We start from the raw sequence: 57443 nt of genomic DNA on the forward strand, positions 1-57443 counted from the left end.
TAACACCCCATATTTTCTAATTTTAATTTAATCGGAAATTAAATTATTATTTGGAATTATTCGGTATTTTGGTGGAATTATTTAGAAAGAATTATGAAGATGAGCTATTGGGCCAAGTGTGGTGTTAGTAAAGAGGGGGTGCTATGTTAGTAAAGCCCTTTACTAATTAAGATCTATTTTTCATAAAAATAAGGAATTGAGGAAAAAAAGAAAATAGATGTGGAAGAGGAGCAGAAGAGTGGAAGTGCTGATACGTGAAAGAGGAACGGAAGAGGAAGAGGGCTAATCAAGATCCTTGGCTAAGGTAAGGGGGGACTCTTCCGGTTAATATCTTTTATCGTATTATAGATGATGGGACTGATTTAGATGCATTGTTTGTGTCAATTGGTTATATGTTAGGTTGGGGTTTTGGGATGATCTTGATGGGAATTGTTTGACGTGATGAATTGTATGATTATATGGCTGTTATGATGATTGAATGATCCTCTTTGTGTGTTATATTTGTGTTATAACATGTATGTGGCTGATATGGTGGTATTTGAGGTTCATGATATAACGTGATTTGGGTTTTGGGGATTTTGGGATGAATCCCGTAATGCTGTCAATCGATGTGAGATCTCTGGTTTTTGCCAGTTCGCGCCGCGATGGTGGGTGCGCGCCGCGAAGGCGGAGTAATTTGCTCGTTCCGCGCCGCGAACCTGTGTTTGCGCCGCGAAGGCGTGTTTTCCATTCGTTACGCGCCGCGGACTGTGTGTGGCGCCGCGTGCTGTAGTGATAACTGTTTTCGTGTAAAAAAAATCAAAGATGTGTAACTTTCAAACCGTAAGTCCGTTTTAGACGCCGTTTTGGACGTTGTTCCGTAAATTGAATGTTCTATCATATGAAATGAATAAAACAATAATAACTTGATTTTATTTTAAAAAGTATCATTTTCTTCAAATGTGGTTTATCCTGGTTTTGCATAGTTGATGAGATGCAATGGCTGTGGTGTGCATAATTGAATATGTGCAATGATGTATGTTGTGATAATGTGGTTGCTTCTGTTAATTGTGCAAATGGGTGTTATTGTTGTTGCACTGTATGATGAATGATTTACCTGTCATGATGTTGTGGTTGTAATTGGTGTTTGTTATACATATATTGTTGATGTAAAATATGTATTTTATTGTGGTTGAGAAATAGCATAATTGTGTATGGCTATTGACTATTGTGGTGGTTGATGATTATGACATTTGGTTGATTTATGTGGGTGATAAGCATGTTATGGTTGATACATGCATTCATAATCATTATGTGGCTGATCCTTGACGATGGTGGATCAGTGGTAGCTAATTCCCATTGTGTGGAATTAGTGAGTGGGTGTTGCCGTATCCTTGACGATGGTGGATCGGTGAGTTGGGTTATCCCAGATTTTGGTACCACATGCATATAGTTGCATTTGCATTAGGTTACTTGTGTTATTATAACATGAATGGAAGATTGTCCAATGTTATAATATGTGATGATTTGTGTAATGGTTATGATTTGTTTGGATGAATTATGGTGTTGTCTCTTGGTAATGTATTCTATTTGTTGTTGTGTGTTGACGCGTACTTCCTGACAATCTGAATATAATGAAATTGGATGAATAATGTGACTATGATGTGTTATTGTTTATGATTCGATAACATTTGTTAATTGTGAATGAGACTCACCCTTACTTTGATGATTTCAGATTGGCGAGTAGCGGCTTTTGGCTCGGTGAGGATTAGCTCATGAGTCAGTCGGTTTAGTTGTTGTGTCGGTGTCATGCTCTGATATTGTAACACTGGGGGAACGCTAGTTTAGAGTTGATGATGATACTCTATTTTGTTGTTATTGGAGTAATTTTGTGAGATATTGCATAGATGATGTTATGCTTATCTGTTGATTAATTTTCCGCTGTATAGAAACATGATTTTGTTAAATGGATGATTTTCCCCTAAGTGAAGCATGACAATTGATTTATGATTATTTGTTTTAAATTGGAATTGTGGCACCCTTGTTTTCATGTTTTACTCTGAATTATTTTATTAATTTCCGCGGGGTTTAGAAGGGTGTTACAATAGTGGTATCAGAGCAGGTCGGTCCGTCCGGCCAGTTGTCGAGTCAGTTGAGTTGCACGACGGTTGTATACTGTCGGTGTATTATTCCTTGGTACGCGACATGTGAGTGAATCACTGTCGGTACTTTGTTGTTTGTTGCAGGTGTTGGGTTGAAACAAGTGGGGGAGAAGCTTCGCTTCTCGGTTATGTTTCGGTTGTAAGATGATTGATTAAGTAGGCGGTTGTTGGAAACAGTGCGAGCGTTGTCGGAGTTTGTTGTTTCCCGAGTTGAAGGTGACTTGGAATTAAGACTTCACTGGGAATTGAGTTGGAACATCTTGAAGGAAGGTGATTAGAGGTAATTGACTGTTATTGTAAGAGAAGGAAATTGGAAAGTTGCGATGTGTCAGCTCTACTGGTGTACTGCGAAGATGTCAGTTGAGTAGCTTACGTCTCGGAAGAGATTCAGCTACAAGTTTGCAAAGAAGATTGATGTTGTAATGTTTCAGAAATCGCGCTTCGGCGATAGGATGTGTTGCCCAAGTCATAAGAATGTTTGGAAGTGAAGAGATACGACAAGGGGCTGTTTGGAATGTGATAGAGTTGAAGAGAATGAGTTTTGGAGAGAGATTTTCGTAAGCAAAACGCCGGAAAATTGCTGAATAGCTGCGAAACTTCGAAAATTCATAACTGGAGTTCTGGACATCCGATTTGAGTTCCGTTTGAAGCGTCGGAAAGCTAACGAGATGAACTTTGCTATAAAAATGGTTGCAACAGCTGTAAGATAATTAATTGTGACAGGATGACGTTGGTAAGAGGCGAAGTTACGGTTACTCTTGTTCTTATAACTAGACTTGTTTATTGGTACTGCACGGGATGTCAGTGTCAGTGTTGACTGGATTGAAGGAATAATTAGAAGGTTGGTTGAGGAGTAATTTTAAGAATTGGATTTAACCATTTGAGGAGTTTTGGATGTATCGTATAGAGTGTCGCTGCATGATGTCAGTGTTGCATTTTTCGGGCAATGATTGGAAAACTCATATCTTGAGTTTCGAGTGTCGGATTGATGTGCCGTTTGAACCTACGAAGAGGAGGGATTGTATTCTAAATTATGGGAGAGTTATAAATACAGTAGAGGTGATCCTATGAGAAGATATTCTGAATTCGGTTAAGGAAGAGTGAAATTTGTTGAATAAGAATGCTTACTACCGTGATTGTTGGAAACAAAATTGAGTGTAACATGTTGTTGATGAGATGTTCGGTAATAAGGATGGTTTGAGTGCCGATGAATTTTAGTGAAGATTGAATTAGTAGCAAAGATGGAATAAACTTTAGAACTCTTGGAATCGTATTTGTGATGGCAAGGTAACAATAAGTATAAAAGAAGAATTGTAGGAAATTTCTAACATTTGTTGACGTGAGGAAGACTTTGTTGAGATTCCGAGTGGGATGATATTTGAACGTGAAGGATGTAATAGAATTTGGATTAAAACCACAAGTTATGAATGTTGTGCTATTGTGTTGCGTAAGAAGTCTTTAAAATGTCGGTGCTAATGATGAATGAGTTGGATTTAATTGGAAAATTTAGAGACTTGAGTTAGTATGTGAAGGCACTTCTAATAGTGTTAGCTTGGGTATGCTAAAGATGACTAGTGGTATTCTTGACGAGATTAGAAAAGGTCAGAAAAATAATGTTGAGTTGATCGATAGGTTAACTTTGAATTACCAAGGTAAAGGCGGTGAATTCAGAATCGATGGGAATAATATAATGAGGTTGAGTGATTGGATTTATGGTTCTGATGTTTTGAGCTTCGGAAGAATATCCTAGAAGAAGGACACCGTAGTGGATTATTGAACTATGACGATGTTAATGAGTTTGGTGCAAACTCGGAAATGGACACTATTATGTAGTAACAACGGTTTATGCTTAAATATGATTTTTAACTATCTATTGACAAATTGAGGACTTGATCACCCTTAATCTCTTGTTGGTAGTAGACGGAAATCATATAAATGAGATGAACTTGTTTTGTTACCTTAATGGTTTAAGATGTGATGAATACTAAGCCGTGAGGATAATCACTCACTATGTTGTGTGAACTTATGAAGAAGTGAATATGGAAGAGTGCAACATGGTGGATGGTGACTTAAGACGGGCAATCAGAGTCGCGCAGCGAAAGTGTGATGTGGAGAATGTTATGAGTACTACTCGCGGGAAGTAAGGAATTAATATGTCGGAAGCCTACATAGAGAATATGTCTTGATCTATATGTTGGATTTAGAATCCAGTGGATGTAAGGATGTCGTGTCGGAGAATTATAAATCTTTCGATTAATTGCCGAGATGATGAATATGTTATTATGGTTGTACGTAGTTAACGAGTATGTATTCGGCGAAGTTAAAACGAAGGATTGATAATATATGATGCTGTAATAATTTTGTGTTGTTATTGAGGTGATATTGTAAATTCCATATATAATGAGGAATTACACTCTATGAAGGACGGAGTTGATTTGATTCTTAGTAGAGAGCGTGACTTAGTTGAGCTATTTTGTAAGCGATGGTATATTGAGGCTGATGAGTGTGTACTTGTTCTGATGGTTAGGATGTTTAAATAGAGGAAGTAAATCAGGAATTGGTTTTCGTTGTAGGCGAGTAAGGATTGTTAAATGGTAGATTAGTACCATGAATGATGAAGAATGATTCTTAAACGAATGAGTAAAGAGAGTTGGAATCGGGTAAAACTCGGAAATCTATTTGGTAGAGACGATTGTGATGAGTAATCAGAGTAGTGCAAGAAAAAAAAAAAAAAACGGAATGTAAAGTGTTGGATAATTGATGGCTTGACTTAAGAGGAGTCAGATAATTGGAATTCAATGGTATAGGAATATGAGTATTGAGTTTCTTGAAGGAAGCGGTTGGTGAAAAGTGTAAGTATTACCTTATCGCTTAGATGGAAAAGTGTGTCTAAGGTTGGTATGTTTGGTAGATGGAATGCATTACTGCAGTGTTGATCAGTGTGATCATACTATGGATTGTGTAATTGTAATTCTCGTTTGTTGAGCGTATTGTATAGGTTGTACCTCAATGTTCTGTTTGTTAACCTTTTGGAGATATAGCGAGTGGTATACTTTTGGATAGTCAAATGCGACGTAAGAGCTACGATTGAATGGGTGAGATGTGTTTCCTGTTGGTTATGTCAGATGGATTTTGAGGATTGACCGATGGTAATGTTAATTGGGAGCTGGAGAGTCAGGTGGAGGACTCTTATACGAGCTGGTTACTTGAGGTATGTTTTCGAGGACGAAAACTCTTTTAGTGGGGGAGAGTTGTAACACCCCATATTTTCTAATTTTAATTTAATCGGAAATTAAATTATTATTTGGAATTATTCGGTATTTTGGTGGAATTATTTAGAAAGAATTATGAAGATGAGCTATTGGGCCAAGTGTGGTGTTAGTAAAGAGGGGGTGCTATGTTAGTAAAGCCCTTTACTAATTAAGATCTATTTTTCATAAAAATAAGGAATTGAGGAAAAAAAGAAAATAGATGTGGAAGAGGAGCAGAAGAGTGGAAGTGCTGATACGTGAAAGAGGAACGGAAGAGGAAGAGGGCTAATCAAGATCCTTGGCTAAGGTAAGGGGGGACTCTTCCGGTTAATATCTTTTATCGTATTATAGATGATGGGACTGATTTAGATGCATTGTTTGTGTCAATTGGTTATATGTTAGGTTGGGGTTTTGGGATGATCTTGATGGGAATTGTTTGACGTGATGAATTGTATGATTATATGGCTGTTATGATGATTGAATGATCCTCTTTGTGTGTTATATTTGTGTTATAACATGTATGTGGCTGATATGGTGGTATTTGAGGTTCATGATATAACGTGATTTGGGTTTTGGGGATTTTGGGATGAATCCCGTAATGCTGTCAATCGATGTGAGATCTCTGGTTTTTGCCAGTTCGCGCCGCGATGGTGGGTGCGCGCCGCGAAGGCGGAGTAATTTGCTCGTTCCGCGCCGCGAACCTGTGTTTGCGCCGCGAAGGCGTGTTTTCCATTCGTTACGCGCCGCGGACTGTGTGTGGCGCCGCGTGCTGTAGTGATAACTGTTTTCGTGTAAAAAAAATCAAAGATGTGTAACTTTCAAACCGTAAGTCCGTTTTAGACGCCGTTTTGGACGTTGTTCCGTAAATTGAATGTTCTATCATATGAAATGAATAAAACAATAATAACTTGATTTTATTTTAAAAAGTATCATTTTCTTCAAATGTGGTTTATCCTGGTTTTGCATAGTTGATGAGATGCAATGGCTGTGGTGTGCATAATTGAATATGTGCAATGATGTATGTTGTGATAATGTGGTTGCTTCTGTTAATTGTGCAAATGGGTGTTATTGTTGTTGCACTGTATGATGAATGATTTACCTGTCATGATGTTGTGGTTGTAATTGGTGTTTGTTATACATATATTGTTGATGTAAAATATGTATTTTATTGTGGTTGAGAAATAGCATAATTGTGTATGGCTATTGACTATTGTGGTGGTTGATGATTATGACATTTGGTTGATTTATGTGGGTGATAAGCATGTTATGGTTGATACATGCATTCATAATCATTATGTGGCTGATCCTTGACGATGGTGGATCAGTGGTAGCTAATTCCCATTGTGTGGAATTAGTGAGTGGGTGTTGCCGTATCCTTGACGATGGTGGATCGGTGAGTTGGGTTATCCCAGATTTTGGTACCACATGCATATAGTTGCATTTGCATTAGGTTACTTGTGTTATTATAACATGAATGGAAGATTGTCCAATGTTATAATATGTGATGATTTGTGTAATGGTTATGATTTGTTTGGATGAATTATGGTGTTGTCTCTTGGTAATGTATTCTATTTGTTGTTGTGTGTTGACGCGTACTTCCTGACAATCTGAATATAATGAAATTGGATGAATAATGTGACTATGATGTGTTATTGTTTATGATTCGATAACATTTGTTAATTGTGAATGAGACTCACCCTTACTTTGATGATTTCAGATTGGCGAGTAGCGGCTTTTGGCTCGGTGAGGATTAGCTCATGAGTCAGTCGGTTTAGTTGTTGTGTCGGTGTCATGCTCTGATATTGTAACACTGGGGGAACGCTAGTTTAGAGTTGATGATGATACTCTATTTTGTTGTTATTGGAGTAATTTTGTGAGATATTGCATAGATGATGTTATGCTTATCTGTTGATTAATTTTCCGCTGTATAGAAACATGATTTTGTTAAATGGATGATTTTCCCCTAAGTGAAGCATGACAATTGATTTATGATTATTTGTTTTAAATTGGAATTGTGGCACCCTTGTTTTCATGTTTTACTCTGAATTATTTTATTAATTTCCGCGGGGTTTAGAAGGGTGTTACATCCCTCCTAAACGACTCTCTAACAGAAACTTCTTGGTCTATTGCTAACCTATACAAACCCGAATATACTTTCTTCAAACTTCTCCCATCGACCCAAGGATCTCCCCAAAAACTTGTATGCGCTTCATCTCCAATTTCTCTAGCGAAATTTTCCTCGAACTAGTGCCCTTTGAAACTGCCCTCCCCAATATCAACCATAACGACTTAAATCTGTCTACCCTGCCCGCTTCTTGACCAAAACCCCCATACTTAGCATCTAAGATTCTGACCCACATCGAACCTGTGAAATCAAGATTCTCAATGGAAGATCTTTTGTTTTGATGAAGACAAATCATACATGACAAGAAGGAAAAGATGATATTCAAGATAAAGCATCATGTGTAAAGACTTTGATTCAAACTATGGATTATTTGGAATAGGTATAATCATAATTATCAATTACTTAAAGTCTTAGATGCTCAAAAATCAAACCACAAAATTGCATAGCATACTCCTTCTTAAATCTCAAGTTTCATAAACAAAAACTGCATTTTCACCTAGTGTAAATCGATTTACACTTACTGTAAATCGATTGCTTGCTGAAGGTTTTTACATGCGCTTCTGTTTTTGCTTGTGTAAATCGATTTGCACAATATAGCAATCGATTTGCACTGAAGGTTTTTTTGAATTTTTTGACTGTTAGAAGTTGTGCAATCGATTTGCACAAAGGTGCAATCGATTGTTTGCTGAACGTTTTTGAAAAACAGCATCTTTTCATTACACCTTCTCAAATACCTTTTCATTAAAACCTTTCCTTTAATCTTGGCAATGGTTCATGATTAAAATACAGAAACTTGTGATATTTCAAGAGGTGTTATGAACATCTATATATACTCAAAATTTCAAATTCATTCTTCACCTCTTCCAATCAAAAACTCTTAGAAATTTTCAGAAATTCACATTGTTATTCTTCAATCTTTTTCAAGATATTTTCTACACACTTTCATATCATCCAAATCAGAAAATATTTTGAGCAATCTATTACTTTAAAGAATTGTGAATTATTAACATTGGAAGGGAAGATCAATCAAGAGATTGATACATTGTTCTACTATTCAAACTCTTCTACAAAATCAAATACTTGTTGTATTCTTGTTATCCAGGATTGTTGGAAACAAGTTAGACACTTTGAGAGGATTGTTCTCATAAGTGGTCTAGTGAAAAATCCAAGAGGATTGTTCTTGGTCCAAGAGGATTGTTCTTGGTGTTTGGTTAGGCTTGTACAAGATACCAATTATATTGAAATCTCTTACTGCGTAAGGGGACTGGAGTACTCTCGGTTTGTGAGGGGAACCAGGATATATCCTTGTGTCATTTATTTTTCTGCACTTTACATCTTTTAGTAATATTACCATAAACCAGAAAAATAATTACTTTACACCATAAAACCGAAAAAGTTATAAAGTACCTAATTCACCCCCCCCTCTTAGGCATATCTGATACTTACATTTGGCATCAGAGCAAGTTATAGGTAACTTGTTCCTAAAGATCCAGAATGGCTTCCGCAAATCAAAGACCGGTTTTCAAAGATGGTGGTTCTAACAACAAGCCTCCATTGTTTTGTGGTGAATATTTTGACTTTTGGAAAATCCAAATGAAGGCTCATCTAGAAGCACAAGGAGAAGAAGTTTGGGAGGCTGTCCTACAAGGTCCTCATGTTCCTACAACGGTCGTTAATGGTGTTGGATCGGAGAAACCTAAAGCGTCATGGGATGATAATGATAGAAAAAGGGTTCTTGCTGACAAAAAGGCGATCAGTCTTCTTCATGGTGCTCTTAGTATGGATGAATTCTTCCGAATATCAACATGTACAACATCAAAGGAAATTTGGGATACTCTTGTAGAAACTCATGAAGGTACCGCTGAAGTTAAAAGATCAAGATTGAATACTTTAAGCCAAGAGTACGAACTGTTTAGAATGAAGCCTGGAGAAACTATTCTCGATTTGCAAAAACGATTCGTACATTTGACAAATCACTTGAAGGCACTTGGTAAGACTCTTACTACCGAAGAACTTAATCTTAAAGTGCTCAGATCTTTGACAAGGGAGTGGCAACCAAAAGTGACGGCGATATCCGAAAAGAAGAATTTATCAAAACTTACTTCCGCAACACTATTTGGAAAACTTCAAGAATATGAGACAGAACTTGGAAGATTGGAAAAGCATGAGAACTTAGAGAAGAAATCCAAAGGCATTGCATTAAAAGTAGATTCAAAAGAAAGCAAAATGAAAGATGCATCGGATGAAGATGAAAACTTCTTGCTTCTTGTAAAAAGGTTAGGCAAATTTTTTGGTAATAAAAATAATATTGATAATGCTAACTTTGTCAAAAGGAAGAAATTCTCAAAGCATAAGGATAAAGAAGCATCCACTTCATCACAAGAAGTAACATGCTATGAATGTGGAAAACAAGGACACATAAAGCCGGAGTGTCCAAAACTTTCTAAGAAGAATGGATTCAAAGGCAAGAAGGAATTCAAAAAGAAAAGGGCCTACATAGCATGGGAAGATAATGAAGTAAGTTCTTCATCGGACTCCGATAGTGACGAAAGTGCAAATCTAGCATTGATGGCATCACACCACTCCGATGATGAAGAAGGCGAGGTTAGTTACGATGATTCTCTTTTTAATAATGGTGCACAAGATGCAATAAATGAATTGTTAAATGAGTGTAAAATTCTCTATAAAACTATCTCATCTCAAAAGAAGATAATATCATCTTTAGAAGAGAAGGTTAAGATAATTGAAGAAGAACATAAAGATGACAAAGAAAAAATGATTAGTGTTCAAGAAGAGAATGTTGCATGCAAAAATTGTGAATCACTTTCCTTCCAAATTGTTCAATTAAAAAGAGTTCTAGAAAGATATGAAAAGGGACAAATTGGATTGGAAAATGTTCTTAGAACACAAAGATACTCAAATGATAAAAGTGGACTTGGCTTTTCAAAATTTGATCAACCAAGTTCCAATAAAACTATATTTATCAAGGCTAGTGACCAACCAATTCAAGAGAAAGTGAACAAGCCTAAAGTAGTTCAACATTATCCTAAAAGGAAGAACTTTGTTAAGAAGAAATCTTATCCTCCTAGATATAGAAGTAACTTTGAACCTACTTGTTTTTATTGTGGTATTATTGGTCACACACCCAATGCTTGTTATGTAAGAAACTTTAGTGTACCTAGTGGACATTATGTATGGGTGAAGAAAGGAACTAACTATGATGGACCCAAAGCCACTTGGGTACCTAACAAACCTTAATTTGTTTTGCAGGCTTGCTTGAAGACCACTTCAAACCTATGGTATCTAGATAGTGGTTGTTCAAAGCATATGACGGGAGACCTAAACCAATTTTCAGATCTAAGGTTAAAGGCCAAGGGTTTTGTCACTTATGGAGACAACAATAAGGGAAGAATTCTTGGCAAAGGCAAAGTTGGTGCACCACCTTTCACATCCATTGAAGATGTTCTTTATGTTGAAGGACTAAAGCATAATCTTCTAAGCATTAGCCAACTTTGTGACAAAGGCTTCAAGATCAAATTCACTAAGGAAGAATGCTTGATCATCGATGAAGTCACCAATGAGGTAAAACTCAAAGGTACAAGAATTAATAACATTTTTATGATTTCTTTAAATGATTTATCTTTGAAAGTAAAATGTCTTTTAGTAAACAATAATGAATCATGGTTATGGCATAAAAGAGCAGCCCATATTCATATGGACCATTTAAATAAATTAACCAAACATGATCTTGTTATTGGCCTACCTAAGATAAAGTTTGTCAAAGATAAATTATGTGATGCATGTCAAAAGGGAAAGCAAACCAAATCATCTTTCAAACCAAAGAATGTGGTGACTACAACAAGACCACTTCAATTGTTGCATATGGATCTATTTGGTCCATCAAGGACAAGAAGCTTCGGAGGTAATGTATACGCTTTAGTTATTGTTGATGATTATTCTAGATATTCTTGGACTTTGTTTCTTGTGCAGAAAAGTGATGCTTTTAGAGCCTTTAAGAAGTATGCAAAACAAATCCAAAATGAAAAATCATTAAAGATTGTATCCATAAGAAGTGATCATGGTGGAGAGTTTCAAAATGCATCGTTTGAAGAATTTTGTGAAGAACATGGTATCTCGCATAATTTTTCAGCACCAAGAACTCCACAACAAAATGGAGTAGTTGAAAGGAAAAATAGGTTTCTAGTGGAACTTGCAAGAACAATGCTTAGTGATGCAAATCTTCCTAAATATTTTTGGGCGGATGCGGTTAGTACGGCATGTTATGTTGGAAATCGAGTAATCATTAGACCTATCTTAAAGAAGACTCCATATGAACTCTTCAAAGGAAGAAAGCCAAACATTGCTCACTTTCACATTTTTGGATGCAAGTGCTTTGTTCTCAACAATGACAAAGACAATCTTGGTAAGTTTGATGAGAAATCCGACGAAGGTATATTTCTTGGTTATTCTCTTTCTAGTAAAGCATATAGAATTTATAATAAAAGAACTTTAACTATTGAAGAATCTATGCATGTATCTTTTGATGAGACTAACACTTCCAAAGAGGAAATAGTTGTTTGTGATGATGATGATCCTTTAGATTTACCCCCGGAAGAACCTTCAAATGATACAATTGTGAAGGCACTGGAAGAACCTTCAAATGATATAATTGTGAAGGCACCGGAAGTACAACAAGAAAGTGTTCAACAAGAAAGTGTACAACAAGAATCAAACACCAATGATTTACCAAAAGAATGGAGAACTCATAGAGATCATCCTATTGATAAAGTTATTGGTGATATCGGTCAAGGAGTTGCAACAAGATTAAATCTCAAAGATGCTTGCTTACACATGGCTTTTGTTTCTCAAATTGAACCTTCCAAAGTTGATGAAGCCTTAGGAGACGATCAATGGATAAATGCAATGCAAGAAGAATTAAATTAATTCGAGAGAAATCAAGTTTGGGAACTTGTTCCTAGACCAAGTAACAAACACATCATAGGTACTCGATGGGTGTTTAAGAACAAACTTGATGAGAATGGTATAATTGTTCGAAACAAAGCAAGATTGGTGGCCCAAGGTTACAATCAAGAAGAAGGAATCGACTTTGAAGAAACATTTGCTCCGGTTGCAAGGTTAGAAGCTATTCGTCTTTTACTTGCTTATGCATGTTCTTTAAATTTTCAGCTTTATCAAATGGACGTCAAGAGCGCATTCTTGAATGGCTACATCAATGAAGAAGTCTATGTCAAACAACCCCCCGGATTTGAAGACTTCAAGAATCCTTCACATGTCTTTAAGTTGAGAAAGGCTCTTTATGGATTAAAGCAAGCACCTAGAGCATGGTATGATAGACTTAGCAATTTTTTGTGTGAAAAGGGTTTCGAAAAGGGTAAGGTTGATAAAACTTTGTTCATTAAGAAAATCAAGAGTAACACTTTATTGGTTCAAGTCTATGTTGATGATATCATTTTTGGATCGACTAACAAAGAAATGTGTGAGGAATTCTCATTGATGATGCAAGGAGAATTCGAGATGTCTATGATGGGAAAGATGAACTACTTTCTTGGACTACAAATTAAGCAACTCAAAGATGGAATCTTTATCAATCAATCCAAATATTGTAAAGAACTATTAAAGAAGTTTGATATGGACAATTGTAAAGCAATGAATACTCCAATGGGCTCCGGTACATATGTTGATCAAGATGAATCCGGTACTCCAATTGATATTACCAAGTATCGAGGTATGATTGGTTCTTTATTGTATTTGACGGCAAGCCGTCCTGACATAATGTTTAGTGTTTGTCTTTGTGCTCGCTTCCAAGCAAATCCAAAGGAATCACATCTTATGGCAGTTAAAAGGATCATGAAGTATCTCAAAGGAACAACCAAAGTTGGCTTATGGTATCCTAAAGGTAGTGTTTGCAATTTAATTGGTTATTCTGACGCGGATTATGCAGGATGTAAAACTGATCGTAAAAGCACAAGTGGTACTTGTCACATTCTTGGAAATGCATTAGTATCATGGGCTTGTAAAAAGCAAGCATGTGTTGCTCTTAGTACGGCCGAAGCAGAATACATAGCAGCGGGTAGTTGTTGTGCACAAATTCTTTGGCTTAAGCAACAACTTCGTGACTACGGACTTGATCTCGGATGTATTCCTCTTCGATGCGACAATACAAGTGCTATAAATATTACAAAGAATCCGGTTATGCATTCAAGAACCAAACACATAGACATTCGACATCATTTTCTTCGCGATCATGTGCTTAAAGGAGACGTTGAAGTCACTTTTGTAGATACTCATAATCAACTTGCAGATATCTTCACCAAGCCTCTTCCAAAAGAATCGTTTTATAAAATTCGACGAGAGCTTGGAATTTTAGATGAAGGTGATATTTAAATATGTTCTTCATTGCCATAAATCAAAGGTACACACTTATAATCATTCATGTGTGTCAAAAAAAAACATGTTTTATTTATGTTTTTTACAATTTCTTTATGGACAAATCGATTGGTTGCATATGCAAATCGATTGCATATTGAAACAGTAAGGTCTGTTCTAATTTTTATGCTATGCAAATCGATTGCACCCTTGTGCAAATCGATTGGTTGCTGTTTGTTTTGGTTTTTTATGCTTTCTGGTGCTATGCAAATCGATTGCACCCTTATGCAAATCGATTGGTTGCTGTGTATCTTTTATTTTTGCACTTTCTGATGTTATGCAAATCGATTGCACCTTTGTGCAAATCGATTGCACCTGTTACGTTTTGCCATTATGTTGCTTTTATGTTGCTTTTAATTTTGGTCAGAATTTTTAATTCTCTTCAACCCACTTTTCCACCAACTCTTCCACCTATCCTTGACCATTTTTAATACCCAATTATCACTCTCCCTTCCCTATCTTATCTCATTAAAATCTATCTTGACCAAATCAATTATATAAAATTCCTTCTCTTAAACCTAACACTACACTTTGTCAAAAATTCACTCTCTCACTCAAAGCAACCCTAAAACGAAAATACTCTCATCCATGGCTTCAAGACAAAAGAGAAAAGTTTCAGACCAAAGCAAGGGCAAAGGCAAAGCTTCTTCATCATCCATGGTGAATCCTTTACTCCAATATCTCACCATTGAACAAGAGGAAAGGTATACAAAGTTCTTTTCAAGCAAGAATGTTCAAACTCCAAAATATGGTATTCTCTCTACCTTTCCTCAAGAATGCTTTTCTTTTCAAAATACCTTGACCTCTTATGGTTTGGAACCGGTCATATCTTCATTCGGACCATACTATCCGGAATTAGTGAGAATGTTCTTTAGTAATATGCATATGGAAAATGGAAAACTCATTTCTTATGTTGCTGGAAAAAGAATTTCTTTAACCTTCAAATTACTTGGTCGCATTTTGAATATCCCTAGTAGTGGTAGCTCTCTCTATGACCCCGAGGATGAAGCATGGGCTGATTTTAATAAGAGAAACTTTTACTATAGTATAGGAAGTATGACTGAACAAGAATTTCATGCTAAAAGAGTTAAGGGACTAGGTGGGGTTGAACCATCAAGAGGTTCATGGTCTGCTGGAATTTTCTATATAGATGATAGGTTGTTTCACTACTTTATGGTCTATATCATGTTTCCTAGGGCTGGAAATCATTGCACTGTTACGGAACTTGAAATGCAACTCTTGTATGCAAGGAAAAACAACATTGAGGTTAATTGGGCTCGGTTAATTATGGTTCATATGTTGAAGTTTAATCATAAGTCCAAATTTTTACCATATGCTTGGTTTATAACTCGGATCTTGGAACACTTTGAGATAGATTTTGATGGCTATGAAGTTTGTCTTATGAATTCAAATAGTAATAAAATTACTATTAAGAATGTTGATGCACGGATGGGTGTTTTATATAATCCGGCCACAAAAACTATCACTTACATTGGTGAAGATGTTGTAGAGAATGAAGGAAATGAGCAAGAGGTTGAAGGTGGTGAAGAAGATGCTCGTCCCTCACATGATTCAAACGGTCCAAGCAACCAAGAACTCTATGATTTCATGACTTCACAATTTGCTAACCTTAACACCTCCATCAACAACCAATGGAACTCAATCAATGAATCTACCACAAATCGGATTAATGAGTTTCGCCATGATGTAAACCAACAATTTTCCTATCTCTATTCACATCTTTATATCCCTCCTTATGATCCGACCAACCCGGCTGCACCTCCTCCACGATATACCGAACCACCTATTCAACAAGATTTCTTCAACCAAGGCCCTTTTGATTTCAACAACAACAACATGGACCAACCTTAAAGCCTATCTTTGTTATGTCTTATGGTCTTTTATGTTATGTCTTATGGTTCTTTATGATTATGTCTTTTAAAATTATGGTCTTTTATGTTTTGTTCTTGTAAGGTACTTAGTACCATAGCTACTTTATTTTGCACTCTTAGTATTATGACTTATCCTTGTTATGCTTATTTTCTTTAATGAATGAATGTTTGGTGTTCTATATATCTCTTATATTTTCATGTATTTTTTTCCATCTTTCCCTTCTTTTTGATAATGTCAAAGGGGGAGAAGGAAGTTACACCTATATGCTTGTATTTCCTTGTTGTTTTGTTTAAAGGTACAAAATTCAAAATTTTCATCTCAAAATCATTCAAGACAAAATACTCCTAGATTCACATATTGAGGGGGAGTTATATATCTTAAAGGAGAAGCTTTCCGGAAATAACAATGCATTAGTAAAGATTATTTGTCATCATCAAAAAGGGGGAGAATGTGAAATCAAGATTCTCAATGGAAGATCTTTTGTTTTGATGAAGACAAATCATACATGACAAGAAGGAAAAGATGATATTCAAGATAAAGCATCATGTGTAAAGACTTTGATTCAAACTATGGATTCTTTGGAATAGGTATAATCATAATTATCAATTACTTAAAGTCTTAGATGCTCAAAAATCAAACCACAAAATTGCATAGCATACTCCTTCTTAAATCTCAAGTTTCATAAACAAAAACTGCATTTTCACCTAGTGTAAATCGATTTACACTTACTGTAAATCGATTGCTTGCTGAAGGTTTTTACATGCGCTTCTGTTTTTGCTTGTGTAAATCGATTTGCACAATATAGCAATCGATTTGCACTGAAGGTTTTTTTGAATTTTTTGACTGTTAGAAGTTGTGCAATCGATTTGCACAAAGGTGCAATCGATTGTTGTCTGAACGTTTTTGAAAAACAGCATCTTTTCATTACACCTTCTCAAATACCTTTTCATTAAAACCTTTCCTTTAATCTTGGCAATGGTTCATGATTAAAATACAGAAACTTGTGATATTTCAAGAGGTGTTATGAACATCTATATATACTCAAAATTTCAAATTCATTCTTCACCTCTTCCAATCAAAAACTCTTAGAAATTTTCAGAAATTCACATTGTTATTCTTCAATCTTTTTCAAGATATTTTCTACACACTTTCATATCATCCAAATCAGAAAATATTTTGAGCAATCTATTACTTTAAAGAATTGTGAATTATTAACATTGGAAGGGAAGATCAATCAAGAGATTGATACATTGTTCTACTATTCAAACTCTTCTACAAAATCAAATACTTGTTGTATTCTTGTTATCCAGGATTGTTGGAAACAAGTTAGACACTTTGAGAGGATTGTTCTCATAAGTGGTCTAGTGAAAAATCCAAGAGGATTGTTCTTGGTCCAAGAGGATTGTTCTTGGTGTTTGGTTAGGCTTGTACAAGATACCAATTATATTGAAATCTCTTACTGCGTAAGGGGACTGGAGTACTCTCGGTTTGTGAGGGGAACCAGGATATATCCTTGTGTCATTTATTTTTCTGCACTTTACATCTTTTAGTAATATTACCATAAACCAGAAAAATAATTACTTTACACCATAAAACCGAAAAAGTTATAAAGTACCTAATTCACCCCCCCCTCTTAGGCATATCTGATACTTACAGAACCCTTTTCGTTTAAAAATCTCCATCTCCATTTCTCTAGTAGGGCTAAATTGAAAGCCTTTAAGTTTTTAATCCCCAACCCGCCCCCCTCTTTCTCACGACATATCTTATCCCCTTAATCCAGTTCACTCCTAATATTCAACTATATCATTGGAGACATATTCAAAAATCAGGTTCCAAAACTAACCCGTAAAAAGACTTATTTAGCGAATGGTCCTCCTAATATTTTTCATCCACACTTTTGTTCCCACCTTTTAACGTATATTAATTGAAGCTGGCGTGGTATTGCCACATAAATTTTTGAGGACTCAGCGTACATGTGGCAAATATGCTGACATGGATGTCACGTGTCAATTTGCCACCATTTTATTTTATTTATATTCATTAAATTTTTAGCGACGAAAATTCTCTCTCTAGATCCGTCGCTAAGACGAACATTTACATAAACCCAGAAACAATAGCTAATTCGTAGCTAATGCATAGCTAATTCAAAAAAAAATAAAAAATTCTTATGATATACACTTCATTTTTCATGAAATTTTATAACATTATAAGGATCTCTTCAATAAAAATTGAAAATTTTGTGACTTGAGATGAATTAAATATGAATTTTCTTAAATGTCAACTTTCCTTAAACTAAAAACAACACAAACGTTGACATGTGATTGAATTTTGAGCTAATAATTTGCAAAGATTTCTCTCATAACACATAAAAAGAATCTGCAAAATTTCATTTTGTTTTGAATAAGTCTTTATTTATTTTGATTTTTCAATTGAAAGACCTATAAAGTGTAATACCCCGTACATGTATGTTTAGAATAATACGTACATGACATTAATTTTGGTACTGAAAATATATATCACAAATGACTACATGATATCAAATTCAAGTACAATACAAAATATAAAAACATATAAGTACGGTGCATAGAATACAAATAATATCCCAAAATACTAGAAGAGTCCAAAATATGATAAATCATTTTATACAATTTAAAAGTGACATTTATAAATTTAATTAGAAAATATTATCTTAAAAAATAAATTTTTTGTTAAAAGTTTTGAGTTATAGTTATTTAAATATAATTTTTTGTGTGAAATACAATAATATAATGTAATTGAGAGTAATATATGATAATGCTCCCATTATGGAAATGTCTGAATCCATCCTCCGTTGCAATTGCATCACACCATCATATATTCATATATGTAGTTGAATGGAGGGAAAAAAAACACACGGAGGGGATTGCAGATTGCTAAGATCTGTGATCATGTAAGTGAGTTGGTTTTGATTCTAAATGATATTCGGTTGGTCATTCATGTTTTGTTTATAGTGTGAGAAGCCATTTAGCACCATGAAGAGATATGAATATGATAGTTTTAGTTGAAACATGCGTGATGTGGACCAGCTGAAACTAAATTAAAACTAGTTTGGAGTCCACATCTATTGATTTGATGCAATGATATCACTTTACTTGCCTCAATGCTTTAATAATCTTATTTTAATTCACATTTTAGTTTTTTATTTTTGAAATTTTTTTTTATCAATATAATCCACTTTTTTCTCCTTAATCTTAATCTCAATATACCTCATTTCCACCATGTATTCTAATATACTTTCTACGTGTTAAAATCAGTATCATTTTACCAAATAAAATTTGTTTCAATTCTAACTTGTCAACATAGAAATGAATTTTTTTTATATAAATTATGTCATTTAATTATTACTTTTTAGGGTTAAATATATAAAACCCTATAATGTTAGCGAGTTTTGTTTTTAGTCCCTGGAAATTTTTATTTTGCAATTAGTCCCTTGTAATTTCTAGATTCTTTCAAGAACCCCCTGACTGCCACATAGTAGAAAAGATTCTCTCTTGCTGCCTACGTAGTCCACATGGAGTTCTCATTTTAATTTTAAATTCCACGTGAAATAAATATATATATATTTTTTTAAAAAATAATTTATTTTTAAATTTATTTCTAATATTTTTATTATGAACACCCCCTGTAACAAAATTATTAAAAAAAATTAATTTTCTTTAAAAAAAATTTTAAAAAAAATCCACGTGGACTGCCACGTATGCAGCAAGAGAGAATCTTTGCTGCAATGTGGCAGTCAGGAAGGTATTCGAAGGAATCTGGAAATTACAAGGGGGGATTGCAAAAAATTTTTTTGCCAGAGGTTAAAATCAAAACTCGCTAACATTACAGGGAGAATTTATATATTTAACCCTACTTTTTACAATACTTTTAATATCTTATAAGATTAGTTTAATAAAAATGAAATATCTTATGATAATATTATATTTTTTAATATCTAATTTGTACGCTGAAGTGTAGTTATCATTCTCTTAGAATTCAAAAGTTGCACTTCCATTATCTTATTCTCTTCATGACATATGACCACAATGACCGACTTGCTTCCAAAAATCGATAAAAACCTTACTAAGATCCACCTTATTTGTCTTGGCTAAGGGGAACAACAATTTCCCCTCTCCAACATCTCTTTCTTTGCTACAACAGATAGATGAGCTATTCTCTTTGCAAAAATAAAAATAAATGGTTAAAAAATAACATAACACAAATGGGAATAGATGATAGAAATACACTCTTATCCTCCAAAACGCCATAAGCGTCGGAGGATCACCCTAATGTCTCATTAAATCCCTCACACCTAGAACATAAATTTTTTCTAAGAAGTCAACTTCGTCCTTTTTGCCTCAATAAGCTAATTGAAATCTTAGCTCGTGGTCGATAGGAGCTCGCTCGTCCAATAAAGAATATACCTATGGGTACCATTTTTCTTAAAGATAACTTCTGAACAATGACACCAACCTCGAACTCTAACAAAATTTTCCTTTCAACTCTTATAGTTTTAAGAGTATGAGGAAAAGACCCCTTTGTCATGAATGACACTTACCGAGACCCAGTCCACTATATTAACTCCCTTTATCTCATAGATAGAGAAGAATGTGACATAGTAGGCATGATGTCAAATCCCTCACAAAGGATTTCAAATCCTTGGACAAAGCCTTAACTATTTGGATAAAGCTCGAAGGGGTGACATTGACAGACTTCAAGACATTGGTTTGAAAAATATTGAAGAAAATTTTGACTCCAAAGTCAATTATCATGCCTGTATAAAAATAGAATTATTCACTTTTTACTCTTTGAAGTTCCCATATGCAAGCCTTTTCACCTACAACACAAGGCTCTAAAACTACATCAACTTCAATTTTGATATTTGATATATGTTTACTTGTCTAAAAATGTTGGACCCACGAGTCATCATTATATAGTGAACCACCGTTCACCACATCATCATACAAGGAAGCAATTCTTAAAGTTGAAACCTCCTTAATTAAGTAACCTAGTTGATCTTAGGGAAGAATATACCATGATAGCATCATTAGCGTTAAGATCATTTTTACCCAACCTATTGCTAGATAAACTCAGACTAATAGGATAAGCTCAGACTATTTAAAGAACTTTGCCCATACACACCTCATGCATTGGTGAATGTGTGATACAAGGATTTTTATTAAAGAATTTCACCCCTACATGCCTCGTACTTTGAGGACTGTATAATGCAAGGTTTTTTGTTAAAACACTTTGCTTATACGCACCTCATGCTTGTGGGACTGTGAAAATTTAGAGTTTATTGTTCAAAGCATTTCTCTCATACACACCTTGTTCTTGGCGGACTATGTACCAATATATTCATTATAACATAATTTTACTTAGCATTAGCAAGCCTGTCCCTTTAAAAAGAGATCTCACCAAGACCTTGGAGAGTACTTGATGGAGGACGAAAAGACTCTTGTTAACCTCGCGTAGGATCGATAGAGCTTGATATTGGGGGTGAGATCTCTCAAACATAAGGTTAGCTCAATCCTAAGTGAAGAGACCAACTCGACTTTGCTGATTCAACAATGACTCTGATAACGACATTCGTAGGAGGTTTTAATCACTTAAAAAAATCAATTAATAATAATGTAATTTCTTTTTTTTAAAACAAACATTTTATATATTTTGAGACAAAAATAATAGTACTCCCTTCGGTCTGAATTATAAGCAAATATTCTTTTTTTAGATTCATTGAGTAATGAATGTATCTGGTCTACATAAAAGACCAGATACATTCATTATTCAATGAATATAAAAAGAGAATATTTGCTTATAATAATGGTCAGAAGAATATATATTTAACGGGAGTTAGTGAAGATAGGACATAAGTATGGTTGAAGCCAATAGGCGCGTGCTCGCTACCCTAGAAAGTGAAAGAATATGCGTAAAAGTTGCATGACACGAGGGTGGCGAGCATGATAAGGTGTGAATTATGCTGTTTTAGAATCTACTTTGTCCCCATCCTTTTGGAAACCCAAGTAGTCTTAATTTAGCATGGCTAAATAATTTATTCATTCATTTCATATCATCCTTATCATTAGCTTTATAGAAAATAATCTTAATTAATAATCTATTTGGACGGTTTCAATTCAAACTCAGAGCAGTTGCTCTAAATTTCATTGAATAGGTGAACTAAACATTTTAATTTAATGAATAAAGAAAAAATATATGATGCATGGGGCAGAACCAGAAGCCCACGACCACTAATTACTTTCTCTTACACAGTGTACAAGAATAATATATTTGTCGTTGTATTCTAATTTGCATTTCTAATTTGCATCAGCAGCATAATTCAACTATAATTTTTTGGCTAGGCCGGTTAGATAAATAATCTCAATTAGTGATGTAATTACCTCAAATTTAAATTATATATGGTAGGACCCTCACCATTTCAGCATGGTTTTTTTTTAGACTTGTTATTCTTACACTTAATTATTACACCGTATTCTTACACCATGTAACATATAACAAAATATGTGTTAATTATGTATTTAAAAAATTAAAAAATAATTATTAAATATAATTATAAGAATCAAACAGTATAAAAGAATGGTGTAGTTGTCAATGTTAGGAATATCTTTTCTGTTTTTTTTTATACAACTTCAGCTTACTATTTCATATTTCGTTCAATAGAATGAAATTAAATCGGAAGATAACAAAATAGAATGAAGCGTGATAAGAAAAAATAAAATAGAATGAAGTTTATAATATAAGTCTTCTATTTTTATAAGATATGGAAACATTATTTAAACACCCAGATTATTTATATAAAAAAGAAAAAAAATTAAGTAATATGTTTTTTATTTATTTATTTTTATAAGTCAGATATATTGCAAAGAGAATTAAGGGTTTTCAACCTGATTACAAATAAGAACGAGACAACGCTCGACAAAAAGAAATATTACTAACCAATTGCAACTCAAGATAAATAAAACAAAGGATTTTTACTAAATTCATAGAAATTATAATTTGGATAAGTAATTTTTCTGATGAACAACCATCTCCAAACCAACGCTTTAATGCTCCACACGAGATCTAGGACATTCCAAACATCGTTTCTAAAAATAATACCCTTCCTCAAAATCCACATGCTCCAACACGTGGCCATCCATAAAATGTCCGCCTTTCCGACCTTCATCTTGACGCTAATACAAAAAGATCTCCACGATTAAAAAAAACTCTATAAAGCACTTGAAACAAGAATGCTTCAAACCTATCCAATCACCAATCTCCCTCCAAATGACACAAGAAACAATGCAATCCAACAGAGAATGTTTCAAAGACTAGTAAAAAATCCCACAAAAACGCACTTACGATCTCCATTAGGAATAAAAATACCCCTAGAAAGGAGAAGGTCTTTGGAAGGAAGCCTATTGATACAACATCTCCACGCAAAAACTTTCACCTTAAGCGGAATATCCCCCTTCCAAATTAGCTCAAGAGCAAAATCGATTTTGTTTAACGGACCAAACGGAATACAGAAAAATTCAACAAACAGTAAAAGCTACGAACCGAAAACTGGCCGTCCACAGCTGCCCCCACGAAACCGTGTCCCTCCCGTTCGCCTCCGCCTGAAACTGAAGCAACTCTGCATACAGCCACTGCCACTGAACTTCTTCGGTCTGCAGTAACAGCACTGAATCGCTCTGCTGGATGCCGCCCACAGCAGACTGCACAATCGTATCTGGCAGGCCCAAGTTACCCACTGCCACAAATTCCCTGTCCACCCTCCCATACAAGCAAGCGACTGCAGCGTCCTTCAAATCTGAAAAAGAAAACAGTAAAGGATATCTAGCTCTTAAACTAGAATCCTCCATCCAATTGCAATGCAAAAAAAAAAGTGGAGAAACCGTTGCCAACACAAAAGCGACAATTGTCCACGAAAAATTTCTCCAAATCTTTAGTACCAATAATTGATAAATCTCTCCACCAAATCGAAACGTTACCTCCCTTCTCATGAGAACCACCGACATTCGCCATTTTCAAATTTACATCACTGTAGCGGGACTTTAAAATCTTATACCACAAAGCGTCAAAGTCAACCAAAATCCTCCTCCTCCATTTTTGAAGAAACACCACGTTGAAATCATCAATCCTTTTAAGACCAAGCCCTCCTTAATAATTTATATTTAGATTTGTGACCAACTAAGAGTATTCGTATGAATTTATATTCTATTGCTTAAATTACTTCAAATATGTTCATATAAAAATATTTAAATATGATGGAAGAAAGTGAAATAAAATATACTTAAAGTATATATAGTATGAAGAGAAGTTCGCCATAAACAGGATGCCATGAAACTTCAATAGACTGCTAGCATGGATAGAAAAGTATATGCAGTGTGAAGAAAAGTTAGTCGCAAATAATGTTATATATGGAGGAGGAATTGATAGGATTGAAGGAAACAAGAGGTCCCTCAATGAAGGAAAGGGCGGTGTTGAGAGAATGGTCTGCATAAATGAAAAAGACTATTGATCCATTTAGAAGAAGAATAGATGAAGATCGTCCCTCTTCAATAAATTCAGAGATTATACACCTTTGAATACTTTAAGGGGAAGCATTATGCTAGAATACATTTACACTGTTAGGCGAGAATATAAAGTATTCAATTGTTTAGGAGTGAATAGAGTTTTGATAAACCTTTTACGAGAGTTTGAAAAATAAAATGATTTTGTGCGGAGGAAGATAATTTTAGCTTATAAAAGAAATTAAACTCATCGATTGAAATTCGCACATAATGAATTAAACGATACACACAACACTAAAGATAGAATCAAAGACTTAACTAAAATATACAAATCAATGCAAAGTTATTGAATATATAACAAAACTACATAAGAAATTTATTTGTACAATATCAATATTAGGTGAATTCTACAATCACAATTTTCAACTTAATTTTCTACAAAACAAACTTCAATGTCGATTCTAACAAAACCCACACTTTAACAAATTAATCACTACAAAGGATATATTTATCAACATACGATTCTATGAAAGCAATAAAGAACAACCTAACATGCCATTTCTATTAAATTGAGAGAGAGAGAGAGAGAGAGGTACATCGGAAATTATAGTGATTCAATTATCGTCCTCGCTAAGGTTAATCCACTATTCAATGCTTGGCCATCAAAATTACAGTCTTCTAATATTATTTGTGAGGAATTACACAAGTTTCAATACAATCACAATATCTAAATAACGCCGAAAATATAAAAATCTTCTATCTGGGTCCCTTAATTCGTACACAATATTCAACAGAATTCTTGTGAAATCTTTACACGAGAAGTCGCCTTGAATATTCTTGTTCAAACAATCCTGCTCCAAAGTCTCTGTTCTGCAACGATCATTCCTCAATCCTACCGGTATCTTGAGGATTGGTTTATCCGAAGATTGAGAAGAACTAGGCTTCCACACAACATTACAAAGGTAAACCTAGAGAAAAGAACCTCTTTTTTTTCCACTGGAATTGTTGAAACCAGCCACAACATCACACACCTTGCAAACATCTTGAATCTTAAACAAATCATCAAAGAAGCGTTATACATGATCTCTTACGGTTGAAAAGTTTGAGTATATGAGGTATATAATTTTTTTTGTCTTTTTTCTCTTACGGTTGCCAATTTATACATGATCTCATATGTTCGGTGTCTCTAAGTATAATTGATATGTCATTAAGATCTATGTCACTTGGTTTATTTAAGCCAATCAATAGTAATCAAAACCATTACTTCTCGAGTGAAGATCCTCTCCATTTTTCTCTTCTCTATTTTGTCAATCACCAAAGTTTTATAAATATAAATACAATAATGTGACATTTGATGGATCCACTTATTTTTAATATATTATAAATGTCTTAAAAACTAGAGTAATGGAGAGGAAAAATGGAGAGGATCTTAGCTCTTCTCTACCTAAGACCAGCAATTTATGATTGTTAATATACCTTAAATGCTCTATTTGCGTATTAAAATGTATTAGTTAGTAGTAAGATACATTGGCCGAGGACTAGTATGTTCAACTTGGTTTGTTTATGTGATCTATCTCGGTCCTGCCTCATAGGACGCCTTGAAACCGAGACGGATTCTACTAAGTATGGGTTTAGATCCGGCCCAAATCATCAAATTTGTACACCCATAATACCTGAAAAGCTATTTGGATTAACAAAATGTCCTACATTTTTCAACATGGTGAATCCAAGGCCACATAGTTTTCATAGAGTAAATACAAATCAATCTTAACCTATACTATCAAACTAGTTTTATAAACTAAAAGATGCACTTTTAATGTCACTGTGAAGCCACTTGACTTCCTGAATCGTTGCAAGGTTCTATCTTCAATGCTTTCCTCTTGCGACCATAATCTGATGACAACCTACAACCACACCAAAATTAATAAAGAACTTAAAACATTGAAATATAAACTTGAAATGGTTGTTATATATGGCATAACTACATACCCTAACTGTAAGCAAGTATCTGAAATCTCTTCATCCTCAGAACCTGAATTCAAAACTGGTTTTGGATCCAATGAATGATATTCAAGCAACTCTGTCTTTCTTTTCTTTTCTATCTCTTCAAGCTGTTTCCGAAGAGCTTCATTCTCCATCATAGCCTTTTGCTCCTGCTTATCAAGAATTTGTATCATTAAACTAACACCTATAATAAAGCATAGTTGAAAAGGAATGTGAGTTTATCAATCTCTTAAAATCATGAATAATAATGTCAAGTACCTGTAATCTGGATCTCTTAAGTTGTTCAACAAGCATTTGTTCCTTCAACATTATAGCTAATGTTGGTTAATTGAACTTTGTAATAGACATAAATGCATATGAAAGCACATGGATCAAACCATTGATAACCAGTTATTCAAATTAATATGTATTACATTGTACCTTCTTGTTTTTGACAGCTAATACCCCTTCACATAGTTGATTTTCGAGATGCTGCAGTTCTTTAAAGCTCAATCCATCAAGCTCCTTACCGCTCATTCTTCTGCACATCATCAAAAACAAAATCTAAAGAAAACTAGAAAGGATGTAAAATTTCTTAGAGATAGTTATTTACAATTTGAGTTGGGCACGCACAATCTTAAAAATTAAAATCAACTTGTAAAGCGAGAGTTGTGTCATACATTAGAATGTCATTGTAACAACTTACAAGTAAGCTGAACGAAGTTTTGTTATTTCTTCCTGCAGAAGGGTAGTATCAAGCTCCACAACCTATTATACAAAAACAAACAATTCTTAAGAGGATGGAATAACTAAAAAAAGGTAATGCCTTAAAATACTAAGTTCATGAATCATACTTGTGCTCTAGGTTGTTCAGTAGGTTGCTGTTGCTGCTGTTGTTCTTCTTTATTCAAATCAAGACCTCTAGTATCATCATACCTTGAAAGGGTATGCTCCATGCTTCATCAATAAAATAAAATTTTATAAAATACATGAAAACATAAATGGTTAATCAAATAAACCTAATTTTATTTTACGCATAGAAGCAACAATGACTGAATCTCTTTTTACGAATAGAAGCGACAATGCCTGAATCTACAGTCTAAAATAAACCCCGCAAAATGCTATTTCCCTGGATTTTGTTTCCTAATAAAACTTCATCACATGATAAAAGATGTAAAGGTATAAAAAAGTAATGAAAAATTTGAAAGAGTAATATAATTTTACCTTGTGCTTGAAAACTGATAGAGTTTGCCAGTGGCAGAATAAATCAAAACAGCAACCTCGGCATCACAAAGAACAGACAACTCTTTGGCCTTCTTAATCAAACCATTGCGTCTCTTTGAAAATGTAACCTGTCTGTTATTCAAATTCTCAATCTTCTTAATCTCAATTTTTCCTCTCCCCATCCTCTTCCTTAAACCCAACAAAAAACAACAACATAGAACAAAAGATAAAGGTTTTGATTTTGTTGTTGTAACTTGAAATTACCAAAGATGGAAAGTGTGACCAAAATTAGTGTTGTATAGGGAAAGGTTACAGATGGATTACTATGTGTGGCAATATTCCTAATATGGTATTCTATTTACTTTTTGGAAGTAGGTAAATACTAACTTTAGCAACATTTCTATAATCTATATCAATGCCAATATTTCCATCGTACTAGGATTCTCTATTTCTAACCAACCGAGGTACTTCTTTTCTTTTTTTTCAAGGTCTTGTTGGGAGATTATATATACTTGAAGCATTATATTTATCTAGTTACTGTAAAGCTTTTTAACTCAAACGGTGCTTTTACCATTCTATTCTAAGAATCACGACAATACAACTTTATTTCTACCTCTTATTTTGGATTTAAATATTCTCTTAATTATATATATATATATATATATATATATATATATATATATATATATATATATATATATATATATATATATATATATATATATATATATATATATATATATATATATATATATAGGGCATATCATATGAGAATGATATATTTATATGAGAATGTGAGAATGAATCTGAACCATTGGATTTTAAAATAAATGGTGGAGATTATGAGTGAATCTTTTTTTCTCTCTCCTGTATCTTGAAATAAATGAAGTAGGAGAGAGAAAAAAAAGATTAACTCATGATCTCCACCATTTATTTTAAAATCCAATGGTTTGGATTCATTCTCATATTCTCATATAAATATGTCATTCTCATATGATATGCCATATATATATATATATATATATATATATATATATATATATATATATATATATATATATATATGTGGACGTATCAAATGAGAACTTTGGCTATAATAACAACTGAGAACTTTTAATAATAACCATTAGATTTGAATTCATGGCTCAGATTTATCTTATATTTTAAAATATTTAATTAATGTTTAAGTGAATAAGATATTTATGTAATATGTATTTAACAAATGAGGTAAATCTGAACCATTAATTCAAATCTAATGGTTATTATTAAAAGTTCTCGGTTTTCATTATAGCCAAAATTCTCATTTGATACGTCTCATATATATATATATGACGTATCATATGAGAATGACATATTTATATGAAAATGTGAGAATAAATCTGAACCATTGAATTTTAAAATAAATGGTGGAGATTATGGGTGAATCTTTTTTTCTCTCTCCTACATTTTGAAATAAATGATGTAGGACAGAGAGAAAAAATTCACCCATAATCTCCACCATTTATTTTAAAATCTAACATGACTTAAAATAATTACACCTATAGTTCTATTAAATTTTTAATTAAAATATCTTTGAAATTTTTAACATGACTTAAAAAAATTTGTTTTCAGATTGCTAAAACCAAAAAAGGCGTAAAAGTAGCCAGGAGGCCGTGAGAAGGCGTCATAATAGCAGGGAGGCAATTCGATGGAGGTGGTCGGCGATGGTAGGAGGTGGGCATCGAAAATCAATAATAAAAAATCAACAACGGTTGTTGGCAGACGAGCGTCGGATGGTAGCTCGAGTTTTCGACCATCCTTTCTGGTTTTCTCCATCTGAGTTTTAGGTTTCTTCACTTCAGTATTTGCATTCGAACATTGGATTGAAGAAGATATTCAATCCATATCATGTCAAAGCCTTTTATTGTAACTGATTCGTTGTCGCGCACAGATCAAAAAAGAGTGTTTTGTATACTGTAGTAACGACGGTAACGACAACTCGGATATCGTCTCACAATGATTCTTATTTATTAGTAACCAACTCGGATAAATAAAAAGTGATTATTGAAATAAGCTGTTGTGAAATAAGTGATTATGAAATAAGTCAATCTACCGATTCAGTTCCTACTACCATCAATTATTAAAATTTTAATATCCTAAGCGGATTGCCCTGTCCTATTTGGATACAAACTCAATGACAAGCGCTGTGAGGTTTGCAAGACGTATGATCCTATTGTCCGAATTAAGCAAACGGAATAAATTCTCATGAATTAAGCAAACATGATCGATCAGACATAAAAACGAAACGAACTAAGCAAACGTGACGTGCCTATGTTAGGATAATAAAATTAACCAAATTGAATCAATATATTTCATGTAATTGAATTAGGCATACAAGAACACAAAATATCATTGAAAGGAATTAAACTAAAATTAACATTATAATAATCTCAAGTGTTGGAACCTGAATTACACTAGATTTACTTAAGGGCGATTAGTTCTCCATGAGTTCGTAAAAGCTCCAAAAAAATTCGTGAAAAGTCAATAGTAAAAACGTGATAGTCAATTGTACGGCCAAACCTAGTTACTAGAGAGAACCAAATGGTTTACAGCCCAACTGGGTCAAATACATAACTCACCCCAATACAAATGACCCAAAACTAAATAAAAACTAATGCTGCAACTTCAAACGCAATTCTGGAAAATATGCGCTCCAAATATGACTTTAACTCCAATACGAAAGTTGTAGATCTTTCTCTTAGCTTTCTGACAATTATTAGAACGCCTCGATCTGATTCCCAGAGCTTCAGTTATGATTGTTTTAGTGCAGACTGTTAAAGCTAAAAAATAAGTACGAAAATCAAATAACAATAAAAATAAAATAAAATATAAAAACATAATAAAAATAGAGAAATAAACAAACCAAACCAAAGAAATGCATAATTACAAACATAAAGGAACGTGCATCAACATGCACTGATCAAATTCTCCCACACTTGAACTTTTGCACTCCGAGCAAAAATTAAAACAAAGAAGCACACAGCAACATTTACTCATTCTAGACTACAAACTCTTCTTCGGTTAAGGTTGCATCAATAGGTACTAACCTTGCACACTAAGGATATCGCAGGAACACTAATCCATAATTGTGCAGTCATACGTCTCTTACATATACAAATCAATCTAAATCTTGTTATTATGCCTAAGCCTAACTTACTCATCCTCCTTTCTTTCTTTCTGGTGCAATCACATTAAGCCCGTTATCTCCACACACTCATAGTAAGGCTACCGGTTAGTGACTCTTATCTTTTTTGCATGGGGTTCTGGTACCTAAGGGGTATACCCCTTTTATTCCCCAATTATAGTTGCGGGAGATCGGACCATAATCCACCCTACCAAGTTCAGCACCAGAAACCTCTGAACCAACTAACAACGGGTCTTGAAATAATAATTTTTTTGCAGGTTCTACAACTGTTGGGTTAAGTGACCGGATGAGGGTCACCAAACTTAGAATGTGCATTCCTTTTCTTTCTTTCTTTTTTTTCAAATAAAACTTGGATCACTCACTTATTTTCACTGGCTTCCTTACGTAGAGCATGTGTGAGATGGTGCCGACTGCAAAGATAAACTACTCAAGAGCTATTAGAGAATGAGAATTTAAGGCTATGTCATAATAAGTATTCAAATTAATTTCCATATGCAGGAGACTTACGGTGTTAATACGATACCGGTCTTGTGAACTTTTTCCAAGTCTCCACAACTAACCTCAGATTAATCTATAGCCCAAAACTTTCAAAAAGATGCTTTTTTTTAAGAACGAAAACAAAGGAAACAAAAACAAAAACAAAAACAAAGAAAATAAATTATTCCCTCCCCCATACTTAAAACATGCATTGTCCTCAACGAAAGAACATAAATATAAAATAAGAGTGAGAGAAAGGAAAGAATACACCCGAGGGGTTAAGGTGGAATGTAGCTTTCATGTTTGGTGGTTTTGGTGGAGGCCTTTCTGCACTACGAACACATGAAATAGGAAAAAGTAAATAGCAAGTGAACTTGGATATTAGTAAAAAATCTGGTGGCTTAGAAGGAATAGTATGCACATATGGTAAACCTGCAATAACAAAAGTATGAAAAATAGAAAATCCACATTTAGCTTGTGAGTCAGATAAAATAGGTGGAAGAGATGCACAAATGGTGAAAGATAACTCCATGTTGTTTGGCTTAATTAGAGTTTCCACAAAAAAATCTGCTATGGAAAATGGTTGCTTATGGCAAAAATCCATATTTTTTGTGTCAAATTCAAGAGTTGTTGAATTTGCTAGAATTTCTACACAAGTGGTTATCGGCATCAAACTATCTTCACCTAAAATGGTTGCACTGATCTCAAGACAAACATTACAAACACCACATTCACAAGCAAAAGTTTCAAGAGAGTTATCTACTTCAAGAGAAGTATATAATTCATCCAAATCAGATTTCAAGAAATTTTGTGGCATAATCTCTTTCATGCATTCACTTGAATTTTTTTTCTTACTACGAGTTCATCATATGAAACAAACACTGTTTTAATGGGCTCACCTGATAATTCATCAAGACTGGTGTTCTGGACCGGCCCAATAACCCTTATTGGGCTGATCCAGCCTTCGGCCCAAGGCATCCTGGACACGCGCGTGACAACCTTCCCCGGCCCGTTCCGGGCAAACACCAAAGACAACCGACCACGAGAGAGCCTCGTGCCCGGTAAGCAGCTAGCTCATGCGCTACCTAAATCCACGCCTTAGAAAGAGGAGCCGATTTCGCTTAAGGATACCCTATAAATAGCCCTCTAACCCCAGAGGACAAGATAATCTTTTTCTTACCCCAAAATTCTCTCACTTTGTTGTACCTTGTGGAACATATACTTACTTTGGCATCGGAGTGCCTTGCAGGTACAACCCTTTTTCCCCCTCTCAACCGTTCCGGATTTCAAGCCTTCATTGTTGCTGACCATCTGATCTGCTTGGTAAGATCAGTGGCGCCGTCTGTGGGAATATCCAGCTTCCCCGTTCCTTTTCTTGCACTTTCTTGATCCGTTTTTGCCTCCTGCAAGAACCCAGGAACCAAAGCTCTAATCAAATATCATTCATGGCTGGCAATAACGAAGACTCCTCTTCATTAGACGCTACGATACTCAACAAGAATGACATCTCTGTCGTCATACCTCCTCCCAGAAACACCGTCCCTCGGGATGGCATCACAGCATCTCCTTCCCCGAAAGATCTCCAAGAAGGCGCTCTCCATCATCTCGGGGAAACCAGTGGCAGAGACAACCACGAGGAGGCCCTAGAAAACCCTTTCTCTTCCAAGGGCCAAGCTCCCCAGATACAGACCATGACAGCCATTCTGGCCGCCCTTGCGCAGACAAACGCACTTATTCGGCAGCAGAACGACAGGATCGGGGCACTCGAGCAAAAACGCCGTTCGAAGACTCCCCCCGGCCACAAACCTCGCTCTCAGCGCGACATGGTTCTCAAGAAACGCCCTCGTTCACCCTCCCCTAGGGAGAACGCAGGTCCCGCTTCCAAGAAAGGGTCAAGCGACCACGGCTCCCGACACCGATCACATTCCCCTCGACCAAAAAGAAGATCCCGGCGGAGTCGCAGCCGATCCTCCACTCCTTCTGCCAGCGACGAAGAAGAGGAGCGTCGGGGCCCTCTGTCCCACGCAATCTTGGAAGCACCCCTGTCGGCCGGTCTTGAAAAACCCCCGCCGCTGGGCACATACGACGGGACTACCGATCCAGACGAGCACATAGAAAACATCGACGCCCTCCTAGATTATAGAGGGTTGCCCGGTACAATCAAATGTCGTCTATTCCCGACGACCCTGCAAAAAAGGAGCCATGACGTGGTACAAAAGTTTGCCCGATGAATCCATCACTTCTTGGAAAGTGCTCGGCAAACTCTTCTCCAGGCACTTCACAGCCTCCCGGAGACACCCGAAATCAGAAGCGTCCCTAGAGGCTATCATCCACGGAAAAGACGAATCCCTACGGGCCTACATAGAAAGGTTCAACAAAGAGGCCGTGCAGGTGTCCACGACAGCCCATATGAAGAAGTTCCTGCTCGAGCGAGGCCTCCGACCACGCTCAGACTTCTCCAAAGCCGTCGGGATTGAAACACCTGCCACCTTGGACGAATTCTTCCTCAAGGCTCAAGCATTCATACAATACGAGGAAAAAGAGGCCGCTCATGCAGTCCGCAACTCGAGACAAGAAGAGAACACCAAAGGTGCTCGCCAGGACGATGCTCGCCGAGGGACTGACAAGAAAAAAGACGACAAAGGGCGAGACCCGAAAGACTATAAAGCGCCAGCAGGGAAGTTTCGAGAATACACCCCACTGAACGCATCCCGGGAATGCATCTTGAACGAGTGCGCCAACGCAGAGTTCCAAACGGGCAAAGTCTGCTTCCCTAAAACCATGCCCGCGCAGCCGAACGTGGACAAATCGAAGTTCTGCCGGTTCCATAAAGGCCACGGGCACAACACAGAAGACTGTATTCACCTGAAAGACGCGATAGAGATACTGATCCGAGAAGGACACTTCCCTGACTGGGCCGGGGGATCTTCCACCCTTTCTACTTACAGCCCGTGGGAATTTCCCCCTTCTGCCATGGTCATCTCCAGGGGAGGATTCAGCAAACTCACCGTCGGATCCGTAAAACGAAAATTCGACGAACTAATCTCGGCAAGTTCGAGCAAAGCCGCTACCCTCGACCTAGCCAAAGGCGGCCCATCCTCCATATCTTTCTACAAGGATGAACTGCCCGGTGGAGCGCCCAATGCAACCATCCCCCTCCTTATTCGAGCTCGGATGGCCAACTTTGACGTACGCCGCATTTTAGTTGATCAAGGTAGCTCAGTGGACATCATGTACTCCCAGTTATTCAAGACGCTGCAACTGGACGACAGCCACCTCACCTCCTACGTAGGATCCGACCTACAAGGTTTCAACGGCACCGTGACTAAACCACGGGGTTTCGTCGAGCTCATCGTCTCGATCGGTTTGGCAGAGACCGCAAGGGCCGTCAAAGTCCAGTTCCTGGTCATTGATTGCCCTTCAATCTACCAGTGCATCTTAGGGCGCCCGACGCTGGCCGAATTAATTGCAGTCCCCTCGATCGTGCATCTTAAGCTCAAGTACTACACAGCCAAAGGGCAAGTTGCAACGCTCAACGGCGACATCGAAGCGGCCAGAAGGTGTTTCGAAGCCTCCGCCAAAGGACTCAGCTCCATAAAAGCTGCCCAGGACAAAACAACATGCATTGCGGGCCCCGAGCCCAACAAACCTATGCCCCGCATTGACACCATCGACCTGGATAGCCGCTTCCACAAAGAATCTGAAAGAAAAACAGACACGAAGACACCAGAGGAGGGTCTCTGCCTGATCCCCGACGGAGACTTCGAACTGATAGTCCTCGGCAACGACCCGACCAGAGGCGTTAAAGTCGGTACAGATCTGCCCGAACTAGCCAAAAGGCAACTCAAGGCCTGCCTCAGAGAGAACGCCGACCTCTTCGCATGGAGCGCGACCGAGATGCCCGGCCTCGATCCAGAAGTAGCATGCCACCACCTGACGATCGATCCCGAGTGCAAAGCCGTCGCCCAGAGGAGGATAAAGTAGTCCTCGGAGAAAACGGCTGCAGCCGAACTAGCTGTTAGGGATCTCTTATAGGCCAATTTCATATCATAAGCCAAATACACTACTTGGCTCTCCAATGTTGTACTTGTGAAAAAATCTAATGGAAAATGGCGCATGTGCATTGATTATACCGATCTTAATAGGGCTTGCCCTAAAGACGCTTATCCTTTGCCTAGCATAGATAAATTAGTTGATAATTCCGCAGGTTTCAAACTTTTATCATTTATGGACGCATATTCTGGGTACAACCAAATACCCATGTCGAAAACGGACAAAAAATATACGGCCTTCATGACCGAGTCGGGCAACTACTACTATAACGTAATGCCTTTCGGTCTGAAAAACGCCAGAGCTACGTACCAACGAATGATGAACAAAGTATTCCAGGCGGAGATCGGCGACATGCTCGAAGTCTACATGGACGACATGATCGTCAAATCCCAAGAGGAGATCGACCATGCCGCCCATCTCAAGAAGGTCTTCGAACAAGCCCGAAAATGCAAAATGAGATTCAATCCTGAGAAATGCACCTTCGGAGTCCGAGCAGGAAAATTCCTCGGTTTCTACCTAACCGAACGGGGGATCGAGGCAAATCCGGACAAGTGCAGAGCCTTTTCAGAGTTCCCAACGCCGGACTCTAAAAAATCCATTCAGTCCCTGAACGGCATGCTCACATCACTGTCTCGATTCGTAGCCAAGTCAGCCCAGCACGCCCTCTCACTCTTCAAACTCCTTCGAAAGGAGACAACTTTCGAATGGACGGACGAATGCGAACACGCTCTGACTCACCTCAAACAAGCTCTCTCGCGCCCGCCCATACTCTCGAGGCCTGAATCCGGAGAAATCCTCTATCTCTATCTGGCCGTTGCTACCGAGGCTGTCAGCCGATCTCATCAGAGAGACACCGGAAGGCCAAAGACCCATTTATTTTACGAGCAAAGAGCTCCAAGGCCCAGAAATCAGGTACCAACTGTAACACCCCACTTTCCCATATCGAAAATAAACGAATTATAAATACATAAATAATCAGAGTAATACGAGTAGGATGTCACATCTTCTAAACAATTCACTATAACATCACTTTATTTAATATTCATTAAAATAGAATATCCTATACTGCAGCGGAATTCAAAACAGCTTATTAATTCTCATGGCACCACGGCCCCAACAAATAAATCATATCCACTAAACAGGTGGTCCAACAATAATGTCAAAATCAAGATACGTAACAATTTAACATTTAACTGAAAGGAAAACAAAACACAGCGTATCCCAACATCCCCGTGTTACATATCAGAGCGACTCCTAAGACTCGATCAGGTAACACTCGAGAAATCCAAGCACTACTCTGGTACCTGGTTATCTGTACTCCCGAAGAAGCACAGACACAACAACAGAAAAGGGGTGAGAATTACATTCAATAAATATACGGTGAAATATCACATGGTTAAGGAGTAGTATCTACACCACACACAAACACAATCATAAACAGATTCTCACACCATAAATCACACGACAACATCATTACATGACATTTACAAACAGTCAGATGAATGAAAATGTAACTATCGACTCTACATGCATGTGGTACCAACAGAGCATAAGCCCTCAACAGATGCCATTATATTAGAGGCAATAACAAGGCATAAGCCTTCGACAATGCCAATACAGGCCAACAACAGAGCATAAGCCCTCAACGACATATGTATGCAATATGGACATCCAATCAACACAAGGCTTCAGCCTTCAACTCGTTGCCATTTAGGCTATCAACCAGCTCAACAACATGCAACTATAATTTTATTATTTTGTAGTTACATTCACAACAGTCAACACAAACTTATCACAATATTTTATGTCCAAAGCATAACTCTTACAGTCTCTCTATGTTTACCTAAGTCCTACAGTTTAAGTAACTCAGAAAGGCATTTATTTCACTCAAGGATCGGGAGAAAATCACAAAAATGGAAAATTCTGCACACTAGCGTAACCATACGCGTACAGCTACCCCATACACGTACGCCTCTTCTCCCATACGCGTACCACCAGGACCAGTTTTGCACTAAAAATTCTCCCATACGCGTATCACTTTTCCATACGCGTATGGCCTCCCTTCCATACGCGTACCATATGCGTTCCACCAGAAGTTGCACTATGTTGGGACAGGACTGCGTATCATACGCGTATAGCCCCCTGGGTTTGTCCCTCATACGCGTATGGCCTCAACCCATACGCGTATCATACGCAAACTGACAGGAAAATTGTCTTTCCAAGTCTGCATTCGCACCAGTCTGTTCTCACTCGTTTTCATCACTTCCCGTCTGCGATTTCAGGTCTAAAACATCATAATTTCACCTATTAACTCACACCTTTCATCTAGATTCATTAACCTATTATGCTACATCAATTTTAACATGATAACCACCCAATTCCTACTCATCAAATTGGACAGTTTTACACTCAGATTCAGTTCTTTTATGAACACAACAACAACTCAACCAACATCCAAAACCACACAAAAATTCATCAATCCAAAACAGAATTTCGTCCACAATCATACAATACTCATTAATCATGAAGAACAACATACAATTCAAATCAATTCACACATCAAAGAAGGAATCAACATGTCAATTATGAAACCTAAAGAGGGAAAGGAACCCTCACTACCCTCTCATGTTGTAATCACCATTTAGAGAACCCATTCTCCCCCCTTACCTTAGAATTGAGCTTTGATCCTTCAACAATGGTGGAGTTCTTCTACCTCTTGCCCTAGCCTTTTTCTCTGTTTTCACATTCCTCTAAATTTTGCCAAAAGAAACTATTCCTTCTAATTTTTCTTTATTTTTATTAATCTCTCCTTAATCCTTAATTTGCTAATGGGCTTACTACACACCTTCCCAATTACTAATCACTACTTGGCCCAATTAACTAATTAATCATTTTACTATTTACCAATTAATTATTAAACTAATATAATAAAAATTAAATATCAGTTTAAGACACCAAATACACCCAACAATTACGTAATAAATAAATATCGAAAATTGGGGCGTTACACCAACAGATCGAGAAAGTCGCCCTCGCACTAATCACAGCAGCCAGGAGACTAAGGCACTACTTGTTGGCACACATTGTGGTCGTACGCACCGAACATTCCATAAAATAGCTCTTAGGTCGCCCCGATATGGCCGGAAGAATGCTCCGCTGGTCCCTGGAACTCGGAATTCAACATAAAGTACGAGGGGAGGAAGGCGCTAAAAGCACAGGTCCTAGCAGACTTCGTAGCTGAGATGGCTTTCCCGGACACGACGACATGCAGCGCTCAGAAATGGACCCTGTACGTGGACGGAGCCTCCAGCCCATCTGCAAGCGGAGCAGGCATCATCTTAGAAAACGGAGAAGTAACGCTAATAGAAGTATCTCTATCGCTTTCCTTTCCAACCTCCAACAACCAAGCAGAATACGAAGCGCTGCTCGTAGTGCTACGCCTCGCTGACGACTTGGATGCTGAGGAGGTCGAAGTATTCACCGACTCTTAACTGGTAGCTTCGCACATCTCCGGAGAATACCAAGTCAAAAGCAACCATCTCGCCGGATAATTGAGCCTCGTGCACGAAAAGATGGCCCGGTTCAAGAACGCCATAGTAAAACATATCCCCAGGGAGCATAACGCCCGAGCGGGCGTTTTGTCGAAACTCGCCAACACAAGGAAGAAAGGGGGCAATAAGTCCGTGATCCAGGAAATACTGCCCAGACCCAGCACCGAACCCCCGAACGGCCTAACGCTTGTCAGCGTGATCAGAGACGCGTCTTGCTGGATGACCCCCGTATACAACTATCTCACGAGCGACCTCCTGCCGAGCGACCCCAAGGAAGCCTCCACAATCAGGAGAAGAGCCTGCTCGTACGTCCTAGTCGAAGATCGGCTCTACCGACGAGGGTTCTCCATACCCCTCCTCAAATGCGTCGACGAGGGCACCGTCCCCCACATACTCCGAGAGATAGACAAAGGCATCAACTCCCAACACCTAGGGGGAAGATCCCTCGCTAGGAAAGCGCTCCGAGCCAGGTACTATTGGCCCACCGTGCAGGACGACGCCAAAGAATACGTAAAGAAATGTGACAAGTGCCAACACTTTGGAGACATGCACCTAGCACCCCCAGCGAACTCAAGTCTTTGTCGTCCCCTTGGCCGTTCGTGTGGTGGGGCATGGACCTCCTCGGCCCATTCATGATCAGGAGCAATCAGAACAAATACCTCATAGTCGCAGTCGACTACTTCACCAAATGGATCGAAGCCGAACCGTTGGCCAAAATCACGTCTTTGAACGTACTAAGTTTCTACAAAAGGAACATCCTCGCCCAGTTCGGAATACCCCTGGCTATCATCACCGACAACGGCACCCAGTTTACCGACGGGCGCTTCCAGGAATTTGTGACAAAGTTAGGAACTAAGCAACACTTCGCGTCAGTCGAACACCCCCAGACGAACGGGCAAGCCGAGGCCGCTAACAGAGTAATTCTGAGGGGCATCAAAAGAAGATTGGACGAAATCAAAAAGCGGTGGGTCGAGGAGCTACACAACATCCTCTGGGCCTATTGCACCACCCTCCATTCCACAACCGGGGAGACTCCTTTTCGACTTACTTACGGGACAGAAGCCGTGATCCCCGTCGAAGTGCATGTGCCCACTGGGCGCACCGAGGAACCCCTCGAAACGGAAGGCAACCTCGAGGAGATTAGAGAAGAGCTCGACCTGGTCGAAGAAATTCTAACAGGGGTCGCTATGCGCAAAGCTTCACTCAAACAAAAAATCGCCCTAAGACACGACGCAAAGGTCATTAAACAAGAATTCGAGGTAGATAGCCTAGTGCTCAAAAGAAACCACAAGGACTCCCGAGAAGGCAAACTAGCCGCAAACTGGGAGGGCCCCTATCGCGTCCGAGCGAATACCAAAAATGGGGCATACTACTTAGAGAACTTACAAGTAGAAGAACTCGCTCGACCTTGAAACACCGGAAAACTCAAGCAATATTACAGCTAAAACACAGGTGCGGACCGAGTACACGCCGAGCACCTAAGGAAATGAGACAAAAAGACAGAAGTCCGCTCTCTTAATCGAGCAGGCTCCTTATCCTTCGGGTGGGCACGAATACCGAGCACTCCCGTCGTAAACAAGTACCATGACGGCAGAGCACCCCGCTCGCGAGGGGACCGTTCACGCCATGTGGCTCAGAACTCAGCACAACGAGACCCGAGACTCACCCTCGCCAGGCACATATCCCCGGCAATCGACCACAGTTCCACACACTGGGCGATCGATACACTACAGTCGAGCAAATCTTCCAATTAAACAAAAACAAACATACACGCGAAAAAGCACAACAACGATACTTTATTCATCATCCACGAGAATTACAAAGTACACATCAAATAAAAGAAAAACGCATTATTCTGCCCGACGGGCGAACTCCTCCGAATGGAGATACTGATACCAATCCTCGTCCCACTCAGTCTCAGAACCGTCAGCATTAACCACGACTGTCACACCTGAAGACTGAGCCTGCGCGTCCAAACCCCGGCCCTCCCAACGACGAGAAGCAGATCCGGTCGAGACCTTCTTCTTCTTCTCCTTCATCTCCTTCACTCCAAGAGAGCATGAGGTTGAAGAAACTTTTCCTCCCTTAGCACCATCCATTCCTTCGTAAAAATGAAGAAGGAAAGGTCCATGAGACCTCCTTTTATAGAAGAAGAAAAGGGATAGAAACGCTTGGGAAACGAAAAAAGTAATTAAAGGACAAAGACGTTGGAAACCAGCGACACGCTGTCCAAGGAGTCAAAACGCATGCACACAGACTCCAAGAAACGGGCACGACAAACAATAACGTTGAAAACTAAGTACTTGCTAATTAAAATGGGCAAAAAGCCCGGAAATGTGCCCAACTACGACCATAAAGACCGAGCTGGTATTGTGCTTACGAAATCAAAACGGGGGGCATACCTCCGGAATAGCATTAAAAAACAAAGGCTCGCAGGCCAAATACTTAAACACAGAAAAACCCTCATACACCTTCTGCCATCTGGACGTCCCCGGCCTACGAGTCACTGGCTCTTCCCCAAAGTTCGGAGAGACGATCTGATCCCCCTCCACACAATGATATGGCCCGGTCCCCTCGGTCACCAATTCCACCCCAGGATTCTTCAACTTAAGCTGGGCCATAGTAGAACTGTAGGTGTCCTCGGCAGCAGCGACACAATCGCCCCCCAAGACTCTGATGTACTGGATCAGATCCGCCCGGGTCAAAAGAGCTCTCTCCTCCTCCATCTCATCCTCAGCAGGAGCCTGAGATCGACGAAGAGAAGCCTCCTTCACCAAGGAAGACAACATCGCTCCATACAGAGTCCGAGAGAGCAAAGTATACTGACCCTGCACGTCCGCCAGAGCATCCTCCTTCGCACTCAGCCGAGCCTTCACGATCGCCAACTCCTCACCCTGCTCCTTCAGCATCTGGTCTCGCTCCACTAGAGCAGACGTCTTCACCTTAACATCCTCCTCGAGCAGCCTCGCCGCTTTCGCAGACAAGGGCGCCGAACGAGCATAAAGGGTAGCCAGCTCGAGAACCCGAACCACGGCTGAAGCATCCTACACCAGAAACCTTTGCCAAACAGAGGGCTCCAAACCTTCGATATGGAGAGACTCAGCACGAGGAATGGTCAGAGCGGGCCCTCCCTCAAAGAACCGGGGCTGGAGGAAGCATGAAGGGATGGTAAAGATATCGCCGGCCTCCTCTTGGGTCAGATCCACGGCCTCAACCCTCTGCCGCTTGTGACGAACCAGCGCATCCGGGTCCGGCTGCTGACGAATAGGAGAAGGAAGCACCGTGACCGGCCTCAGGGATTCACCCTGTTCAGAAGCCCGCAACGGGGAACCAACAGCAGCTGGGGAGGAAGAGGAAGCGCCTGAGCCTGTCGCCGAAGACCTCTGCACGGCAGCCAACCTAGGACCATCACTCTTCTTGATAATCCCTTTGGTCTTGCTCGCCTGTCTGAGCATCCGATCATGACGCTCCCGATCCATTGACTCTGCAAAGAAAAATACACGAAAAACGTGAGAATCAGCCCGTCATAAGATCACTACCAAAAACTACAACAACAACAACAAAAATGACAAGTTAGAATAACAAAACAAAAGAAAGGGGGAGAGGCAGATACCCAGATAGGCAAATGCACCCTCATTAGTCCCGCTGGCCAGAAGTTCCTTTATACTAATCACGCCCGGTTCCCTGACAATCTCCCCGTCCTCATCATCTACAGGCTTCCCCGAACGATCCACCTTAGCGACCGAGGGAAGGCCCTGCACGAAGTTCTGAAGGAGGGCATAATCGCCCCGAGCATCCTCATCCAAATCCGAAAGTTTGGTGATGTACTGGTCGGTACCATACTCGAAATGATCCTGAGACCAGAAAAACCTAAACTTATGCCTCCGAGTAGTGACAGGCTCCCCAATATCGTTAAGCACCGGACGACCATGGATGTCTACGGTCGGAACCCGAGAGAAGACACTGTCACGGGCCTCCTGGGACTGAGGGCGGATGAGGAAGAAGCGGGGCTTATAATTTTTCAAGTAATTTGAGTAAGACTTAAAAATCTTCTTAGACTGCTTCAAGGGTACCCATCCGAAATGACCATTCCTCACCGTGCGTTGCACATAGAATATATAAAAGAACAGAGGAATTGTCTCCCCTATCTTCGGGTAAGAGCAGACCAGCTCGAACGCCCGGTTGAAAGCGATCGAATTAGGATGAAGCTGTGCAGGGGCCACCTCCAGGTGGTTAAAAACAGCCATCTGAAACTCAGTGAAAGGCACACTGAACCCCATCTCCCGGAAGACCACCTCGTACATTGGGAGCAGATCGGGGGTATACACGTCACAGATACAATCCTCTTCAGCCGGGATAAGAACCGACCACCCATTCCTAGAGGTATCCTCGGAAGGATCCACGTAACCCCCAATCTCCGTACAGATGTATGAATCGTCCTCCACGAAGTAAGTTTCAATATCAAGCGCTTTTTGAAGCACCCAGGCCGACAGAGGCACCTCCTACTGGGCCGGAGGAGTAGAGGACGACGAACCCGATGCTGACGGACGCCCCGTTTCGGCCATATTTCACCTGAAATACAGGGGAGAACAGTGAATTCGAAATTTAAATCAAATCCACCCTTCCACCACCGTTCAGAGTGAAAGGGCGCACCAATGATCCAAGGACCGAACGACCCACGACCTTGCCCTTCTCCAAAAAAAACAGAATCAGAGCAAAAGGAGACTCGCGCCAAAGGAAAGGGCAAAGACGCACGTTACGTCACAATAACCTATTTTCCTAGAAAAAACGCTAAAAACATATTCACACATAACCAAAACTCCTAAACCTCAGTCAACAAGCTGGAATGTAGCCGTAAGCGAAAGTTTCAACCATACGCCGCCACTAGCAGCGGAGAAATCATCTATCTCCGCCGCCTACCACCAGCTTCATCCTATATCTTCGTCAAAATCATTCCTAAAGATCTACCTTAACCACATGCAAACGATTTCTAAAAACAATCAAAGCATGGAAAGCTAAAAATGAAGGTAAAAACGAACTTACGAGTAAGATTCTGACGGAAGAAATGAAGAATAGAAAGAAGAACACCACAACAAAGCTCACGGTCGGCGGCGGAGGGAAGAGAACAAAGCAAAAGAATTTGAAAAGTTTGGGAGAAATAACGGACCCTGATATTTATAGGCTACTGAAGACGTCACGTGCGCCGCACATGGGGCTCTGCAAAACGGCATGGCAATCATTAACCCTAATAGCCTACGAATAGGGTAGCCATCATTTCGCATTAAATGCGACACGACCCCCAACTGACTTTTCTGAAGCAACACGCCTCCTACCTCCCGGCCTGACCTTTCTTCTCCCTGGAAGCTTTAGGCCAACCCTCCTCGGATACACAGGGCACATGTCCCCAGGAAAATCCCCCAAATAAAAATTCCTCTAAGTCGTCGCTCCCATGAGCAGAAGCAACAACTTGGGGGGCTCCTGTTTTGGACCGGCCCAATCACCCTTATTGGGCCGATCCAGCCTTCGGCCCAAGGCATCCTGGACACGCGCGTGACAGCCTTCCCCGGCCCGTTTCGGGAAAACACCAAAGACAACCGACCACGAGAGAGCCTCGTGCCTGGTAAGCATCCAGCTCAGGCGTTACCTAAATCCACGCCCTAGAAAGTGGAGCCGATTTCGCTTAAGGATACCCTATAAATAGCCCTCTAACCTCAGAGGGCAAGGTAGTCTTTTTCTTACCCCAAAATTCTCTCACTTTGTTGTACCTTGTGGAACATATACTTACTTTGCCATCAGAGTGCCTTGCAGGTACAACCCTTTTTCCCCCTCTCAACCGTTCCGGATTTCAAGCCTTCATTGTTGTTGGCCATCTGATCTGCTCGGTAAGATCAACTGGTATCACACCGTGTTAACTCTAATGATGCAACAGGTTGTACATCATCATGAAACATGACGTTCTCTTGAATTTGATGGACGCTTGAGATTATTTGTTCACCTTAGACTTTTTAACTGGAAACATAGATTGCATATGTTGTTGAAATTGCAAATTATTTTCAGTCATTCGCTTATTATTTTTAGCCATTTACTTGATAATTTCTTCCAAATATGATTGTGTGTCAGCTTTCAATGATGCATTTTGTTGAAATTGTTGATATGGCCAAATAGGTTGCTCTTCAATATATGAGTATTGTCCTTGAATATCACCTACCATTTAGGCCTCACCACAAAAATTAGTATCTAACAACATAGGACATGCATCATTACCATGAAAATTTGAAGAACAAATATTGCAAATTGCAATTGGAATATGATTTTGATAGCATGATTGATGTTCTCGTACTTCCATCAAATTAATAAGATAAGCCAACTGATCCAATGAGTCTCCTTTTTTTTTACACGAAAAAACAAATATAAATAAAATAAATTCAAACAAATACGAAAGCACGAAATTTAATCTAATGAAGACAAGTAAAAAATTTGAGAATGTTTTTGGAATTTTTTTTACACTAAGAAAACAGTAAAGAATTAATTAAAAATAGAAACAAAGAGGAATGTGCGATTTTTAGGGTCGAAATATTTTAGAATTCTATTCTAAAGGGGTACTGTTCCTCGATTTTTTTTCTAATTTTCTGGAAAAAAATCGGAGCAAATCGAAACAGTAGGTTTCAAAACTTACCTGATAGGATGGAAAACTTACCATTGTCTGTAACTGGTATTGCAATCCTGAAAATCAACAAACACAACAACAACAACAAAAACAAGAAAATGCTAGCAAGAACCCTATACCTATGACTCTAAAATTAGTTAATAATAACAAGAATCTCCGGCAACGGCGCCAATTTGACCCGTTGTCGCGCACGGATAAAAAACGAGTGTTTTGTAAACTGTAGTAACGACGGTAACGACAACTCGGATATCGTCTCACATGGATTCTTAGTTATTACTAACCAATTGGAAATCAAATTAGGGGGTTTGTTTTGGTATTCGATTAATAAAAAGTGATTATTGAAATAAGTTGTTATGAAATAAGTGATTATGAAATAAGTCAATCTATAGATTCAGTTCCTACTACCATCGATTATTATAATTTTAATTCCCTAATCGGATTGTCTAGTCCTATTTGGATACAAACTCAATGACAAGCACTGTGAGGTTTGCAAGACGTATGATCCTATTGTCCGAATTAAGCAAACGGAATAAATTCTCATGAATTAAGCAAACATGATTGATCAGACACAAAAACAAAACAAATTAAGCAAACGTGACGTGACGTGCCTATGTTAGGATCATACAATCAACCAAAATTGAATCAATATATTTCATGAAATTGAATTAAGCATACAAGAACACAAAATATCATTAAAAGGAATTAAACTAAAATTAACATTATACTAATTTCAAGTGTTGGAACCTGAATTACAGTAGATTGACTCAAGGGCGATTAGTTCTCCATGAGTTCGTAAAAGCTCCAGAAAATTTCGTGAAAAGTAAATAGTAAAAATGTGATAGTTAATTGTACGACCAAACCTAGGTACTAGAGAGAACCAAACGATTTACAGCCCAACTGGGTCAAATACATAACTCAGCCCAATACAAATGACCCAAAACTAAATAAAAACTAATGCTGCAACTTCAAATGCAATTCTGGAAAATATGCACTCCAAATCTGACTTCGACTCCAACAGGAAAATTGTAGCTCTTTCTCTTAGCTTTTCGGAGATTATTAGAATGCCTCGATCTGATTCCTGGAGCTCCTGATATGATTGTTTTAGTGCAGACTACTAAAGCTGAAAAATAAGTACGAAAATTAAATAACAATTAAAATATAATAAAATATAAAAACATAATAAAATAGAAAATTAAACAAACCAAACCACTGAAATGCCTAAGTACAAACATAAAGAAACATGCATCAACATGCATTGATCAGTAACCTTGAATTGACTTATGTTGGCCTTCTATTCGTAGTTAAGTTTAATTATCCTGACTTTACTATACATTTTGGTTTTAAGTCTGGAGGAATGAGTGTACCTTTTGCAAGCTCATCACGGTATGATAAGATTTCTTTTGTGCAATCCATTTCCAAATTCATCTTTGATCATCTTGACATGGCTAATTTCCTGTGGTGTCGTTTTATTTTACCTCCCCGTTTCACTTGGGAGGACGGCACGCTAGACCCTTCACGCGAAATTTGGAAGGAGAATGCGCCCGTGGTGGGATGAATTTTATTTCAGTTCTTCCTACGATATCACACGAACTTTCTTATTTGTCCTACGAGTAGGAAAGGGGAAAAAAGATCTCAACTAAACCCTAGGAGTTTGCTAAGTGTGGGGATTTCACCTAGACTAGAAATTCTGGAGTCCGGGAGGTCGGTTATACATAGGGAAGTGTTTAAACACCCTACATATCTGTAGTACTCTACAGGAACCTTCTCTGTGTCATTGTGTTTGTGTTTATTGCTAATGATTGGGAAAGTTTCTCCTTTGTGTTAGGAGAAGGAATTGAATTGATTTGAAAAGACAGACAGATAGACAGACTGACTATTTTTGGTATTTTATTAGCTCGCTGAGATTCCTTGTGAACCTCATGCCTACATATCCCTAGTGGAAGTCAGAGCTTAATGTAGTTCGGGGAACTAACTAGGGAAATTAATTGTTTTTGGTGCCTTGCTTGAAGCTCAAGGTTGAAGCTTGGAATTAAATCTCTGTTTACAGTAAAGAGACATGAAATTATCTCTACAGAGAGGTATTTGTACTATTCTACCACAAACATTTTGAAGGAGTGACAGAATAACTGAATTCATTTCATTCAAGAGGGGGACCTTACTTGGGTGTACAAGTATGCCAGTCAGATGCCTCTTAAATGAAAGAAAGATGCTCATCCAAATTAGGGAAAGTGTACAAGTCTGGGGATGTGCCAGAGCATGTCTTTCAGAGTCCTAAATGGGAGACTTTGATTGAAATTGAAATTGAAATGTTTGTTTGTTTGAATGTGGTAGAGTAGTAAAAATATCTCTCTATAGAGATAAGCTATGTCTATCTACTGTATGAAAGATTTGACTTTAGCTGGCTTGTATGAGGCCCAAGCTTGAGGCTTTTTGATTGATTAATTAATATTATTGACTCTGGGAGATGACTCCACTGGGGATTAATTACAGGGTATTTTTGTGTTCTGTACAAAGCCCAGAATTGAGGCTGACTCTGTTTAGGGAGACTCTATTTGTGTGCCTTGTACAAAGCCCAAGGTTGTGGCTGACTGTTGAGGATAATTGAATGAATGACTTTATTTTATGTGCCTTGTACAAAGCCCAAGGTTGTGGCTGACTCTAGCTAGGGAAAACATTATTTTCTGCCTTGTATAAAGCCCAAGGTTGTGGCGGACTCTTAAATAAATGAATTGAGTATGGATGACTATATGGGGAAAAGATCCTAAGTGTTAGGAATCTTTGACACATGAAAGATATGGTTTATCTGCCTTGTACAAAGCCCAAGGTTGTGGCTACTGAGTGATGAAGAACTCACTGGGGAGACTCTATTATCTGCCTTGTACAATGCCCAAGGTTGAGGCTGACTCTTGACAGGGGAGTTTTATTGTTTGGTGCCTTGTATGAAGCCCAAGGTTGAGGCTAACTGTTTTTGTTGGTTTTAACTCTACTGGAGATTAAAAAGACTGTTTTTCTTTGGAAGCTAACCCTTTCCAGGGATTTTGACTCAACTGGTGAATTTGTCTGTTAAAAGACTGACTTTATCATGTTTTTTGGAGGCTGACCCTTTCCAGGGGTTTTGACTCTTTTGGGGAAATTATCTCCTAAGAGAATGAAATTATTGTTTTGACATTTTAAACAGATGTTGGAGGCTAACCCTTTCCAGGGGTTTTTTTGTTGAAATGAAGGAATGGATTGATTTTAAATGACTTTGGAGGCTAACCCTTTCCAGGGATTTTGGATTTGAAGGATTGGTTTTAATTGACTTTGGAGGCTAACCCTTTCCAGGGATTTTTTGTTGAAATGAAAAGATGGCAGAAAGATTATCTAGTGAGACTTCTTGTTTAAAGCCCAAGATGAAGGCTGACTCAATGCTGAGAATGACCAAAACATAGATCCTAGACTCTGCTAAGGAAGATTGATGAAGATAAGGGTGACAGAGACTGTCCATGTCTCTCATTCCAAAAAGGTGTACTCAATGCAAAATTGAGACAAACTTAGCTTGTTTTAAGTCTGGTTTAAATTGGAAGAAACTCACCAGGGTAGGCTAAAAGGTGACTAAAGACCTGTTCCTATGTTTGTAAGAAACCTGATGGGTCCTTGTATACAAGCTCAAGAGGAAGCCGGAAATGCTTTTAAGAAGCCTGTGGGTCCTTGTACAAAGCCCAAGAGGAGGCTAATCGAGGGTCCTTGTTATAGCACAAGAGAAAGCTTATGTGGTTTTGAACTTATTTTGGCTCTAAGCAAATGGGTAAGAGGTTTCACCGGGAATAATTCCTCTTTGGGTGGATGTGTCCTATTTATTTGGATTCTAAGGTTTTTGCCAAGATGTTTCACCGGGAATAATTCATCTTGGGGGTTTGAACTACAGATCTCTAATTAGGAAAGAGCCTTCACCGGGAAGACATTCTCAATCCTAGGTCATATTCCTATAATATATATATAGTTTAACTGTCCTAAGGTTTATACTCAAACGCAGTTCTAAACTAATATATGCACAGTTTATATTTGACAGTAATTTAAATAAAGACTGTAAATTGAAAGCTTGTAAAGCCTAACCTGGATGGAGTGGAGGCCATTGAAGAAGTATGTACAGAGCCTCAACAGTAATTTTTGTTGTTTTGTTGATAATAGTTGAATATATATGATAAATAGTTAATGGTTTTTGAAAACAGAAGAAGTGAAGATGGACAAAGGTCACATAGGTATCTGAAGAGTTTCACCGGGAATAATGCCCTTCAAATACCAGAAGAATGTTTTGAAAATAGAAAGAAGATTTTGAAAATACAGTTTTGAAAACAAGCTAAGAAGAGAAGATTTTTGGGACTTACACTCTATTAGAGGCCCAGTACTTTACAGTACTGGTGATAAAAGCAATTTGAAAAAATGATTTGGAATGATACAAGGTTTTGTTGTTTGAAAACCCTAATCATTTGATTTTATCAGAGATTGAAAATAGTTTTGAGATTTGACAAAAGTCAACTTAATTAAAGCAAAGATGAAGATCTATGCCTAATTAAGACCTAAGTGATTAGGGTTTTATCATAAATTTATTTACAAAAATGATTAGGTTAAAACAAAGTGAAAATATGTATTAAAGTATTTAAGAAAACACCTAAAAACATACTATTTTAAACCTAATAAAAACATGTGAAATAAATAATATTTTTATGATCTTTTTTATTATTCACAAAATAGAGATATTAAATAGCATGTGTGTAAAAAATGAAGTGAAAATAAATTAATTTGATAGGTTAATTAATTATATGAAGTTGTGAGAAAATTGAAGTAAATAAGTGATAAAAAATAATGTTTTGGCCTCACCATGGTTTGAACCCACGCCCTTGAAGCCAACAACTCAAAATAACACCACTGCGCCAACGCGCGTTTGGTGTTAGTAAGTTGCCTCCACTTGGTCATATTTCAAAACAGGTTGTAATTCCTTAAAAAATAAAAGAATCAAAAAGTCTGGGGCGAGGGGGATTCGAACCCCAGACTTGTGGCATGATGATACTAAAGGCGCATGTGTGGCCACTAGGGCAAGTTGTTTAGTCGTTTATAAAACGCTTTCAGTTAAATATATTTTAAACCCTCCCCTGAGAAATTAAAAATGGCGCCACCACCATCTTCGTCTTCAACCTCAAGCTCCATGATTTTTTTGAATTTCTGAACTCACTCGTTTCTCAATCATTTGCCATGATGTAAACACGAAACTTGCTCTAAATTCACTCACGATTCTAAATATGTAACTAACATGAACTAATATTAACTACATCTAATTAATTTAACAGAAATCGTGAAGAACCCTAAAATTTCAAAATCAAATTAAATGACTATACTGAAAGATAAATGAATGATGATAGAGGGTTTTCAATCCTCTGATGATGCTGAACAAGATAGAATCGAGCTATTTCACAAAGAGTACTTAAATTATAGAGGTGAAGTTCAGAAACTTACCTCTGAAACTGAAGGTCGTGAGGATGATGGAGAGCACCTGGGCTTGAATGAATGATCTCAATAGCTTCCCTGAGACTCAATGATGCTAACTGGATGCTTATTGTAGCTTGAATCCTCCTGAATTGCTCTATGGACCTCCCTCGATTTCAGCTTCAAGTGAACATGGAGGTTGTTGAATTTGGAGTTACAGGTGAGCTGCAGCCATCTGGTTAGCTCCACTATGACCTAGGGAGTGTGTCTGAATGATTGGTTTGGCCTGAGACTCCCTGAGTTACTCCATGGACCTCCAACTGCAAATGCTTCCAAGTGAGAGCAACAATGGTGTTCCTCCACTTACAGAAGTGATCCAGGTGCTTGGATCACCTCAAATAACCTCCCTTGAGATGTTGGAATGCTCACTTTCCAAAGATGAGCTTTGGTTTGAAGAAAACGATTCTTCTTGCCAAAGAACTTTGAAAAACAATGAACAAGAGGAGAGAAAGAGAAAGCAAGTAATTGAGTTGCTTTGGTGTGTTTTTTGAATGAGAATGAGGCCTCTATTTATAGGCAATTGGTTCAGTACAGCTGCAGAGGAGTGAGCTTCCTTAGTGAGGGAGTTTTGGTTTCTTAGCCATGAAGAAATTCAAAGAATCTCCAAAATGCAATGATGCATTTTCGAGCCAATTCTCCCAACCATTGATCTTGCAGGATCTTAGGGAACATTTCTGATATGTAGCAAGTTTCTATTGGCTTAGGAGAAGATTCCAATTGGTGAATCATTGCTTATCATAAATTCTCAAAAGTAATGATTACATAATCACATGTTCTTGCTTTTGGGAATCTTCTTCAATCTTCATGCCATGGTGAAAATGAATGCATGGCATTGTTTCAGACATGTTATGGGTCGTGTAGCATCCATTCATGAAGCAAAATGCACAAAATTGCAAAGTTCCAATTTGCACATGACCTATAATTTCACTTTATGAGGCCAACTTTGAACAAGCATAACTCCTAGCTCAAATTGAATTTTGAGAAGGTTGAACACAATTTGGAAAGCCCTAAACATCTACTTCAAATCATTAGTTTATGTCTTCTTCAGAATCCTTTGGGAAATTTGTGAAAAATGAGGCCAAAGTTGGAAGAAAACTAGGTTAAAACACTTAGAAAAATTTCTAAGTGTTTATGACCTAAACTTCAAAATTTCCAAAACTTCATAAATGGTTGATCTTTTGAAAAAAGTTCCTTTGTAAGATGTTGTTTTATTTTGCAAGATCTACAACTTTCATGTTGGAAGTTTTTTGAGTTGTGTAGGTGAAATTTTGAGATCTCACCATGCCTTTAAAAACCCTAATTCCCGACTTTTCGCTCCTTGATGAATTTCTTTGAATTTCTTTGGCCAAATGACTTTGACATCCATATATTGATGATATTGATCTTTGAAAGTCATTTTTTTGACCAAAAACCTTAAAAGTCAATGATGATCCTTCACAGTTGACTTTTTTCCTGACAAAGTGAATTTTTGGGCTTTTGTGTAGAAACAAGATCTTTTCCTCAAATGAATGATGTAAATGGATTATATTGAGGTAGTAGAGATCCTTGAATCATGTCTTGAGTTTTGGATTCATTCCCTGATCAAAAGTCAACCATCTTGGTGAATTAGGTCAAAACCCTAATTTGTCGACCATGTGAAAATAATGACTGTAGACTTTGAATTGAAGTGTGATGTCCAGTAGATCTTGTAATATGAGTTATTTGAAGAAGATTGATGTCTTTGAATGACCCTCTGGAGCTTTTTAGGGTTTCCCAAATGTGATCCCTGATTTTAGTCCTTGATAGGCTCAAAACCCTGGTCTGGTGACCTGAGTAAACCTGTACTCATATGACTGGATGTCTAATCAATCATAGATGAGAAAAGTGAAGTTTTTGAGCTCCATGATTGTATTAGAGGCTAATCTTTGTATTGATTGATCCTTTGCCTGAGCTTTCTTGTCTTTGTGCATCCTTGATTAGGTATCAGATGGAGAAATGACTGCTCTGGGTACTTGTCTTGACCTGATGAAAAATCCTGAAGATATGTCATCTCAGGGGGGTCAAAAATTAGGGTATGACAGATGCCCCTATTTAAGTTTCTTTTATCTGGAGGGAGAGAGATTGAGATCTCGATCTCTCCTGCGTAAAAGAGACTTAAATATCAAAGAATGCCCGAATTTTGGGCACTCCTGAGATGTTGTAATTGATAAAATCTTTGCATGATTTGATCCTGTTGTCGCACTTGGCGGGGGATGAGGAGACAAACTCCTGCAGAAATACTTGATGTGGATTCTGGTGAATGGATGGCAATGTAAGATGCGCAATCCATCTTCTTTAACTAAGTGTTGATACTTAGAAAAAGGTAAACAACTTCTCCTCGTTTCGGATGTCCATATCTCGAAACTGGTCTCGGTTGTGTTTGGACAATATCTCAGATAAAGAGAAAATTTCCAACGGTCTGTTTCCTCATCAAACTTCTTATCAGTACTTGGAGACGAGACGCCATTTGATGGTAGTAGAGAAACTTCAAAGGTTTGTTTCCTCGTCAAACTTCTTACCAGCGCTTGGAGATAAGATGCCATTTGACGGCTGTAAAGAAACTTCACCATCTTCCCTTTTGACTTGACGTCTTGGGAAGAATGTCATATGGCCTCATGATCTTTTGAGGGGCTAATGACTTGGTTTGAAGGCGGACGAACTGTTTTCAGGGTGAAAACTGCCATTCGTCAACTGATGCCTGGGGAATCAACGAACTATTTTCCTAAGAGGAAAACTGCCATTCATCGACTCTGTGGGGAGTTAAGCATCCCAGAACAGACAAACTGTTTGAAGAAACTGCCATTTGTCGATCTCTTGAGTATTTAGCAGACAAACTGTCTTTCCTTGGGAAAAGACTGCCATTTGCCAATTGCTAGGGGAGCAAACTGTCTTCTACTGGGAGAGACTGCCATTCGTCGACCCTGTCATGAAAGAAAGTGAGCAAACTGTCTTCTGCTGAAAGAGACTGCCATTTGCTGACTTTGTTGTGATAGAAAGTGAGCAAACTGTCTTCTGCTGAAAGAGACTGCCATTTGCTGACTGCTGGGGAAACAAACTGTCTTCTACTGGGAGAGACTGCCATTTGTAGACCCTGTTACGAGAAAGTGAGCAAACTGTCTTCTGCTGAAAGAGACTGCCATTTGCTGACTCCTGGGGAAACAAACTGTCTTCTACTGGGAGAGACTGCCATTTGTCGACCTTTGTTATGATAAAGTGAGCAAACTGTCTTCTGCTGAAAGAGACTGCCATTTGCTGACTCTGTTGGAGAATCTGAACTATCTTCTGGACGAAGACTATCATTCACTGACTCCGCTGGGGAATCATTTGTCGATCTGCTGGGAGATTCTGAATTTTCCTTTGACAAGAAGTGGCACCTCTTGACCCTGCTGGGGAAATACCAAACCTGTAGGGAGCTCCGGAATGTGAAACAGACTATCTTATCTGAAGAAGACTGTCGAATGTCGCTCTGCAGGAGATTCTCAGTTGAGGGATTCCAAAAGTGAACAAACTATCTCTTTGAGGGAGACTACCATTTATTGACTTGCTTGGGGAAATCTCTCTACATGGATCGTTGTCTTGAAGGAAAAAGTTTCTCCAGGACTTGCAGGGGAAACTTGAGTTCATGCCTTAATGACTTAGGCATTCTCATGATTTAAAAGCCTAATTTGACTATGCAGTTATGATGTAATGTATGCATGAATATTATGACAATAATAAAGTGTAAAGTGAATGTGAACAGAATTGTCGCGGATGTGAAATCCTATGATACGACTGAAATTCTTGTGGATCAGAAGATGTCCTCTTCTTGGAGTTCGAACTCTCTCGGGAATGTCGGGTTATCAGATGTCCGCTGTTTGAAATGAGTAATATGAATTGAAGTAAAGATCCGTCATCGGGAGATGTTCGCAAAGCGACCTCATGGGGAAATATCGGTTCCCGGAGTCTCACCCGTTCTTGGAGCAACTGTTTGCATTCTTCCTATTGTTTGTAAACCTTTAGAAAGAAATTTCACCTTTGTTTTTGCAAGTAAATTCATTTTTATTTTATGAAAACATTTGTTTCAAGAAAAATGACTGTTTAAACTTAAAATGCATTTCAAGAAACTGAATAAGACTAGATTGCAAAGGAAAAACACAAGGCTCAAATTATTATATATGGAATGGTAATCAGCCAAATGCTTGATTCCATGGAGTATTTACAAAGTTGGAAATTGGTAATTTTCGGGAAAAGGGCTACGATGAAACGTGACGACCGTTATCTCTCCCTTCCACTCCGAGTTGTGCTGTATTCGTGCTTCGTAGAAGATGACCTACTGCTGATGAACACTCCGCTATGGATTTTGAATGATCAAGTTTGTCCTGAACACAGTTACTTGCCATATATCCCTAACTTTTGCGTAAACTACCCCTTTCGGGTTTTAAGTTTACCGGGATTGATTATTTATTTTTTTATGTCTCTAACTTTTGCCTGAATCGCCCTTTCGGGTTTTCGATTCACCGAGACGCTCTTTTTTGCCTAAGTCGCTCTTTGCGAGTTTTCAACTTAGCGAGCTGTTCTTTTTGTTTATTTAGGCGAAGTATTTCTTGACTGCGTCGACGTTCACAGGACGGGTGAATTCTTCTCCATCCATAGTCGTGAGTATTAAGGCTCCTCCTGAGAAAGCTCTCTTGACCACGTAGGGGCCGTCATAATTGGGAGTCCATTTCCCTCTCGAATCTGTGAGAAAAGATTGAATCTTTTTGAGTACAAGGTCGCCTTCTTTGATTGTGCGAGGTCGAACCTTTTTGTCGAAAGCTTTCTTCATTCTTTGTTGATATAGCTGTCCGTGGCATAAAGCTGTCATGCGCTTTTCTCTTTGTCTCGTCTTGCTGTCCAAGGACACAACCCATGGAGTCTTCTAAGACGGTTAAGTACATTATCAAAGGTCTTCCTTCTACTGGAGGAGACAGGATGGGTGGTTCGAGCAGATATTCCTTAATGCTGTCGAACGCTTTCTGACAATCGTCTGTCCAGACGCAACTTTGATTTTTCCGTAGAAGTTTGAAAATAGGAGCACAAGTTGCAGTCATGAGATATATGAATCTCGAGATGTAATTCAGACGTCCAAGAAATCCTCTAACTTGTTTCTCGGTTCTGGGTGAAGGCATTTCTTGAATTGCCTTGACTTTGTCTGGATCTACTTCAATTCCTCGTTTGCTGACAATGAAACCAAGGAGTTTTCCTGAGTAGACACCAAAGGTGCACTTGTTGGGGTTCAGGCGAAGCTGAAACTTCCGTAAGCGTTGAAATAACTTTGTCAGATTCTGTATGTGATCTTCTTCGTTTTCTGATTTGGCAATCATGTCGTCCACATAGACTTCCACTTCCTTATGCATCATGTCGTGGAAAAGCGTAGTCATAGCCCTTTGATAAGTTGCCCCTGCGTTCTTTAGTCCAAAAGGCATAACACGGTAGCAGAACGTGCCCCAGGGGGTGATGAAAGCTGTTTTTTCCATGTCTTCAGGTGCCATTTTGATTTGGTTGTATCCTGAAAATCCGTCCATGAATGAGAAAACTTTGGATTTTGCTGTACTGTCTACCAACATATCAATATGTGGTAAAGGAAAATCATCCTTAGGGCTAGCTTTGTTCAAATCTCTGTAGTCGACGCACATGCGGACTTTTCCGTCTTTCTTAGGAACGGGAACAATGTTAGCTAACCACTGAGGGTATTCTGAAGTGACGAGGAAACCTGCGTTGATCTGCTTTTGAACTTCCTCTTTGATTTTCATGGCCATCTCCGGATGAGTTCTTCTTAATTTTTGCTTGACCGGAGGGCATTCTGCTTTTAATGGCAAGTGATGCTCCACTATACTGGTATCCAACCCTGGCATATCTTGATAAGACCAAGCGAAGACATCTGAGAATTCTTTGAGCAGCTGTATCAAACTCTCTCTGATCTCTGAACTGAGCGAAGCTCCAATCTTAACCTCCTTTCTGTTTCCATCGGAACCAAGGTTAATGATCTCTAGAGGCTCATTGTAGGGCTGAATGGCCTCTTCCTTTTGTTGAAGTAACCGTGAAATTTCCTTTGATATTTCTTCGTCTTCTTCTTCCTCTGCCTCGAATACAGGAAACTCAAAGCTTGGAGAAGTCATACGGTCGTACGTTTCAACGGGGTATTTTATGATTAATCTGCATATGTGTGATAAGTTTTATTTAGACAACGATGGAAGACTCGGTGTATGCAGTTAATGAAATTTTTGATGTTTTTTAAGGGTGTTTTTTAGGATTACCAATTTCCGAAAAAAGAAAAGGAAAAACTAAACAAAGGAACAGAATGACATTTTTATTTATGGACAGTCATTTCTTGAAACAAAGACCCTATAAAACAAA

At 38.2% G+C, this 57443-nt stretch overlaps 2 protein-coding genes across 2 annotated transcripts; one reads left to right on the forward strand and one right to left on the reverse strand.

Annotated features, from left to right (window-relative positions):
* Positions 1 to 26097: 26097 nt before the first annotated feature.
* LOC131600009 (agamous-like MADS-box protein AGL18) lies at positions 26098 to 27777 on the reverse strand. The gene is made up of 7 exons (XM_058872244.1): positions 27596 to 27777; positions 27226 to 27328; positions 27078 to 27139; positions 26813 to 26912; positions 26651 to 26692; positions 26378 to 26541; positions 26098 to 26292 (listed from the first exon to the last, which is right to left on the reverse strand). The coding sequence occupies exons 1-7, from the start codon at positions 27775 to 27777 to the stop codon at positions 26208 to 26210; spliced, it is 738 nt and encodes a 245-aa protein (XP_058728227.1). The 3' UTR covers positions 26098 to 26207.
* Positions 27778 to 33665: 5888 nt separating this feature from the next.
* LOC131598126 (uncharacterized) lies at positions 33666 to 35240 on the forward strand. The gene has a single exon (XM_058870757.1). The coding sequence runs from the start codon at positions 33666 to 33668 to the stop codon at positions 35238 to 35240; it is 1575 nt and encodes a 524-aa protein (XP_058726740.1).
* The last annotated feature ends 22203 nt before the right edge of the window (positions 35241 to 57443 follow it).

This window comes from Vicia villosa, linkage group LG4 (assembly GCF_029867415.1).
Source record: "Vicia villosa cultivar HV-30 ecotype Madison, WI linkage group LG4, Vvil1.0, whole genome shotgun sequence".
In the NCBI taxonomy this organism is placed as follows: domain Eukaryota; kingdom Viridiplantae; phylum Streptophyta; class Magnoliopsida; order Fabales; family Fabaceae; genus Vicia; species Vicia villosa.

Coding starts and splice junctions, on each gene's coding strand:
- LOC131600009 (XM_058872244.1), bottom strand. CDS start 27,777: ATGGGGAGAGGAAAAATTGAGATTAAGAAGATTGAGAATTTGAATAAC. Junction 27,140..27,225: donor CTGAACAACCTAGAGCACAA/GTATGATTCATG, acceptor TTTGTATAATAG/GTTGTGGAGCTTGATACTAC. Junction 26,542..26,650: donor TTAAGAGATCCAGATTACAG/GTACTTGACATT, acceptor CTTGATAAGCAG/GAGCAAAAGGCTATGATGGA.
- LOC131598126 (XM_058870757.1), top strand. CDS start 33,666: ATGAAGAAGTTCCTGCTCGAGCGAGGCCTCCGACCACGCTCAGACTTC.